A 68,946-nucleotide genomic window follows, 5' to 3' on the forward strand; every position below is an offset into this window, starting at 1 on the left:
ACACTAGGTATACCTTGATCCCTAAAAGCAATTTTTGCTTGGTTCAAGCTCATATTCTCTCTGTGGTTAAGCCAGAACATCTAAATTACCATCTCTGGGTGAAGGATTTCCTTGACTGTGTATGGAAGTAGATTTTTCATGTGACTCTTCATTTGTGGCTTTCCTGTCGTGACTCTTACTCATAATGCACAAGCTATTTTTGTGTCTTTTCTGATACTTCCTCCTGCAAATAGTTCTTTGTTCATTTACACTAGAGACTGTTTAATTGGAGCAATTTTCCTCATATGTGCTTCTTAAGATTAACCTTCAATGTGTCTCCTGAGGTTCCCCATGATGTAGTTGCAACAGCTTCTCTCCTGTGCTTCAAGTCTTTGTGATATTGTAAATCAAATTTAGAAAGTCAGAGGTTATTGTGGTGGCTTAGGAGAAATTCCATGTGTCCTGAAAACAGGATTTGAATGCAGCTTGAGCCATGCTGTATGCTTGCTGTACTCTCAATAATTAAATTACTATTTTTTAGCTTTAGAGCTTAAGTCCCATATTTGTTAAGAGCACAGGTGAAAGGGTCATGTTGGCAGTGCAAGGATTTAACTGTTTTATCTGTTTAACCTAGAAACTCTGGGATGATCCATAAGCACTCAAAGTGTATTTTAAAACAGGCAGAGCAAAATAATTTGTATGGGTATATAAATTGGGGGATCACAAATGTTATTGTTTATGTATATGGGTAATAACAGATAACTAATTAGGAGACAGAACAATTTACACAGTAGTTATATCAAGCCAGTGATCTTTTCTTGTTCTCCTCAAAATATGACAGGTTTTTTTATAAATATCAGTCAATTTTATGCAAAAATACTTTTGACTCTCAAAAGTCAAGACAAATTTGAATCAGTGGCACTGTTGCTGGAGGTAGAAGATTTTCAGCCTCAGTGGTTAAATATGGGTTCTTGATTTATGCTACTTTCTTTTTTAAAACTGTTCAGAATGACAAAATTCATGAAACTTCATAAAAAAGTCATTCTATACAAGGATTCTTAGGGATGTCACCTCCTTGGAAATCGTGACACAGGTGCTTCCTGTGTTCTTCCAAACTTCCAAGGCTTAAGCATTGCCTTAAAAAGTACCAGGTTGCAGGTTGCCATTTGTGTCTTTAGCTGCAGGCATTGGTGCAGTTTATGAAACATGCAAAGGAAAAATCCCTGAAATAAAATCAAAACCCCTCAACAAAACAGTGGGGGATTTTCACCACTGTCCTCCAAAGAGCTGAATCAGGATTGCAGATTCTGCAGCATTTCACAAGATGATGCTTTGAAGGTGGTGAAGGTCCAGAACACACAGCCACACAGCTGTGGAATATTTGGTCCACACCCTGCAATCCTGGATTAGGGAGCATTGTGCTAATTAAAGAATATTTTGTGCAAACATGGTGCAATCGACATTTGTGCAAACTAGGAACATTTAAGGTTTTTTTTCTTAAGGAATAATTATAGTAAATACTTATTTTTAATTAGTGGGATTATACTGCTTTTTATTTTCATTTTTTTAAAACTATTATTATTATCTGTTGTAAGAACTGTTTAGGTCATACATGCTTTAGGAAAAAAAAAAAAAAAAAAAAAAAAAAAAAAAAAAAAAAAAAAAAGGAGGCTCTTGTGTTCCAACTCTGTGAAGGCAAAGAGATGCTTTTAGTGAAGGCAAAGAGACGCTTTTAGCATTGGAGTAAATGAAATCGAGGACTCTAAAAAGGAATATTATAATGAGACCCTCACATAGGCAAGAAGATCACAGTACCTTTTCTCCTCAGTGAAGGCATAGAGTAAGAGCCCTGGCCTCACTGCCAGCAGTTACAATATCTCATCCATATCTACACACACAGCACTCTGCTCTGGTTCCAGTCACTCTGCTTTAAATACCTACACATACATTTACCCTCAGTGCTAGGGTGAGGATAATTATAAATTAGAAAATTACACCCAAAAGGATTTGGGTAACATTTATTTAGTAGATTCAGTGGGATTAGGAGGGCAATCAGTTCAGCTTCCCTCTGGACTATATAGAAAACAGAGGAGGACTAATTTCCCAAGATCTGAATTGTTTCTCCAGTGTCCTGACTTTCTTCAAAGCACAAAGAGGGAGATAAATTTAGCTAAGCTAGAGATATTTCAGGTACCTTTAACATTTAGACATTACATGCCTCCTTAAAAAAATGACATTCACCTAATTCTATGACTCTGTTGATACTGCAAAAATAAAAAGGTACAATAACCAAGGGAGGCATACTGAGGCTGAGCAGCACTGATTCTCCTGTATCCAGAGTGCTAGAGTTGGTTGGAGTGGCTCAAAACAGTCAAGGAACTGTGAAATGCTACACATGGACAGCAGTGCTCACACCCAGGGCAACCCAGGCCACCCCTGCTTCTCTAAATAGACACACAGGCTGTCAGTGAATATACTGATATAAGGTATATCTGAGGTATAAGGTGGAGCCATGCTTGGTGAATCAAGCAGGAAAAAACCATCAACACCTTCATCCTTTTGGTGTCCCCTAAGCAGTGTTATGGCAAATGATCTGTCATTGAGGTAGGTGGGGAGATGTGAATTGATTCAAGTATTGAAATGGGGATGATCTGTCCAACAGTCCCACTTAGGAGGAGCTGCCCATGGAGGAGTCCATCTCCATAGCTGAGGGTTCATAGCTGAACGTCCTGTGTTGAATAAGGAATGCATCTGACATGTAGAGCCTTGCTTTGCTTCTCCTTTCTGGGTAAGTTATACAGCTGTTCCCTAATTTGTGCTCTGTGTGAAGGACAAATAGTTCACTCTATGAACTATGTGAGATGATAAAAATTATTTCAAGGCCTTGGAACGCTTAGGGGGAGTTATGAAGGTGTGGAGTTAAGTAACTTGAAAGTGACAATTAAGAAATTGGTGGAAAATCTGGAACTTAATCGGATCTTCCACAGCACAGGGAAGCCTCTCCTAAAACTGAGCCAATTTTGTACCTCCTCATGTACCTCACACTGGCACTCCCTTCTTTAGTGCTTCTTTCCCTCTTTGATCCTTATGATGCTGATTTGAGATTTCTGGGATCAGATTAAGAATCAGAGTATTGAGCAACAGATGGCTCAAAGGCAAGAGGATGACAAGTGAGAGATGTTGTAGTGGGAAAGGTCCAGAGGATTTTTGCACAATCAAGGTCTGAAGAGCTTCTGCTGATCCTGTCACCACACTGTATTTTTACTGTCTATGCTGTATTATCTGCACCCTTCATTTCAAGGGTTGATATCACAGTCAGTTATCTTGGTCAGAAATCCTTCAATCATTTTTTGGGGGGAATTTTGAGGGAAGCATGACTGTGGGAACTCAGCGATTTGCTGAGGTCAGTGTAAACAAGTAACAAAATATCATACCAGCAAGGAGACAAAGAGGACAAGGGGACTGGTACTAAAAATACAAAAGAGGATATGGAAAATATTAGAAAAATATGCTATTGAGCAGAAAATAAGAATTACCTTGGGCAAACAAACATTTTTTTGTAGAAAGATAGCTGAAAGCTCAGGGCTGATAGGAAAGGCAGTATGAATGGTTAATAGTAAGAGAAAACAAATAGTTGGGTATAGAAAGAGAACTATTAGTTGCATAAAAGAGGAATTTATTTTAAATTAAAGATCTTTTTACTCTGAAATGGTAAAAAAATAGAACAATATTGTTGGGAGTTGTTTATAAATCTTAATGGCTATTGGAATTCCGCCAGAACACTTTCTGAATACTTCACTCCATTTTGTAGGATTTTTCTCTTCCCCTTCTAAGAAAGTCTAACTGGGAAATAAAATGTAAAAATGGTCACAAAAGCCACACTCTCAGAGCTTTAAGATTCTTGACTAATTATAACCGTGTCTCCCTTTGGAAAAAAACCAACCTGTAAAAGTGAAAAAAATTACTCCACTATTAAGATATTTGTGTAGCTTGTTTTGTAATTCAAATTCAAATACATATTCAAACAAGGAGGATACTCAAATTTCATTCAACTGTGTTCATGAAGAAACTCTTTGTGACTCCTTTAATTAATCCACTCAATTTGAATATATCTATCACAGCCTCTGGGGATAGAGATTCCTTATTCACTACATACATGAAAAGAAGTACACTTACACAACAAATCAACATTGGAGTGCCAAACAGCTAGCAGCAATAGGAACATCTGCATACAAGGCCTATCTTGCCAAATATTTGTATCTTACAATTTCGGCTATTCAAACTACTCTTCAGACTGCCCCAAAGTGAAATGAGTTGAAATAACAAAAGAAAAAATATATACCTGCAGAAGAAACATTTTGACTGCAGTGGAACAAGAGAACAAAAGGGACAAACAAAGCATTTCTAGAGGTCATCTTGCTATTAACTGTCTCCTGTCTACCTCTAGAACTAGGACTCTGTGCCCCAGAACTGCCATTTCACTCAAAATAGCTGGAAGAGGAGCATAACTGAAGAATAGAAAGCTCATTTTGTTCAGTTTAATTTCAGGGGCCAGAATTAGTCAGATTCTTTGGTATTACGTGAAATGACTAATTTTCACAAGGATGTAAAAATTAAAGAATGATATCAAACAAGAAAACCTGATTACTTCTACTTGAGGTCTGTTGCCCATCTTTTGTACAGTTCTTTGTTCATTTAAGGATTTTCTTTCTTGTGCTTTTCTACTTTAGTTTCTTGAACAATATTTGGTGGATGGTTGATTTAAACAACTTTTTCAAATTGAGGTAACTGACGTAGGTTTCTTATGTCCACTGTTGCTTGCTTCTTCAAAGAAAACTCTGAGGCATGACTTTCCTTGGCAAAAGGGAGGCATTTGTTAATTCTTCCCTGGGACTTACCTATTTCCTTGAGTTATGTCAGAACAGAGTTCATATCACATCCCAGCTTCAAATTAACAAAGACAGTTTCTGTGTGATGGTTTCAGACTATGGGATTAGTGCTTGCATGTGTACCTGGAAGACTGGATATTCAAAAACATGGTCATACTTCTAAAAAATTCAAACTATCTAACAATTAAAATACAGTTCTTCTCAATGGCAGCTACTTAAATTTTAGGTGAGAAATTAAGAAGAAACACAGGTAATCTGAGAAGCAGCTCTTCATATTCTGACATATAGGACCAGATTATAAACAAAATTTTGGCATTTCGAGGCTTCAGAACAGCCTGGAGGAGTGGGATTCATTATGCTGGCATATACACCTCTAGTGAATAGGGTGAACTTAAGCACAGGTGATGAGTGATGCACTCTGATCAAAAGTACTTTAATTTTGTGCAGGAGTCTGGTGGTTAGGAATGCAGAGGTGGGGGCTGGAGAGAAGGGTTCAGATTCTCTCCCATTCTGTCTCATTTCACTGCTTTGCTGTTCAAAACACCAACCAGTAGAAGAGCAGAGAGGAAGACAGGACTGAACCATCATACATGCAACTCAAAATGTACTGAAGACAAGAATCCAAGGGCTTAGAATAATGGTGAAAGGCCACCTTGGCAGAAGAAAATGTGGTTACTAACAGATGACTGACTGTAAGGCCAGTCAAACCCTTTATCAAACCCTCTCCACTTCCACATTGCTGTGAGTTTCCTTCCCTCTTTATATACATATACATATATATATATATATATATATATATATATATATTTTTTTTTTTTTTTTTTTTTTTTTTTTTTGTGGAGTGCTTCCCTCCGAGATCTCTGGTAATAGCAGCCATCTTCTTTCACTAAAAAAATCATTGAGCTTATGTGTAAAACTTGAGGATTCTTTTAATTTTTTTTTAAATTAAGGTTTTGTAAAGATCCATGCTTGTGTGTCTATACTACTCTAACAGTGTTTAAGTACAGTAGTTTGCCATTGAATTTGTTATATCTTGTTTGTAGCTGGGCCTCTCCTCTGCATATTTTTTCTCTTTTTCCCCCTCCCTTCCACCTGCAGCCAGCAGCAGTTAATTATTGTTGAAATTTGTCCTAGATTGTCGGTGCTGCTAATGCAATTTCATTGTTACTCATCTCCACCAGGGAACCTGGCAGACAGCACCAGCTACAAGAGATCTGCTCAATGATTCTAACTGCAGCTCTAATGTTATGATTTGCTTTCAATTCTTGATAAAATTACTATAATAATTTCATGTCACTTTTTAAATTAGGACAATATTATCTTAATCCTCTACCTGACTAATTTGGGCTGAATTCTAAGCAATGGATTAATCCTCTATTGTTTTTATTAATTTATAAGGCCAGAGCTATAATGAAAAATCTTTCAGGTCTTTTCTTCACTACATATTTACCACTCCATGCAGAGCAGAATAAGCTAAAAGCTCTTCACAATGACGTGGAATACTGTAGGATGACATCTATGTGTCCTTCCTCTGATAAGGAATTTTTCATTTAATCATATGTGATCATGTTTTTCCAGGCTATGCTTCAATTTGGACAGACTTTGAACACCTTTTATTGTATCCTCTCTCAGATAAATTCCTGGCCCCAAGAGGATTTTAGGACTTTGCCTTACAATTGATTTTTTTATGCAAATAAAGTGAGGATATGTGCAAGTGTATTCATTTGGTATGCTGACTGAATTGGAAAAATCCCAACCAGCCATTCACTGCACTGAGTGTTGGACTTACAACTGTAGATTGAAACTTCTGTGCTAGCTAAAAATAAGATCATTTCCTACACAGAAGGACACATACTTCTCAAAAGGCGATTGCATTTATTGTACTTGTTTTGATCTATATAAAAAGAGCTTGGATTTTGTTTTGTATAATGTAGCATAGAAATTGCAACTTAAATACCCCAGATAAAAATTTTAATTTCAGCAATTGCCCAGGGTTCTTGCTGAAATAAAAGTGCACCTCTGCTTCTCTTTGCCAATCACATCTGAACACAGAGCAGACTCTTCAACCATAGGCCATGTAACTCAGCTTTCAGCTTTCTCCAAACATTAATAAAGTACACAGAATAGCAAAACAATCTTATTGAGGTAGTTTTCATTTCCATCAGCTCAGCCTCACTTACTGCAGTGGTTTCTTCACAGCAGCTATCAGGCAATCAATCACTGAAAGCAGATGTGCTGAAGTGGGAGGCAAGGAAGGAAGGTCAGGATCTGCAGTCATCAGTCAGAGACGTCAGTTCTCCCCAACTTTTCTGTTTAAATTAAGGCACGACTTGGGAAAAGAGGAGAAATGGCCAGTGTGGAAACCCTGGAGCAGAGTAAGATATTTAATACCATATTTAGGCAGTTCAGATAAGCCTTATTTTAAACAAACACAATAGGAAGTGTTAAAAAAGTGATGATGACTGTGACATGTCAAGAAACCAGATACTCCTGGAAGCTCTCATGATATGGCAAAACTACAACCTCAAAATCCTGTTGATTAGCAAAAAAATGGGATTTGCAATGAAAACCTACATGAGTCTACTTATCACACATGAATGCAACCTCACTTTTTCTAGAGCCTGCAATCCATTGTATTATCATAAAAATTATTATGAACTGCCTTGTGGAAACACATCTGTGTTCTTGCTTAATAAAGTAGAATTAAATACTCCTTGAAAGCAGTTTTATTGCTATTAGAAGGGCTCATTTACTACACTATATTACTTGACTACAACTACTGCATTTATAGGTTTGTTTTTCCATCAAGCCTTCAGTTGCTGTTGAATTAGTCTATTTAAATAGGCCAGTGTTAAAGCACCTATGTGGTATGAAGTAATTACTGATTTAGGCAGCACTGTAAGTGACAGAATTTTTAATCACTAGATGGATGACGAGGCACCAAAATAGCAATGCAAGAAACAAAGCAATTGAGAAATCCTCTCTTGGACTTGATCTCATTCTAACAACGCATACAAGGTCAGGCCTGTCAGATTCATGATTAAGGGTTGTCTTCCTTGTTTTGTTCACATACTTTTCTATGGAGAAAACCTGAGACACTGGGGGATCACTACAGGACATTTACCTTATAAAAAAATGTGGGTTTTTTCACTTAATTCACTTATTTTTATTCAGATCCTTTAAAAATAATAACTAGTTCCTTATATGCTACTGATACAGCTGTATATTCCAGAACATTTCTTTGCTTTTTCTGTTAGATTAGTGCCTGAAAACCAGTGCAGGGTTAGAAGAATCAGTAGTGTTAATCCATTAAAAAAATTCTGTTTTTAGAACATTTCTTATAACAATTTCCTGCATTTGTGTAGATTTAGAGACTGTAGGAAAAGGAGTTCATTTTCGAGAACATTCAGAGGTGGTGTCCAAATGTATTCTGAGTTTAAAAAATAGAGTTGAAACTCAGAACCCCCCGCTGAAATGTAACAGATCGTTAACAAAACCAAAGGAGGAAATCTGCCTCTCCAGGCACTTTTTGGAAGTCTGTAATAATGTATTTTAAGTAAAAATATATGCCTTATTTGAAAACTCATGAGACAGCACTGACTCTTGTAATTTCCTTTTTATTTCTTTACAAAAAACTGTAAAGATTGGATTCCTTTCTGAGTATAGTTCTTAAATTATTAACAATGTGCCAGAATTAAGGAAATAGAAAAAATATTTTAAAAATATTATTTTCCCTCAAGAATTTTGTAATAATGATGTATTCCAATATTTAAAATGCAGCCAGTAGAATTCTCCCAAAATGATGATAATTTTTTTGCAAAAAATGGAAATTTTCAACACACATAAGCCCACCACAGCCCTCAGAAATAAATGAATCTTATTAGAATTAGGAGACTGGATTTACAGCAACGTTTTTTCTCCAGTTTTTTTTTTTTTTGTTTGTTTGTTTGTTTTTGTTTTTTTTTTTGTTTTGTTGTTTTTTTTGTTTTTTTTTTTGCTATAGCTCTGTTAGTCAGAAACCTTTCCTCAGAAATGAAAGCAGAGGTGTTCTTGCTAAAGCTTGACTCAACAATTGAGAGTCACATTATCCCAAATATTGTAAGCCTCACAGGGAAGTGATGGGACTGTTGAGTAATGCTGATTTCATAAGAGTCAAAGGTACCTGGAGTATTCCTGTTGTTTTGTTATTTCATAAGTCCACAATATCTTTTTTCCTTCCTCTATTGGAATTATATAGCAAGGTTTTGGTAGGCAGAGGGTGAAGGCTGCAAGTGTAGCTTCTCTGAGAAGCTGCCAGAAGTTGTCCCCATATCTGGCACAGCCACCAGCTGGCTCCAAGAGGGACCTGTCACTATCATCTGGGCAAAGCCAAGCCCATCAGAGGCATCACATCTGTGCAAGAGATGGGAGGGACAGCAGCAAGAAAATGTGAGAGAATAACTCTGCACATGCCAAGGTCAGTGGAGAAGAAGGGTGAAGAGGTGCTCCAAATGCTGGAGAGGAGATTTGCCAGCAGCCTGTGATGAAGACCATGGTGAGGCAGGATGTCCTTCTTGTTGGAGAAGTTCATGGAGGATTGCCTGCCATGGGAGGGATCCCATGCTGGGGCAGGGGAAGAGTGTGGGGAGTCCTTCCCTTGCAGAGGTAGGAGTTGGAGAGACAGCATGTGATGAATTGGCCACAACCCCATTCCATCCCCCTGTGCCTGAGGAGGAGGAGGTAGAAGAGTTTGGAGTGAAGCAGAGTACAGAAGAATAGTGTGTGTAGGAAGCTGGTTTCAGATGCGTTTTTGTTTCTCATTATCCTACTCTGCCTAATCGGCTATAAAGTAAAATAATTTCCCTAAGATGAATCTATTTTGCCTGTGACAGTAACTGTGGAATGATCTTTCCCTGTCCTTATCTCAAAGCATGAGCTTTTCAATGCATTTTCTTCCCCTGTCTAGGTGAGGAGGGGAGTGATAGAGCAACTTGGGCACACAGTGTTCAGCTAGAGTCAACCTACCACACTTATTTAGGGTTTTTTTCTTAGTTATTTTTATCGCCTCTTTTGAACCTTTACTTTTCTCCTACTTTCACTCCACAGCATACTCATGCTTGAGAGTTGTTAGTCAACTTGCTGTCAAGTCCCTTGAGGCTGTTCAGATAGTACTCCTTAAGTCTTGTTCTCCATTATTAACATCAGAATTTCCTTTACCCTTTTACATACTCCTTGGATTTAAAAATTGCCTCCCAGCTTTCCTACAATTAGGTATTGTTTATACGTGTCTGGAACAGAATGATTAAAAGTGAAAAGAGGAGCCAAGTATCTTTGGGCTACTGGCCTCTGAGTAGTCATTCTTGGCACTCCTCTCAGTATGACTTGTGCAATGTCAAGATGTGTCTCAGTCCCACTATGTTTCTTGCTCTTGTGTTCTTACTTTCTGGCATAGCTGCTGTTCTTCCCACAATTACTGCCAGAGCCATCAGAGACGCAAAGTGCATGTGAGATTCCAAGTCCTCACAAAGTGCAAGAAGCATTCTGGTGACATTTTGTTCAGTTTCTTTCCAGCTTAACAATGATCAGTGTTTGTTACAACTGCTCAGTAGGGCAGGAGGTCCTTGAGCACAAGATACATTTTCAGTCTTTGCACCGGATTTGGCATTCTGATCTTGATAATAGTACAAGTATCAGTTAATTTTGAACACAAGTTTTTACTTTTGATCATTTCAGTTATTGACTAGAAAGATTTTATAACACATAAAAGAAAAGTTCTATTACCTGTTTAAGTTTGAAAATGCTGAAAGAAAAGAATGTTTGTTCAGGACAAAAATCAATCAAATTCTTACCACTGCTCAATTCTCAGGGAAACACTGCCTCAAGGAAGCAGGAGCAGTCCAGGCATTCATGCACCTCATCAAAGGATTCCTTATTTCAGAAGTGTAAAAACCAGGTTGGTGAAGCTGAAAGCCTTTCTATAAAAGCTTAAGAGTTTTAAGTAGTAAATTCATGAATTAAGGTATTAATGTTAATATTATCCTCTGATGACAGACCTGTGGCCTGATTTTTAAGAGCTCCCAAACAGGTGTTCCAAGGAGGCTGTGCTGAAGAACACTTGCGCTAAGCTGGAAGCCAATACTTGTTCAAAAGACATAAGGCATATTCAGTCTTACACTTTCATCAGGAAGTGTTTTACAGACACAGCACTTTAGTTTGGAAAATACAAGTGAGAAGCCAAAGAAATGAAAGCTAATCGAAATCTCCTGAGATGAAAAACAAATCGTAAGAATCTTTGCAGTAGGAGAGGAGCTAGGCACTGTAGATGTTCTGCTGGGAACAATCCAGCTGATTGTGGTGGCAAAAATTCTGAGTAATGTGGCTAAAAAACAGACAGACTTCTTACTTATGTTTTAAGAAATAGCAGAGAAGTGTCCACCTGAGCAATCTAGATCTAAAGGGTTTAGGGGTTTGTTTGTTCTGGGTTTTTGTTAATGACTACAGTGATTGCTACTTGGCAAGACTGAAATAATCTAAAACAACTTTATTTTTAACTGTGTAAACACTGTATAAACAAAAAACCCACTCTCATTATTTAAGTAATCAGCAATTTCTTATTTTTAACATTTTTGGCAAAGCTAATTTCTCTGTTTTGAGGGACATGAAAATTTCAGTTAAAAGGTATCTGATTTTTCAAAGGACAAACAGCAACCTTCTTAAATCAGCAATATAAATTTCAAGGCATCCAGTACAATTTGTGACTTCTGAGAATAACAATTTTAGGATTTATGTACATTAGCATATTGCAGTACTGGGTTTTCAGAATTAAAGCAGAAATGTTGTTTTCACACATGCTGAGACTAAAATAATGCATGCAAATAAAAATGCTTTATCTCTGAAAATTTAAATAAAAACATGGAGGCTGTGCCTTAGATTTATGTAACTTCATTACTTCCATAATATAAATAGTTCTGGATTCCTGTGATCTGTCACTTGGTCTGGCTTCTACATCTCAATACGTCCAGACTCGGTCAGAGGAAGGGACAAGAGCTGTCACTAATTGCAGGGGTGTAGGCAGCAGGCCTGGGCAACAGGACACATTGAAAATCCTCTGTGACATTTTGATTTGCCCCACAGGAGTTTCCAGTCTCACCACCTGGACTTGGCACTGGCTTCCCCCAGGCTCTGTGGGGACTCTGTGAACACACAATTACCTGAGTAAATCCAGCAGGGACAGGCTGTCCCTAAACAAGGAAGTCTCACCACTTGAGCTGTTAAGCTCAGACTAAGTTCTAACTTTGGAACAGGTATAAAAGGAGTAGTATGATATAAATTTCTTTTTACATTTTTATTCATTGCTTTGTTAGGCTCTCTGCTGACAAAAGGCAGGTGGAACACTGCTTCCAAGGGCTGTAAACTTGATAAACTCTATAAAAATCTATTTGTCATGTTAGAGACTGACCCACTGAATTTTTCATGAACTATTTTGATTTTTCCCTTAGAAAAATAATCTTGATATCCCACTCTTTTACCTGAAGTATCAATTACTTATGTAATATGCAGGATAATGCTGTTGTAGTTTCTGAAAAGGAGTATGACATACCCAACATATCCCCTTTTTTTTTTTTTTCATTTTATTAGAGATGTGTTTTGACAGATATAAATGCCAAATAATTGTTAATGTAATATTTCTTCATTAATATCACTTATCATTGCTTGGTCTGTCAAAGTTAGCATGCTCCTTGATAAACCTTAATAGTGAACTAATTTGTGTCTTAGTCACTAATTGATTTTGAGTCATAAATGTTTAATTAGTGTGATGGCTCCATTACGTGTCTAAAACCACTTGACACAAACCATTGATTGGAATTCCATCTGCACTCTGTGCTGCACTCCATGAAGCTTGGGTTTCCTGCATTGGAAGCACAAAGTGTTTGAAAAGTTTTAATTGCTAATCAATTGTGTATTAAATTAATTTTTACTACTTGCAACATGGTGGAATAAAGAACATAAAAAATAAATGAGAATAAAAACTTAATCAATTAGGTAGAATATGAGAATTTATGATGTGTTTATTTAATAAAGGGTCATATGAGCTCTTTGAACTGTGATGAAATTTACCCTGAGTAAAACCCAGGGACAATGCTTGTAGGCTGCTTAAATTCTAGTCATTGTATCAAGTCTCACTAACTACAGTCACTTTTTTCAGGACTAAGCTCTTTTCAGAGAAATAAATCCCCAATTCAGATAGGTCTGAATTAACAAGACAGACGAAGATTATATTATAATTTTCTTTTTGTTCCCTTCTAAGGCCTTGTGAGTTTGAGTAGGAGGTATTTCTGAAATCATGAAATTCCTTCAAAATCTTTGGACTCACCTGGTACACTCCTGGTGCACAATGTGAATTAAACATGAAGTGTGGAAGTGGTATTTAGAGGAGGGATAGCTGTAAAAGTGGGAATCTGTTCATGGATGAATTTGATCATAAGACATGGAAAATTACATAGAAAGGCAGTAGCCACATCAAAAAGATCTCTAGTACCCCAGAAAACAACCCACTTTAAGCAGTTCACCAAGTGTGGCAACATACCAAAGAAATAGATCTGTCTTCCTGCCATGTTCTCCAGGTGAGGAACCTGGATGGTATGAAAAATATGACTCTGCAAGGAATCACAACACAGTTTCAAAGGTAGGCATAAGTCCTCACAGCCACATGCATTTCAGTGAGGCACACATGGAATTTTCCAAGGAAAAGGTAGTATTTTGCAGGGTGCTTGCATGGTGGAAAATGGCAATAGGCAAGGTTGCAAGAGGCAAAAAAAGCTTAGCTTGCCACTAAGTTTCAAATAGATTCTTCAAAATTGAAACAAGCCACCAGCATGTATGTTCACGTGTACAGAAAAGCATGTATAAAGTATTTAGTTGGTCAAAGATGGAATATTATTGACCTCAGAGAGGAGGGCCTTCACATTTTACTAGGTCAAAGGAAAGTAAAATATCCACAGGAAAATATGCTCTCACAGTTACTATTCAAGAAAATATCTTCTCACAAGCCTCGCCAGTTCATGAGTCAACATATGCATGTCATGCCAAGACAAAAATTCTTCTCATTACATGCAATTGAAGAATTTAAATACCAGCATCTGCTAGGTCTAAATGTCTTTTAGTAGGTTTTTCATAAGGCCAAAGGATGGAAGCTGTCTGATATGAATGCTGTTGGGAAGCTGTGAAAAACCATCTCTGATTGGTTTCACAACAAACTGCAGTTGCTTCTGGTATTTTTTAAGGAGATCTATACATGTTACTGGAATGTGCACACATTATTTAGGTATGTGTGCATTAGAACCACGGGTACAGTAAACTATACTCAGAGGCATCATAGATAGCAGCTGATTGGTGTCCGTGGAATTTGACCAATACACCAGAATGCTCCCTTGGGCACACAGACTGTGGAAAATACAATGTTCAATAAAACCTAGAATGTGGAACTGCTGTTAAAAGTGTTTCACATGCAGAAGTACAGCAGAAAGGAAAAGCTTCCCCCGTTGCATGTGTGCAATGCTGAAATGAGCACACAAGACTTCTAGAGACACTATTCTGGTCAGAAGATTTATCCCCTGAGAAGAGGTGGGCAGACAGCCTGGTAGTGAGATCTGGGGAAAGGAGGTGAAGTCTGAGCTAGAGTTGGAGAGTGAGAAAAGGAATTGTGAGAGATAGACTGGTGAAAAACTAACTAGAAAATCCTAGTTTTGGATTAAAGTCTTGGGAGTGTCCTGCTGAATCCTCTCCAATACCATTTTTAAGAATCTGATAAGTGACTATTGTTACTTTTTGCCTAAAACAGAGAAGCCTGACTATAATTATACAGAGGGTGTGTGCTTTGCCACAAACATGCCTGGGGTGTTTCATGTTGTGACGACATGTTTACAATTCTGTAATCATTATCCTATATAATTTTAAGGAATTTTTTTTTATGTTTAACACTAATGAGTGCTCTGACTTCTCAAATCATAAGAAAGAGATGAGGGATACATCCCATTTCCTTTCTAGCTGTTGTGGGTTGGAAGGAAGGGCACATCAGTGGTTTTGGTAGCCCAGTATGCCTGTTTTGCCACAGAACATGCCTGACACTGTGTTCAGAAACTCTGAGCTGTTCCCAGCCTAATCATAAACCCTCCTCCAGTTCTGGTGAAGGTAAGAGGGAGATAAAGTTTTTTTCTTCTTTTCTTTTCTTTTCTTTTCTTTTCTTTTCTTTTCTTTTCTTTTCTTTTCTTTTCTTTTCTTTTCTTTTCTTTTCTTTTCTTTTCTTTTCTTTTCTTTTCTTTTCTTTTCTTTTCTTTCTTTCTTCCTTTCCTTTCCTTTCCTTTCCTTTCCTTTCCTTTCCTTTCCTTTCCTTTCCTTTCCTTTCCTTTCCTTTCCTTTCCTTTCCTTTCCTTTCCTTTCCTTTCCTTTCCTTTCCTTTCTTTCCTTTCCTTTCCTTTCCTTTCCTTTCCTTTCCTTTCCTTTCCTTTCCTTTCCTTTCCTTTCCTTTCCTTTCCTTTCCTTTCCTTTCCTTTCCTTTCCTTTCCTTTCCTTTCCTTTCCTTTCCTTTCCTTTCCTTTCCTTTCCTTTCCTTTCCTTTCCTTTCCTTTCCTTTCCTTTCCTTTCCTTTCCTTTCCTTTCCTTTCCTTTCCTTTCCTTTCCTTTCCTTTCCTTTCCTTTCCTTTCCTTTCCTTTCCTTTCCTTTCCTTTCCTTTCCTTTCCTTTCCTTTCCTTTCCTTTCCTTTCCTTTCCTTTCCTTTCCTTTCCTTTCCTTTCTTTTCTCCTCTCCTCTCCTCTCCTCTCCTCTCCTCTCCTCTCCTCTCCTCTCCTCTCCTCTCCTCTCCTCTCCTCTCCTCTCCTCTCCTCTCCTCTCCTCTCCTCTCCTCTCCTCTCCTCTCCTCTCCTCTCCTCTCCTCTCCTCTCCTCTCCTCTCCTCTCCTCTCCTCCTCTCCTCTCCTCTCCTCTCCTCTCCTCTCCTCTCCTCTCCTCTCCTCTCCTCTCCTCTCCTCTCCTCTTTGTTTATGGCTGAAGCTGCTCAGTTTTCATTTTCTTAGAAGTGGGAGGACTTCAAAAAAAGTGCTGAATGATAGCTGGGCAGAAAATAGGGAATGGGTAGAAATACTGTGGGCTTTACTGTTCTGAGGCTTTAGGAAGAAACACAAACAAGAATACAGTATTAAATTACCAAACTTAAATTATTATTTATAATTAGCCTGTTCAGGCACATCTTGTCTGTGTACCAAAGGACACAGATAAATATTGTTTTCACTAGCAAACAGCTTTTTTGGTGAATTGATGGTGTGAGAAGGTTATATACCGGAACTTCATACAGAGGGAGAAGAAGAGAAATAGAGGAAAGAAAAAAAGCATCAAGGGAGATTGGGGAACAATAAATGTTAATGCCAAAGAACCAGGACAGAATTGGTGGACAACAGCATTAAATTCTAGAAGAGTGGCAAAAAAACATAGAGGATAATCCAAGGAGGGAGGAGACAAAGTAGGGGAGATGTTTGGTGGAGGAGTGACAGCTGAGATGATAGGGTGGAAAGTGAGAGACATACATAGAGCTGGAGGAGGGAGGAGAGTCTCAGAGAAGGAAACAGGGGCAAAAGGAAGCACATGTAGAGAAGAAGGCAGAAGTCTGGCAACAAGCTGGAGGCTGCAGCTGTGAAAAGTGCACAGGAAGCAATCAACAGGACTCCAAGAAGACCAAAGGTAGAACAACGGCATTTACATAAGAGAATAGATCCGGATAGAAAATATCCAGATTAATGCAAATTTCAGGAATACTTTTTTATTCCTACCTTTTTCTTGTCACTTGATTTTCTGTCTAACTTTAGAGAAGCAGAAATTTCATAGAAAGCCAGGTTAAGAGGTTCGTGCCATGGAGTGTCCCTTGAGTTAGTACATGGAGTTTTATAGCACCTATCATAATGACTCACCTCCAGGGTCCTGATAATCCTCTGGGACAGCTATTATCTTAATTATTAAATCACTTGGCAGACAGGCTGATAACTGTTGTTATTTGTCGTAACTTTCTGGAAAGAGGTCCTCTAGAGTCTGTTCAAATTAAAAAAAAAAAACAAAACAACAAATCAGAAAAACAGTCCTTAGTTATTAATAATTTAATAATTTTAGAGAAGTATTAGCCCTGCTCCGATAAAAGGATTTAGCAAAGATCCAAAAAGACAGGCAGAGGAGGTAATATCACTGCTATTTGGCTTAGATGTTTATTTAGACAATTCTAAAGCAAAGAGTTCTGAAGCAAAGCCTGTGGAAATGTTAGAAAGAGTCCCATGAATTTGAACAGTTGTACTCACAGCTATGATGTCTCACCCTGACCTGTCTCTATGCTTTGTCTAAATAAATATAATAAGCCCAAATCTGAAGAATTATCTCTAATACGACACGTATCACCTGGCTTCAAGTACTTTGTGGGGATTAAATGGGATTAGACTGTGTTTGCACAGAGTTACTGCAAAGAGCTAAGTCAATTAAACTTGTTCTGGATTGGTAACAGGGATCCTGCACATTGCTTCCAAGTGTGGGGCTATTGCAGAGGCTGGAGGGATCAGAGGCAAAAGCTGGTCCTGAAAGGGTTTCTTAGAACTGGTCTTTCTTGTAATGCCTAAGTGTTGAAAGGATTTTATCTTGGCCTCAGAGGTTTCATTACTGTTTATCACTTGAGATGGTTTAGCCACAAGCTGTGTGCAGCTTTCTGTTTCTCTGTGGCTCATGCGAGATCAACACTCTGGAGGGGCACAGGGCAGCAGGGTTGCTTAGGGTTGCTACAGCAACCTTAATTTTCTCTAAATAAGGAGGTAAGTTTGCAGGCTCTTCTGCACTTCTGCAGTTGCTTGTGGCAAGAGTTGTGAGAGCAGCTCTCCCTCCACACAGGTATGTGACCCTGCTCCTGGGCTAGAGGCAGATTCTGAGCACACAGCTGCACATTGTATAAACTTCTTGTAAGTGTATTATTGCATCCTGTAACTAGCAAAATACTCCTAACTGCCAGATATTGAAAGCAAAGAGAGATGTTATTCAGCCTCTATTTCTTGACTGCTTATAAATCCAGGAAAAGTCCATTCACTAAAATTTATAAAGACTAAATATACTGTTAATCAAACTATCTCACTTGCATATCTTGAAAATATTTTCTATATTGCTAATATTTCACTGTACATTGCAATTAGAAATAAATATGTTGAAACTTTAACTGCAACAAAAGTATTAATAATTTGCCTGTTAATCATTTTCTTGTATACAATTCTATTATAGAAGCAACTAAATACATATCTTATAAAAATGAGCAGAGATATCAAGTTTATGGCCATATACATTTAATAATTTTGAGATAAAAGAACATATGAAAGATACTGTAATAATTATTAATTAGGGGAATTGTATCAATATTAGTTAGAGGAAAAAAGGATATCTGTGTAGTTTTAAAGCTATAATTTATGTGCAATAAATATGTTGATGTAACACAAATTAATTTTTATATGAAAGTCCTGAGATCAACCCAATAAATATAGCATAATAAAATAGGAACACAATAAAATAGCATATGCTATTTTAATGATTTATTTTCTTGACTATTGACACAATAGCTACATTTACTCAGTGATTTTATTTTTTTTTAACTTGGCAAAAACACCATACTCATAAAAAATGTGTAGTCTGTAGTTGCTTAGTTTGGGTTTGGGGTCTTTTGTGTCCTCAAGTGAGCCTTCAAAAAACATTCATATAATTGGCACAACCAGGAAAATGATGAGACATGTAAGGAGTTTAGGTTAAATTACTATATTCTGGAACTACTTTTCTTTTTCTGCAACTGGCAGTTATATGCATATTTCTGTAACATGTTTTCATCTGAAAGAACAATGCCATATTTTAAGATTGAAAATTATATGATCTGTGAAGTTCAAGGTATCTATCATTTCCCTCATTACCGCTAGTACACAGAAATCACTGCTAGTACCTTTTCTACTGCTCTGTTCTTCATAGGTGTTAATAATTTTCAATACATTGTGATATTACACAATTTTTCATAATCTCTTTAGATCTTCAGCTGCTGCCAAGGGATCTCCAATAGCAAGGGTAATTTTATTTTTCAGTGTTGGGGTTTTGGGTTTTTGTCTCTGTGTGAATAAAGTTTGATTCTTTTATTGTGGTAATTAAATATCTTCTCAAGAAAAATATGAAAAAAGGAAAAAAAAAGTCATTTTTTGTATCACAAGAAGTTTTTCTGTGTTCCAGCCACTGATTTTGATTCCCCAAGTGGAATTGGCAGCTGCTCCAGGGGTAGCTCTAGTAAAGCTTTCTTCTTGCGCTGGCCTGATGAGGATCAGGGCTTTTCCTAGCAGTAGGCTGATGGTGTGGCTTTGATGTTTGAGGCAGATTGAAACCCCAGGGAAGATCTTCTGTACATTATTCAGACCAAGGACATGTCTCCAGGTCTGGAACATACAAACTCAAGGGTGTCAGACATTTAACAGGTCTTCAATCCTTAAGAAGTCAGCAAGAGGTTGACCTTAAACTTAGGTCTTCACAACTGGAAAAATCCCCTGTACATATGTTGTTCTTAATTATTACAGAGACAAAATTACAGTGTAGCTGGTAGGCAAAAACTAACATAAGGACTACCCAGTCATTCTTCAAAACCACTGACATTGTCTGGGATGATTCATTACAGTGACTATTTCTCAACCAGGTATTGCACTAGTGGAAGATTTTAGAGTTACTCCATTATTCTGTGACTTCTGATCTAAGGAGAAGAGTTTTGCAAGAAGTGGAATATATCCAAGTAGGGATAAGATTTATTAAATCTCTCCTGACTTTTAAAAGATGCTTGCTTTAAAATTTTTTTCTCCTGCCATTGGAACCTCCTCTCTGTGCCCTCCTTGTGATGTCTGAGACATTTTTTTCTCAGTAGCATTGTCTCATTACATTTCAGGGCCCAACCCACTTCAAATGTCGTAGACCCAGGGGAGTAACAAAGATTGAGAGGAAGAATCTGCTACTGCAGGACAGCCAAGATAAGAAGAAAGTAAGAAAGCCAGCCTGACAATAATAGAATTGTAAATACTGATGAGCACCAGGCCATCCAAGATAAGAAACCAGCTCAGCACAACTCAGAAATAGTCAAATACTAAACACTGAATATATTAGATAAGCAGAAGATATAAAAATTAACGGCCTATATAGAGTCCTTGTCGTTTTTACTAAGGGTGATAGCTTTGTGGATTCACCACACAACACCCATCTTTGTGCAAATATGAAATAACAAACCCTTGGCTCTTTGTGTGATTGACTCACTGCACACTGGGTGATGAATCGTAACCTTTGGGGCAAAACTTAGGTTTCAGTGAGAAATGTCTCTAGCATTAATAGACCAACCCTAAACTTTCAGTAAGAGATTTTCATAGCCCTTTCCTGTTCCAGACTTACAAGAAGTCTTTGTTATAATATTACAGTTTCTGTATTGGATTCTGTTGTACTAAGTTCCTCCCTATCAATATCCCGAGTTACCTTCACATGAACCCAAAGGAGTGGAAGAATCAGTCTGGTCTATCCCTGCTGCTCTTGGGTTTTCTTCACCTTATCTCCCTGCTAAAATCCCTTGAAAACAAATTTTAAAGGTGATTTTGAGGACTGAGAAAGGCAGCAATTTATGCATGCCACAATCAGTGAAGAAGAGCTCAAAAGCAATTATCTCCAGGAGGAAAAAACCTGAAGCAATTGCTGGGGTTTCCATCAGCCATTTTCCCCTTAAAGAACTTCATCACAGTTTGATGGAGGAACTCATCAGTGGCAGGAGCCAAATATATCACACTGTTCCACTGTACTGCTGCCAAGTTGGCTTGAGCCACTGATATTTTAGGATGTTTTTCCATATCGTCAGGACACGTTGAGAACCACAAGGGACAGCACCTTAGGACCTAACACTTAACAGAGCTGGGAAAACTACAGCTGAGAGTCTCTGGTGGGTAATGAAGGAGCTACACAGCAGTTTGAAAAGAGTCTTCCAAGTTCTTGTGAGGAGAAATAAGGTATTATTGCATGTTGGGGAGGATCTTTTTCTCAGGACATTGGAAAATGCTAGATATGAGTGGTTAGAGTATGACTCAGGGCATACACTGGCAATCCTCAAAGACCAACACACCTGCACTAAAATCTGTGATGTGAGCTGAGCAAAATAGTGCTATACTATGTCTGCAATCTTTGTCCAAACTTTCCATTGATTCCAGGTGGTAAATATTTTGAAGTCTTCTTCTTGATTTTTCTATTTGTTTCACAATTTGTATGCATTTGGCAGAACCTTGTACAGCTGTTCTGGTAGCGTCAGTATGGTGGAGAGGAAATGAAAGACCTTTTTGGAGAGCTTGAGTGGAATTGTCCTAACATTAACATTCTAATCATTAAATGCCTAACTTAAGCCTGTTGTTTAGATGCCTTGCAGTTAAAGGAGGGACACCAGTAGCTCTAAAAGATAGGCACTCCCTGAACTGTTCAAAAATAAGTAGCTGCAACACTTTGTGATATAGTTCAGTGAACATAGTGGTACTTGGACAAAGGTTGGACTTGATGATCTTGGAGGTCTTTTCCAATCTTAATTATTGTATGATTCTATGATTCTATATATTCTTGGCCAAGAAAAGATTTCAAGTACTTGGGATGAGTTATGTTCATACACCTCTAGTGATAGGATAGGAAACCAATTTATCTCCCTTGGGCCAGATGCCTGGCTTTTAGCTGGATAAGTTTCTTGGTAACAAATACTTTAATTAACTTAAACAAGAAAAAAAAATGAATATGAAACAATGCCTTTCTTTTATTTTAGAGCCTTATAGGTAAGATAGTAACAGGAAAACTGAAGCAACTAAAATATCTTTTGTCTTCCTTCTTTTTATGTGAGGTGACCTGACCTATAAAACTCTGCTCTATCCTGTGGCTTTTGGAAAATTAGGTGATACAAAATAGCAGTCACTGTGAGAACAGATGAGACAGAAATAATGAACATACAATTCAGAAATAATATTTTATCATTTGTGTCTTTTATGTTCGTACTTTTTATGTGTAATACCTGAAGACAGTCCATGTTCCCTCTAGGATGGCTCTTGTGAAGTGGAAGTGAAGTAAATTATCAAAACTGGTCTGAGTGGATAACTCATGTGCTCTTCTCATGTACTATGTGATGATGTGATGTACAAAAGGCTTTAATTTCCCTAGGAAATCAAATTAACTTTCATGAATACAAAATTTCTCTCCTTCTAAAGTAATACCTCGTAGTATCTCCAGTGCACAGAGAGAGAGTCAGAAGTCTCACCCAGCTGGTGGCATATTGCATTTTTCTTTTTTTTTTTTTCTTCTCCAGATGATTCATTTTCATCATTCTCCTCAGTAGAACTAAGGGCACATGGGTGAACACAAGTGCGTTGAACCAGAAAGAGCTTATTTGGGGACAGAAGCCATGGGTTCTTTTATTTGTGTGTGTGTGTGTGCATGGTCTGTTTTCTTTTGAGGGGAGCAGGTTTAATGATTTAATCTTTCACTACTGAGCAAGGTACAACCCTTCCTGTGGGACTTTTCCTCTTCCTGCAAAGAAGCCAGAGGGACACTGATTGGTGACAACAGGATTTTCAGTAGAGACAATAGAAGCCACCTAAAATGATGCTAATAGAATAACCTGGATAAACAATACATTTGTGCATTATCTTACCATGGAAAGGAGGCAAACATAATTCCTCACAGCTTTGTTTCAAAACCAGGGAGAGTATCCAAAATCTTATAGAAAAACATGTTTTGGATGCTGAGAATATTAACCCTACCTTTTGCCCTTTTACCTTGCAACTACAAATTAGATTTTGTTGGGTGCTTTTTAACAGTTAATGTCCTTAAAAAGTTCAGAGGATGCAAAAGCACAAACAGGACTTTCCTGGAGCTTTGTAATTTGCTTCTTAACTTCTTTGAACGTATGCAAACATTTCCATATCTGAAAAGGAAGTAATGTTAACACTAGCTTTTGTAAGCTTCATTATAAACAGTTAAAGAAACATTCTGAGTGTAATAACTGGGAAACACAGGAATAGAAACTCATGCTGTGCTATACTGTACAGCAAAGGATTCCCACAGCAATGTGGGAATGTTTATGCGATCATCTTGAAAATTCAAATTATATGTACTATAAAGGTATGTCTAATAGAATGGATCTTAATAATAATTAAAAAAAAAATTGAGAGATCACCTATTTAGGAATCTCAGGGCATATAGGAAAGCACTCCAAAGAAAGTATTTTCCGAAGGACTCACTACTAGATATGTGTAAAAGCCATGAATAACACTCATCTCTTCAGCATTTTCTGGCCAGTAGTATGTTTATTCCAGAAAACGTATGTGGAGTTCACTTGGAAATAACAACAGCATTTCCCTTTTTCTGATTCCTGCAGTTTTCTGTGTCTTCATGAAGCATGTGAGTGTCATTTAGTCTGTTTCTCCTTTCTGACAACTTTTCCTTGTGGGGCAGTTTGTCTGTTGCTGCACCACTGGGGACTCTGATGAAGTACACAATTGTTTGGGGTTTTTTGTGTCCTTCCTCTGTTGCTGTGTGTATCTACTTTCTACTCTAGAACCTCTAAACTCTGATATGGAGCCAGAGGACACAGGACAATTAAACACTTACGGTTTGTTTTAGTTTGCTTTTCAGAAGCAGAAATGACTAACATCCAAATGTTTACAGATTCTCTTTCAGCTTCCCATCCTTTTAGCTGGTTTCTGCAGCTGACCCAGGCAGTCCTCATTTCCCTGCCAAGCACTGCTGCTAGAAGAGATTGTGCTTTTGCAGGATGGTAGTAGAATATTGTAAATTATAACATTAGGTGATACAATTCAGCATGAATATGTTGAAAACTGAACATCATTACGTTGACAGTAGCAGATTCCAACAAAAACTCTCAGTTGATATTTTCCTCATGAAGGGTGCACAGTGACTCATGCACAGTGCAAATATGAAAACTGAAAATGAGCATGGTAGGGAATGTCTCCAAAGGCAGCAGTGGAGGAGGATGCCAAACAGGAACATCCTCAAGAGACCATCATAGGAGGACAAGTACAATAGAAACAATTAATGACAATAAAAGTAGTTCATGGCAAGAACACTGTGGAGCACTGCTTAACTTTCAGCAGTTAAACATCCCTCTTGAATTAGAAAATAGAGGAAAACAAATTTTCTGCACTTTTCAAGGACGAGAAGCAGGAGTTATTCAAGGTCACAAACTCGTCCTGGCAGTGAGCCTTGTGCTGAAAACTGCCCAAAAGATTGTTTTCAAAAGATGAGGCTCACTTTCAGTCTTGCCTTTGCTACTAGGAGGTAAAAACCTCAAATTAATTAATTTTCATACACCTTAGGTTTTCTTAGGAGAAATATAGAAAAAAGGCAGAATTTTCCACAAAAGCTGAACTTCCAAGTAGAGCAACATAAAATAACAGGACAGCAGTCAGTCAAAACAGATAGAAAATACTAAATCTGTGAATTGCAAACTATTCAGTGCTGTACCCTGAAAGTCTGGACCTAAGAATCTATTTTTAGGAATATTTTCTCTCTTATAATTAAGCCAAATAAAAGTCACTTCCTCTTGCTGCTGCCAGAAGAATTTTTTAAAACAATCCATTCATTGAATTCATCTGAGGTAAAGAGGTATTTATAAAGTATTTCTGCAAAAGCTTACTAAACTGTTATTCAGCAGTAGACACTGTGATGGAGTAAGACACTGATTAACAGAGATGTCAGCATAAAAATAAGTGATTTTTAGACACATTCAGAAAAAGAAGCTTCTGGGATGGTGTTCATCCAACTTCCAGTAAAATAGGAAGAGCTTTAGCAGTTTGCAAGGAAACGTTGTATCTGATACCTGAAAAAGAATCCTATTACAAATATTCTGAAGCTGCCTAATTTTTATTACTTGAAAACACACTATCATGATGAGCAAAATAGAAATATGCAGATATGAAAGAAGAAGTGACCAGAAACCAAGTAAGTAAGTTACCCTTTTGTCTCCTTGACTTTTGGCTTACTTGGATCAAAACTGGATAAAGATTGCAGTTGCTAAGTATATTACCACAAGATGTAGGTAGTGGCCTTTAGTCAGGCTGCAAAAATAACCCCTTCCCCCAGCAGCAGTACAACTTAACTTTTTCTTCTGGCAAAAAAGATAAAGAGGGAACTGACGTCTCTTGGAATATATAAACCCTCCCTCACAGTTCACAGCCTATGTGCTTGGTGGGGACATTGGTCTGCCTGTCTGCTGTAACTTGATGCAAGTCATGTGCTGAGGACTTGTGTCTTCAGCTGAAAAGTCAGTTGCCCTTATTCAAGGTGAGTCATATGGTAGGGCATTTAAAATCAGAGGGTTTTCCTCAGGAATACTTTCAAGGTCAGTTGGGTGGAAGCTCTTAAAAAGATTTCTTTTTAATGAAAAAAAAAATAAAATTGAAGGATTTTACAAAGCTGCTTGCAAGAAAAAGTGACATTTTAAATGGAGTAGTGAAATGCTTTGCTACTATAATAACAAAGTGGTGGTTTATCTTCAGTATGGCTGGCTTTCCCAATTGCATTCTGTCTTTTGATATTTAATATTCTTGAAAATACTGGAGTCATGTGAATTTATAAGAAATGCATATTTTAAAGTAATTTTTCTAGCATTTGCTATTCCAGTTAAAAAGCTTGAAACTGAAATTCCAAAGAACATCAAATATGTAATGAAATTGCTTGTATTTTATAAGGACTTTAAGATGACATGGACAGAAGTCTAAGTTAAATAGTGAAGAAAGAATTTAATAACATTTTGCATCTCTCTTTCTATATGACTGCTTGTAAATTTTATTTCAGATATTTGAATGGACCATTTTCATTCTTATTAATTAATATTCTATTAAGGATTTTTGAAACAATATTAATAAGTACATATCTAACACTCTAGGATGAGATGAATAATTTTATTAATCCTGTAGTCAAATCTGAGTCTAAATGATACAATAGCATTACAGACCACAGCTAATTTTGTTATGGTATTTTCTATTCTGCTTCAGGTATATAATTTTCACTTCAATATAAATTTCCAGAAAGTGTATTCTTATTGGAAACTTCTACCTTAATCTTCATATGTTGAATTCATTTCTGATAGATGAGAATAGTGTGTTGACTTCTATATGAATTTAGTGTTAGTGTGTGAGTGCTCTTCACTCACAGTTGCGTAATTTATAATTTGAATTGCATAAATTGGGATGTCTAGACTGCTATTACATTGTGTTTGGTGGGAGAAGGGTGAATATTTTTCAATTTGCAGAGGCTTGAAATAGACACAAGTTGTTAGCAGTCACTTGCTTTCTAGCTGTTTATTGCTAGTGCTAATGAAATGTGCCTAGTCTGCCTAAAACAAAATAAAATCATTGGAAAAGCTTGTAGAAACTTAGGTGGAAAGTGTATTGCAGTGGAATTTGAAAATCTTCAGTATGTAAGTCAAGAAAAAAAGTTTGATGATATCTAAAATACCCCCTTAAACATTTATGAAAGAACTAATTTTCATTTTAAATTTAAAAATGTGTGTTTCCACACTGGGGAAAAAAAAAAAAAAAAAAAAAAAAAAAAAAAAAAAAAAAAAAAAAAAAAAAAAAAAACCAACCACCAACCAACAAACAAACAAACAAACAAAAAACCCCCCAAAAAAACAAACAAACAAAAAAAAAAAACACCAAACCCCAAACTGTTTGTATTGAGGGAAAATCAAGTGGCATTTTAGCTATTTTAGGTATTTTAGGTATTTTTTCAGAATTTGGTTTAATTGAGAATGTCTGCTTTTCCTTGTATTTGCTACAATATGTAACAGCAATCAAATTTTCAAATCCCCACACCACCTACCTGATTGGTTGGCTTTTACAGTTCTGTCTTTGCCAAACTAAAGATCCTGATCTCAGCCAAGCTACAACAATATGAAATGTGGCCCTAGTGATTTTCACTTAAAAGTTCCTCAAGTCTAATACATTTCTAACTTAAATATGCTCTGAAATTTGTGGTGAAACACATCCACTACATCAAAAAGCCTTTAATGGCTTTGGAGTGAGAACCACATGGAATGAGCAGGTGGCAAGTGGACAGACAGCCTGGCTTTTATAGTAGGGACAGTAGGGATATTTTTTCAAGACTGCAAACAGTCTTTTGGTCATTCTGCTTGAAAATATCCAAGGAGAAATTCTTAATGTACCAAACAATCTCAAATGTACAGAAATAGACATTGTTAAAGGCAAGGGAGCCATAACCTGCTGCCAGTACAAGGGCAGGCAAAAGGTGGGTTTGCAATGCAGTTAAAGGGAGGTGTCTGGTGCCAGGTAGAGATGTGACATAATTGTGAGTTTGGGATGACAAGGGATGACAAGGGAGGATGCATCAGTGGCCCGCTGACCATGGTACCTAATCTGTTATGGGATGTTGTACGTCCTTTACGTGATAAAAGCATCACATAACTGATGAAGAAAATAGAACACACATGGTTCCTATACCTCCTTTACTATTTAGAAATTCATTAAGTCCTTCTGGTTCTTCAGTCCTCATGAGCAACTGGTTGATCTTTTCTTCCACTTCATCTTTCTGTTTTCCTCCTCTCTGTGTTTGGCCTTGAATGTGTAATTAACACTTAGCTAACACCTGCTTTAAAATTGATTTAGAGATGTTCAGAACATATTAACAAACATAAATTACTAAATAAATAGGACATGGACAATGACATCTAAAATAGAAAAGGGCAGATTTTATGTTAACTGGAGGTCTAAAGCAAATAACCAACTTGCAAATTCTGTGTATGTGATTGATTCTTAATAATAAAGAATAAACTGCAAATTAGGCAGCTCTTCATCTCCATTTATCAGAAAAAAAAATCAGAAAAAATATCACTGGGACCTTATATTTTACCACTTCAGCAGTAGTGTCATTTAGATTTTCTTTACAACCCCTTTTGCTAGGGCTCGGCTCGTAAGGTATATTAACATATATTACTAGCAACTCTTATTTTCCAATGAATAATCACAGACATTTTTCTTCTGAGACAGAATAATCTTGAAATTTTAGGTATTATCTCTTTCAAAGATGAAACTCTAGTCTTGCTTTAAAAACTCTGATGTTCTATAAGGCAGTTGGGATTGATGAAATTAGCTGGTGGCAAGAATGCAGTTCTAAAAGAAAAATACAGTCGTGCCTTTGTCATGAAGTTGCTGAAACAAGGTTCTCAGTAGAGGACTGTGGACTGATGAAGATCAGGAACAAGGCTTCTTGTGGGTGCCTCCCTTTTCCCACCGAGGTGCTGATGGGCCTTGGGGACTTTCTTACTGGCATAAGGCAGAAACAACCAGGGGAGCTCATGGCAGTAGAATGTAACTCCTGCTTTTGCCTGAAGTGGGAGCCATGGGCATGGCAGACTGAGATAAAAGCAGAACTATCTATAGCCTCCTTCTTTGGCAGAGGGAGATTTAAAGGTGTCTACATCAGGAGGAATGTCATATGAACATTCTGCCAGCCTGCCCTAATGCAACAGAGCAATAAAAAACAAAACAAAACAAAACCCAAACAGCAACAACAGGAAAAGCAGTTTGCTTAGGCAACAGGAATGAAGAAAGATAACCATATGTATTAAGCAATCAACCTGCCAAAACTACCTGCAGCTGCTTTTTTTTTTTTTTTTAAATTTTTGCCAGTGGCTGGCCACTGGCTGGCTGTTTTTGACTTGTTATCTTCTTACCTGCTTCATGTCATGTGCTTTGTACTTTGAGCTTTGGAATTTGATTTTTGTCCACTTTCTGATTATATTAGCAGCTTCTCTGAGGAGGATCAGTGAGCCTGTCGGGACCAAGAAGTGAGGAAAAACCATCAAGCCTTACAGCAAGGACATTGGTACACTGTTTACCTGTACTCTAACAAAAAAGAAGAATGGGCTGTGACAGAAACTGTGGCCTCCTCACTGGGGCCATCATCGGTGGTGTACTGGCTGTCTTTGGAGGAGTTCTAATACCAGTTGGAGATCATCTTATTGGCCAAGCAGTAAAAAAGGTACTTTTTTTTTTTTCACCACCCCGGGCCATATGGTTTGTGGCTATTGAACAGTCATTATTTTTAAATCTTGTGTTGTGCTTATACATATATATATTTTTTTTCCCCTTTGTTAAACATAGTTTTTTATACACTAGGTGCTCCAAACTTCCCTGGAAATATATCCAGCAGCAAAATTTTTTAAAATGTATTAATTATATTGCCACATTCACTTGTTTGCTCTCTCTTGTGCTTCACATTAGAAGCTAAAATATTGCATTTTCAGAATGCAATTTAGAAGTTTGGTTGTTTTTTTTTTGTTTTTTTTTTTTTTTTGTTTTTTTTTTTTTTTTGTTTTTTTTTTTTTTTTTTTTGTTTTTTTTTTTTTTGTTTTTTTTTTTTTAATTGTATTTATGATGGTTTCTTGTTTCTTTATCTTTTTATTTTTTAAAAAAAAATATTTTCATACTTTGGCACTTACTCCATGCAGTTATATTTATATACTGCAAATAATCTAAACTGTCTTCTGCCGCAGAATCGAATCCTACATTTCATGTATTCAGCTCACATTCTGTGATTGTATGGTCCAAGTCAATGTTCTCCATATGACTGGATGATCTAATAAAACGCATCTCTCCATTTTGAGTGTGAAGATTGATTGAAGTAGAATATTTTAGACCTGGCAGACACAGGATTTTTTCTGATTTTTAGATTATTTTCTGTCCCTAAAATCTAGATGTTTATGTAAAGGAAACAGAAAAAAATCAATTTGTCAAATCTTTGGTGAAAAGTTTACCTAACTGGGGATTTAAATCATGGAATAATCTGGAATGGAAGCCTGCGCCTGTCCACTATGGTGATATAAAATCTCCTTGGGGTCACTGCAGCCATGGTTGGTTCTGTGATGGTTAAAAATCTGAAAATCTTAAAATCTTTGGCTATTGCTTAGTCCTGCTATTGATCTGCTGTGCTGTTGAACACGGTGAACATCTTGGAGACATGTGTCCAAAGGCTCTTCTGGAAGAGTAGCCTTAGCTCAATAGCTGTTGAAGTCAATGGAGGAGGTGGATACATGAACTGTCAGGAAATGTTGAGTCGTCTGTTGAGGCCCTGGCTATTCAACAGTATCAATTTTTTAAAAATTTTGAAAAAAATGTCTCCTATATAACATCTTAATTTTTTCATGTAATCCCATGAAAACCAACCTGTAGAGGAATATTCCAATTGTTATTGTATTTTTCAAGAATTTTAAGAATTTTAAAGTTTATAGGGAGTTGATAATGTCTCAACCACCTTGCAACATTTTACAAAAAGTCACACTCTCTATATTTGGAAACAATTTGAATTGTTTATCAAATTGAGGAAATGACAGGTTTTCTAGAAAACAAATAAATTAAAAAATTTATATCTTCTTATATCAAATACTTAAATGAATCCCAAGTGTTGTCTCTTACCATTCAGTATTTTGAAAGCAAATTATACATATTGGCAGTGTTATGTGTTCATTCATTTACTAACAGTAATGAACCTGTTATACAGCATGGTTTGCAAATGTCTACATACTCAATTATACCTGCATGAGTCCATAGTGGTAAAGCATTAGAGGGAGTAATTTTCCCCTCAACCACTTTTTAATTTTCTGCATTGTGATCATGTTTCAAATGCTTGTACCTATTTCAAGGCAGCTTGTTTGATGTATATTAAAAAAAACCAAACAACATGGTACCAGTAATCATATAAAACATAAAAGGGTAAATTTGTAGAGGCTTTATTTACTTAAGTAAATTGATTTTTTTTTCCAAAGCACAAGTCATAGCAGAGTATTGTCTTTCTGTTTAGTGTGCTGACTATTCAGTGACATCATAAGACTCTTGAGACAATTCTGTTTCAGACAAGATGGGCCAAGGTGCAACAGCTAAAATATGTAATCAGTTCAGCAGAAACTCCAGAGGGACTTGAATTTAAGTAATTCTGATTTTGCTCTGTTGACAAAAGGTTTGTTAATAAAAACAAATTCGTTATTCTTCGCAGTTATATTTAAGATAAATATAGAGCTGACTGCAAAGGAAACAGATCTTTCAAGCACCAAGCAGAGAGTGCTGAAAACACTTTTTTTTTTTTTTTTTTTTTTTTTTTTTTTTTTTTTTTTTTTTTTTTCTGAAAGATTTCACTTTTGGAAATGTAATTTTTATGCAAAATCTTTGGTATAAGTGGATCAGTTTCCATGACAAATTTGTTTGGAATTTCTCAAGAATAGTGAGCGTAGGACAGGAAAAAAAGTGAAGAGTAAGTGTTCTTTGAAATATGGCCTGTAAGCATTTGTATGGAGCAGACTGCCTAGGGAAGAGTTGTAGTCACCAGCCATGGAAGAGGCTCAAAAAATTAGTAGACATGGCACTTCAAGATATGGTTTAGTGAGCATTGCAGTCAAAGGTTGGACTGGATGATCTTGGAAGTCTTTTCCAACTTTATTGAATATATGTTATTTCCATTTGTACTCAGATGAGGAAAAATCTAAAAGAGGTCCTCGCCCACTGGTGAAAACAGAACTCAGTATGCCATGTTTTTAATGAGAGGTAAAAACTGTTTCAGACACAACCAGTAAAGGCAAAATCTTTTCTTAAATTCTTCACAGTCAAAGCTTGAAAAAAGATCCCTAGTTTTTCCTCTGGCTATCCTATCTCATAAAAAGTTCCAGTCTTTTCCACGGTAGTGGGACCAGTTCTACTTTTTGGAGGAAATGAAAATTGCTATCAAATGTTATTGCTGGATTTTTAGGACACTCTGTACTATGCCAAGAGAAATTGTCCTAAATTAACTTGTTATCAAGGTTTAGTCAAAAAGCATTACTGTCAATTTATTCTAAAGCAAGATTAATCAAGTCCAGATGAACTTCTTAGCATCTCTCAATGAATTGGAGGAACTTTAATTAGAAAAATCAATGTAATCAATAGGGTTTTTTTATCCTTTCTGCTGGAAGCAGAAGTCTAATTATGCTTCTCTTAAGCTTCCTCTAAGCACACATCTTTACACTTTACCAGCCTAATTTCTCCTTTATTGCAGTCATTGAGAGATTAGCTGGAGTAAACACGGGCAGGGCGTATTTTGCTGGAAGGCTGCAAACTGTTTTTGAAGCAAAGAGAAACCATCTGCAAGTGTACAGAAGATTTTGGGTGCCCTTAGGAGCTGGGCAGAGACCCTGAGTCTATGGCCTGTTATCTCCTGATGGGTGAATGCTGTGCTCCACCCATGAGAAGACAACCCAGACAAACTTCTTGTAACATAAAACACCCTGATGTCACAGCTTCGTTTGCTCCAACTTATTATCAGCCATCTGTGCTTCAAACCAGGGCACATGGCTATGTTTCCTAGCCTCAGAATGCTTCACGTGTGTCTTGAAAAATTTGAGTAAGTTGTTTCAATTCCAACTTCCATCAGAGGACAGTTTTAAAAAACAACAACAACAACAACAACAACAACAACAACAACAACAACAAAAAACACAAAACAAAACAAAAAAACCCCCCCATATATCTACATGTATATCCTGAATTATTTTCAAGGCTCTTTAAAGAAACTGTCACTTGAGGAGCACTCTCAAAATGACGCCAGCAGCAACACCTTGGCAGGGATCCACAGGAGATTAGTGCTAAATTATTTCAGCTCTGATACTATTCATGGAAATGTGCCTTTGATTTCAGGGCCAAAGGGCAAAAGTACTGTCCTAATTTCTACAAACACTGAATCTGTCCAGAAGTGAGAGAACTTTCCATGAAGGTTTTAGGGCTTTAGAAATTTGACGTTAATAGAGTTATGAGTGAAACATGGAAGTTTCTCTACAGAAAAATACTTTGCTTGAGATTATAAAAATATACATTTTTACTAACTCTACATATTTCAGTTGGACATTATCATGTCTGTTGTCATTAATACTAGATATAATCTCTAAAATTCAAAAAGAAAAAAAGGGAAAGGAAAGGAGAATTCAAAACAACAAATCAGAAAGATTTTATCTGATATTGTTGGAAAATGATATTTTGACATAGCTCAATCTCTACTATTTGTCTTTCCCTTCTTAAAACAATATTATCTTTTTAGGCAATAGTCCCATCGCTTCAGTCGTGTTTCCTTTTTCCTCAGCTAGGTTTAATCACTAAAAGCTATTGGTAGTGGATTAATTTGCTAGAAAAATCTTTATCACCATTTCTCTAAGTTCTTCTGGAGCTGAACAGAAGCCACATAATAATACTTAATATATTGAACTCCTGATGAATTGATAATACAGAATGATTTGCCACACTATCTCAGTGCTGTACTGGGTTAGTCTCAATTATTTTTAGAAATAAGGCTTTCAACTGTAACTATTATTCTGTTTATTCATTTGTCTCTACATATCTGTGATCTGTGACTGGCCAGATTATATCTCCTCAGCTACTGGAGGCGTTGGAAACACCTCTAATTTAAAACTGTGTTTGTGACATTCATGTGCCGCTTCTTTATATAAACTAATGAATCTTAAGCAATTACTGGCTCTCAGCAGAACACAAAGGATCTAACCACACATATCCCCACATTATCAATTTTAAGCTGTATTGAGTCCCAGAATTCTTTATTATCAAGAACTGGAAAGGAATAAAAGTTATGATCCAGCAAAGCCTGAGTAGAAAGGCTAATAATAAACTAATTATCATCATTTAAAAAGTAACGAATCATTCTTCCAGCTGCAAAATGGGAGAAGATTATTTGCTTTTCCTGAGCTTTACTTTTTGAGTTTTATAGAATTGTTTTCTTTTTTTCCTCCGCTTTATGTAAGCAGCACAACGTGCACAATTTTGTTACAGTCCAAAGTATTCATGCCACTTCTCAGTTCCCTAAAAATGCCATCTTTTGTCCATCTGGCCAGATTCTTTGTCAAGACAGAAACTTTGTGTTAAATTTTGCGTTTCTTCGTCACAAACCACAATGGCTTAATTTACATTGAATTGGGGAAGTACAGCAAGCTTCTATTGCTGATGGCTCAGAATTTCTTGGATTTATACATTGCTAGTTGACCCACCTCTGGTGGGGCGATGATTGTCAGAAACAAAAGGGTCAAAGTTCCCACTGGTTTTGCTCAATCTTGCACGGTTGGGTCATGGCATGAACTTGGCCGTGTAGCAATCACGTTTGTGTGGCTGCTTTTGCTGACAGTAGTTAACTATTGCATGAGGTATCGCAGCTGATGCAGGTGGCCTAGGCAGTTGAGAGGTGTTTTGTACTATCAGTTGCATCTTAGTTTCCAAAATTACCCCTCCTCTCATAATATCCCAAAGCACAGCAGTGTTAATAGGGAAACATGTAGGTAATATTTAGGGGTGGATCATCAGCGATCAAACAGCAGAAAAAAGAAGTCTTTCTGGTGTGAGGGTATTCATTTATTAAAGGAAGACATGAAAAAGAGCTCTAAATTTTATTCCACTTTAACCCACCATTTGTACTCTCAAAGTATGTGTTAGAGAATCATACACATCTCTTTTGTGGGAGAAATTGTAACAATAATGGCTAAATGCCACCAAAAATAAAGGTCTTGTTATCTTCCTTCCCCCTCCTTCTTTTGTCCTGCTGCTTCCCATGTTCTAATGTTGATTCCCTCCACACAGACACCTGAGCCAAATGGCTAACTGGTAGAAAGGTAACACAGAAAGCAAAAAAATAAGGGAATTATATTCCTCCTGTCTGGCAGGCAGAAACAGCCCCCTGAGGTATAAGAGCTGGTGCAAAGGAAGAGGGTATCACATAGATCAGGGACTGTGGGAGCCAGTTGCCCCTTTGGCTGCAGCACTGCCAGATTAGGTCAGTTGTACCCTTGAAGAATTCCCCAGGAGTGACCACAGTGACATTAGCTCACAATGAATGGCAGGCTGTAAATCCACACTTTGTGACCTGGCAGAGTGTAGTGGCAGAGTTGGCATATCATCTGCACTATGCCAACCCCTGGCAAGGGGCTGTAGGGGGAAGGTGAATGGATGGAGGGGAAGAATTTTAAAATGTAAGTAACACCGTTTTCAGATCTGTTAAATAGAACTATTTTCACAAGGTTGAAACTTTTTATTTTCTGTTCCTGAGTATTGTCTACTAGAGAGATTAGTTTGTCTTCTTGACCACGTCTGCTAGAAATTTAAACATTTGCCCACTCCAGTTGCACAGTGGGAAGTCAAATCCTGGCATCTGTCCCCATTTCAGGACCCTGCTGAGTACAGATCACAGGCAGACTCTGGGCAGACTGAGTTGCACTTTTCATACCATCCTGTTTCTCCCAGATTCTTGGAGCAATTCTCTGTAAAAACTGGGAAGGCAACTTCTGAACCATGTGAGCTTTTCCCTCTTCATGCAGGAGGTGGCTGGCCCATGCTGGGCCACAGCTGGGACAGTATTTGCTTTGACCTTGTGAGGTTTGAGTGCAAAGTCTCAAGATGGTAACACATTTGATGCAGGAGAGCTTCCTTCCCCTCTCACACAAATGCACATAAATTATAACAGACATTGAGGCAGCAAGCCCAATGCTTTACACCACCAGCAAGGTGTTTGCAACTCCACTGTACAAAGGCTCTTTGCAGAGAGAACCCAGATTGTGTTACAAGTTCTCCAAGATGAGATTTTTTTTCTAACTGCAGGAACACTTTCTAACTGGCAGTATTTATTTTGTTTACCTGGTGATTGCTAAGTGAATTTTAGAGGCAGAAACTTAAACTAGAAAAAAAAAAATCTAACAAGTTTTGATTTAAAATGTCTTTCCTCACTCTCTAGAGAAATTAGAGCCTTTTAATTTCTGGACTGTATAAGTTTGCAAATAGCTAATTCATCTTCAATCACTCTAATAAGGAAAAGCATCTTTTATGTTGGAGACACGCAACCTACATTTTTCTTCTTATTGGAAAGCACTTTTATGAATTTTTACCACCAAAGGGTAAAAGTACATTTTCCCAAGGTTTTGTGAAAATCCTATAGAAGAGGCCTGATACAGACTAGGCAAAGCAGGCACTCCCCTGACTATACAGGTAGCATACTACACAACTCTCCTTCTCACTGTACAGTCCTGACGTCTGAATTGCCATTGGCCATATGGCTGAGTAGCAGACTTAAAGCTTAGGGCTTCTTCCTTAGATCTGGGAAAAAAATCCTAATAAAATGTTATCAGAATTAGAGAGATTTCTTAGAAAGTCTCAGGTTTGGTGACAAAAAAATTCTGTCAAAGAAAGGGTCCTTCAAGAGTACTATGTGATTTCTCTGGGTGCAGAAATATCTAGACCCTGAGTTGTGCTCAGGCATAACTCTCATTTCCTCCCTCGGGCTATTTGCAATGTATGAAAAGTAGCTCATGGATTCTGTAACTCCTGGGTTATCATTCAGCCATCAAAGATTTTCCCTTTATAAATAGTCAGTAGTTCTGGCAAGTGTTTGAGAACTAAGGGAATGCTCCACCACAACAATAAGAAACTTTTGCTACCAGCTACATCAGCAATTGTATCAGCTTTGTTTTTAGGGGTACTCACTTTTGCTCTCCCTCAGCAGGAATATCAAGCTGCCTCCAGATGTTGGCTGACGGGGCTGTACATCTCATACTGATGCTAAAATGGTGGTTTTTTTCTGTTTGCTTTGAAATCTTCAACAACCATCTAAAAAGTAAATGCAACTTCTCACATGTTTTTTTTGTGGATAACTTTGACTTTGATTTTTGTACTTTCAGGAAGCTGTCATTGTCAATGGTACTGCTGCTTATCAAAATTGGCTTGTGCCAGGAAGCACAGTTTACAGGGAATTTTGGATTTTCCATGTGTTAAATCCTTTTGAGGTTATGGAAGGGGGTCAACCAAACCTTGAACAAAGAGGACCTTACACATACAGGTAGGAAAAGACCCTCTAATACATGACATCATGTCTTCTGAGATGAAATTTACTTTTGAAATTCCAGCGTGATACTTTAGTTAGACATGAAAAAAATGCCTAAATTGCAGCTACACACAGAAATCCCAACCATTTTCTGGATTGTGCCTAACATAAGGAAAACACAAACAGAAATAGGTAATTGGATGTGAAGCTGCTTGTACTTGCAAAAAACAATAATTCATTAGCCACAATATCACAGAGACAGTTGTGTTCCTTCCCGTTCAGTTTTTACCAGCTTTATAACAGGAGAAAATGTGCCAGATGCCCTAAAACCAAGAGATTATTTTATCATCCATACCTCACTAATACTTATTTTAATAATGTAGTTTGTTCTTATTTTTTCTTCTTTATGACATTTTTAATCAATAACTTTTCTTTTTTCAAATTTTGTTTGGGAAGGCATTCCTTTTTCTGAGTATACTAGCTAGGATGTAGATGCAGCAATCCTCCCACATTCAAGGAAAGTTTTATTATTTATTTAATGTTAAATGCGATGTTGACATAGGACTAGTTGATGCTTCCTGAGTTATTAAGCCCAATATTTGCTATCACTGGCACTCTTGTTAGGAAATTGCTTTCCTATGATGATAGGATGTTTCTTTCTCAATAACTTAAGGGATGTGTATTATATTCACAAGATAGTTTTCCATTTCAGCATCTTCAGCCAAAGTGACTTGATGCCTAAAAGCTTATTTATTTCTCAATGGAAAGGGAAGACTTTTGTTTCACAGAGTACCTGGGAAGACAGAGGAAGGGTTGCAGAGGAATCAGGAAAAAGACAGTTAAGAAATACTACAGAAGGTGAATTCCCACCAAACAGAAACATTTCACTCTGGTGCTGATGATGATGCCTTTTTTTTATCAGGGACAAATCTCAGCCAGAAGCTTAAATAAGACTAAGTAAGAAACTATGACTATGAAATGAAGGCTCCTCTTACTACTGCACTCATGTCTTCCTGGGATATTTCTCTACCTTACAACTGAGACATTGAGTCTCTCTCTCTCAATTTCCCTTTAAACATTTAATAATTTATTATAGTGTAGAACAGCTCAAATTAATCAGAAAAAAAATCTCCCAACTCTCAGGTAGATGCTCTACACATTAGGCTAATAATTAAAATTACATGTATACAAACCAGTTCTGAGAAGCCAAGATCCAGCTGCTCTTCAGATAAGACTGACCTGCACTGGCTACACCTGTACCATGGGAAAACGCTCTGCGTACCTTTTGTACCCCCCTACACTCATGCTAGAAGATCTGACCCTGAAATATCCTGAAGATCCATTCTGGGATGGAGCTGTGATCAGCTGTCTGGACCTACAGCATAGACTGTTACTTGATCCCTGCTGGCTGCTGTCCCCACAGAGGGGTCAGCAAGAGGGTGGGACTGGAAGGGTGGAGCTAAAGCTGGAACTGCAGAACTGCAGAAGAAATTTGTACCTTAAGAGATTTGCTGACAGGGCATGACTGGCACGACCTCAGTGGGACCGAATGATTGCTTATAAATCTCTACATGCATATTAAATATTATCAAAGTAACATTATGGGTTCAACCTGTTTTGTTGCAACACATGTCTATCAGATCAAAAATCTGATGTTTTATGTCTGTCAGCCCCTTCTAATTACACACAACCATGAGACAGCTTATGAAATGTGACAAATCATAACGAATTTTAAAAATATAATAAAAATATATAAGGTCCATTCATGACATTTAAAAAAACCTCAAACTTGCTTTCATTTTAGTATCAAGAAAGACTATTCCATTTATAAGGAATAAGAAAATATTTCCAAAGGGACACTATTTGTAGAAAATTGAATTTTTACATGTAATCACATGAAAAGTTTATAAACTTTTTAGTGGTTATAAAATGTTCAACATTCATTTTACTAACACGTTGATCAACTTCTCAAAAACTTTCAACCAGGCATGGTTATGTGTTTTCTCAAAAGTCAAAGATTAAAAATATTCTCTGTCTGTGTTTTGTATTTCCAGGGTGCGATACTTAGCCAAAGAGAATGTCACAGAAGGTGAGAATGGCACAATATCCTACATGCTGCCCAATGCTGCTGATTTTGAACCTGATTTGTCTGTTGGGACAGAAAACGACACCATGACTGTCCTCAACCTCGCTGTTGTAGTAAGTAAAGAAACAAAGCCACAGTGTCCAGATACAAATGTTGAGCTACTGAAGGAAACAGGGGAAAATTCATAGAATCAGAATGGTTTGAGTTGGAAGAGACCTTAAAGATCAACTAGTTCCAGCAGGGACACCTTTTACTACAGTGTGTTCAAAGCTCAAAAAGCATCCTCTTAATCATTTTTAGCATGGGAATAAACCAAGAGTTTATGGATGGGTTCCCTTTGTGTGTGAGGTACAGCATGAACAGTAGAGGGTGGATTTGTCGTGCTCTTTCCATAATACCCTCAGGTCTGCCTGGCAAGGGAAGCTGCATTGATTCCCACACCCAGAGTCTGCATAGCCTCACCACCATAGCCTGGGCCCCATGGTGCAATCCTGGAGCTCTCCTGTCCTGCTGAGTGCTAGTTATTCAAAGAAGAGCACAAGGATCTTCACCCAGAGGAGTGTTAGAGCCTTTAGGTGTTTTTGTATTATCACAGGCTGAGAATGTTTGCCTTAGGCTCACATTTACAGTTTTCATACTTATATTCAGACCTGGTTGTGCTGCACCAACTTTCTGGTGCCTGCATGAGTGCTCAGGATTGCTGTGAGAAGGTGTCTGCCAGGGGCAGAGTATGAAGATGGTTGGTGTAAATACAATACTGAAGTCACATACCAGCAGTCACAGAGTCACAGGAGACCCCATGTTGGAAGGCTTCAGAAGATCATCTGACCCAAGCTTTTGTGAAATCATTACTTGTAGCTATTCAGAAGCCCATCTGGCCGTGGTCCTGGGCAACTGGTTCTCAATGGTCTTGCTTGAGCAGAGCTTGGACCAGATGGTGTCCAGGGGTTCCTGCAAACTTCAGCTGTTCTGTCATGCCATGGTTAGGGCTGTTACAGTGAACTCATGTGATCAGTCAAGAAAAATTGTCTTCTTTTGTGTAACTTATGGCCAGTAACTGTTTTGTTAAGAAGTGCCAGTTTTATGTAGAAACCTAACTTCAAGGGAGGGGCAAATCTGGGAACTGGCTTCGGCAGATATTTCTTGGAGTCAGTCTCTGTGTTTTTTATTCAAAGCACATGCAGAATTTTATACTAAACATTGATTTTATTGCTGTTTTTAGGCTGTACCTTCCGTGTACCCAAGTGGTTTTATGCAATCATTAATAAACACTTGGGTTAAATCTTCAAATTCAGCTATACTGCAGAACAGAACAGTCAAAGAAATACTATGGGGATACACAGATCCCTTCTTGAACAAAATCCCCTTTCCTGGTGTGAACCCTGTTGTGGGAGTCTTCTACCCGGTAAGTGAAAGCCAGGAGGAGGCAATGCCTTCAGTTATCATTCTGTGAATAAAACTTAAGACAGCTGCTCTGAGGAAGAAAATGCTATAAAATTGTTCAATATTTCTAACTGTTATTCTTTCTTGTTGCCTCTGTTACAGTATAATGGAACAAGTGATGGACCTTACACTGTGTATACTGGGAAAGAAGATATTACAAAAACAGCAATAATTGAAAGCTATAAAAATAAAAGGTACTGTAACATTGTAGAGGAAGAAAAGAATATATATATTTTCAAGGTATGTCTTTTAAAATTTGATTCACTAGGAGCTATAGATAAATAGAAGAAACTTCAGGGATTCAAAGGAAACAGGATCAAACCCTGGGCTTAGCAAAACCATCACTTTCTTTCAGCTGTCAATAGTTCTGTTAGGAGTTGGACTTTAGACAGTTATTGATTCTTTGATACAACTATTTACTTCTGGTTTGCATTCTTAAGTAGATAGATTCCTTTTATCCTCTTCTAATGGATGCTATAATTTATCTGAATAAATGAACATCTCTATCCTTTGCCTTTGCAAATGGGTCAGGCTTATCCTGAAACATTTATATTTGGTAATACAGGTAATTAAAGTGCTTACACGGTAGAATTTATGACAGGCAGCATGACTTTTATTTTATCTTACAGGACTCTTTCGTACTGGCCAGGTCACTGTGATATGGTTAATGGCACAGGTGAGCCTATTAAAGCTTTTTAAAACTTCAGCACTTTTCTTGATATTTCAAGGGAATAGCGAGATACAATATTTAAATTAACTCCCCTGGGCTTTGCCAGTTCTGTATTCTGTATATTAAGTATCTATATATATGCATCCATACTGCTAGTATGATAGATGCATATGTGTGTATCTTTTAAAATATATGAATTATGTAGTACTGTACATCATTTTATATAGACATGCACTCAGCCTCTACATCTAGAGTAAATGTGGAAGAGAAACAAAATTATCCAGTTCTCTTGTTTCTACTAATTATTTTCATAGTACAATATAATTAAGATTCTTTTTCTTTGCTATAGAAGTTGAAAATTATCTTGGCATTTTAATAATGCACATTCATTTACACTGCTGAAAATTTAATTAAATGCACCAGAATGGACATGCTGATATATGAAAAGAAATTGAGGCAACAAAGGAGGAGGCTGCCAGATGAATGGCTTGTAGACCACTAGAAAATGAAAAGGGATGAAGAAGAAAAGTAGCTTAGACTGGCATGAATAGACTATGGACAAATATTTTTTGACTTTTCTTTTGGAATGCATAGGTAAACAGCTGAGTTATTTAAGATTCAAGGTGACTTTTTTTCTTTTTTGTTAGTGAAAGCATTGCTGTGAGGACACCACAGTGTCTGGAGCTGAGGCTGGCAGGTGTCTTGGTGGAGCTTTTGCAGAGAGCTCCAGGCCCTCAGTAAATTAAGGCTTTTGTGTAGGGTTGTTTACTTTGGGCTTTTTCCCTTCATTTTCCATTCTGCTTTACCTGGCATAGATAATTTTCCTTATAACCCAGATTGTGCAATGAGGTATTTTGAAGTATTTAAAATACATCACAAGAATCTGATTTTCCACAAGTCTGTGAGCCACAATGAATTAGTTCCCCGTTAAACCATGTAATTAATTTTATAAGAAACAATATTTTCTTACATTGCAGGACTTCTTTTCTTTCTTATGGGGCCTGGTATATTTTTGTCTAGCCAGGGTCAACTTTTTGTTTATCCTTCTGTAATGGATGGAATAAACATACTCTGTTTACTAATTAAGTGCTCCACTACAATGAAAATGAGATTTTACTTGTGAGCAAGGATTTCTGCACAGTTTACAAGGACATTTAGTGTGAGATTGCTGTATTTGGAGATGCAGGAGGTTTAAAAAGTCTTGTAAGTGTGAGAATTCTACCTTATCTCGCAAGCTTTCACATGAAAGCTCAATGTGTATAGTGTAATAAAATACATAGATAAAAAGAAACCAGTATACTTCTATGGGGCTTGACAGGAATCCATGCCAACCTTAGAAGAATGCCAAGATTTAGAAACACAGTGTGTGTTTAGGATGATCTTGAATCTTTGGGAAAAAAGTGCTTCTGTCAGCAGTGGGCAAGTGGCTGTGTGTAATTTAGCCTTCATGCTCTTGCCAACTGGATTGAAAGATATCACAGATGTTTTCAATTGTTTGGTTATGGCCACTGCCTAAGAAACTAAACAGAAATTGTCACAAAAACTAACAAATGTACTGGTTAAAGGTTTGTTACAACACCTTAATTGGGAAAATGGCAGAGGCTCCTCTTACATAACTCTGGGTGCATGCAATGCAGAAATACAATTCTGAATGTCTGCACTCTTCTAGAGCAAGTGGAAAGAAACAACACCAAAGTGCTACTCCTCTGACTTATTTGGCATATCTACCATGGGGTGAGGTGGATTGTGCCCTAGATGTGGCTTCCTCCTCTCCATTAGTTCTAGAAAGACCTCAGCTTAGAGTCCCACTTGAGCAATCTTTGGTGGAAAATGTTAGCCTTGATTATGAAATAGTGTGGAACTCTAAAGCTGTGTTTCTTGTAAGCACTGAGTGTCATTAACTGCAGGTAACTCAGGCATCTCTAGGAAGATTTAGGTCTATAGACTCCATAAACCTTGAAGCAATGGCAACAGGTTTTTGGCTTCATATTAAGCAGATTTTTTTTTTTTTTTTTTAATTTTTTTTTTTTTTAATATCCACTGTTTTAAATGGGCTTGATCATATAGCTTCAAATCTAGGGGTGAAAAGAAAAAAAAACCACCCTGCTATATCTCGGCTCACTTTCAGAAACAATTACATCTTATCTGTGAAGTGCCTGTCAATGTGCAATAACTTACATAAACAATTCCCCGCAAATGACTCATATTGTTTACTTTTATCACAGCTTTACAGGAAAGTAACAACCGAGTATTGAGCTAGAAATTAAGTCATGCCTTCTAAGTAGAATTGCTTTCAAGCTGGTTTCATTTTGTTCACAGATGGAGCATCCTTCCCACCATTTGTTAAGAAGGATCAGGTTCTGCGCTTCTTCTCCTCTGATATTTGCAGGTAGGTTGCTCCCTTCCTGGAGTGTGTTCACACCTCAGTGTGCCACTGAACGCTCTTTGCTTTCAGAGGGTGGCTGCAGTGGCTGCTCTTGGGCTCAGGTCAGCCAGGCAGTGCAACATAACCTTTCATCTAAAACGCAAGTGAAGTTGTGAGTTGTGCTCATGGTTCAGAGCCTGATTCTACCACTTTTGTGTCAAGTAGCAAGCTACTGCAATGGACTTTGCTTCAGCCAGTTATATTTGTTTCAGCCAGGTGTATATTCAGGAAAATGAGACATTCTGAGCTGTTACAGATCTGTAAACTGCACTGAAGGCCACAGGGTTCAAAGTCTTGAGCTTCTTCTAAGATCAGGACCCAGCCTTGTTTGGTCTGAGAAAGCAACAGGTACAGCAGGGTCCAGTTAGGTCCATCTTTGGCATGTCTGGAAAAAAAATCATCTATGCAGAACAGTGTTTACTGTTATTCAACAGATACTCAAAATTGTTTTCTCACAGGATATTTTTATTTATCTTATTTTTATTTATTTACAAACAAACAATCCTGCTTAATACATCCCATGCTGATGACTTTTAAGCCTGTTTCTTCTGCTGGGCTGTGCAGTGCCCCCAGGTTCTCCAGTGGGATCACTGAAAGAAATGTTAAAGATTTTCAGTGCATCATAGTGTATTTACTTTAGGAGGTTCAAACCCTTCATTTATTTTGCTGCCTGGAAACAGATGCTTCCTTTTTACTCAGTTTAAAGTGTGCAGTTTGCTTTATAGTGTGTTTGTTTTCAAAGATCATGGTTTTATATTAAGTGAAAGATGGTTTTTGTGAAATAATTTTGATCCACAAACTGAAAACCATTTCCCAATTCATGGAAACGGGAATTCTATGCAGTGGAGAAATGATAAAATTCTTTGGACTGATTACACAGTTTGAGAGATCCCGCCAGATATTTCAATCTCACAATTCATGAACAGTAAAGGACAATAACAATTGCCCAAAGGTCCTGCAAAAACAAGGTCAGGAAAAATTTTTCTGCCATGTTGCAAAATCCTTCTTTTGTTTGGCTGCAATACAAAATGTTGGCGCCCTGATTACATTACTGTGTGGCAACCATATCTCTGTATCAGCTGATAATGAATTAGCAAAAAGAAGCTTAACTAGTATTCTGATTCTTATGCAATGGAATAAGGTTATATGCAGGTTTTCCGCATCATAAAGCTTAGATTATCATGAGGTCAGCAAAAAGAATGGATAAGCATCTCTACTGTAGTCCAAAAACTTTCAAAAACCTCATGACTGCGAGTGTAGCTGTGTGTAGGGAAAAGAGATCTCAATTGATTTATTAGTTTTGTCTATATTGTTTATCATTAGTATTTGAACTTTTGTCTCTTATTTTGTGTATTGTCATTTTCCCCACTGAGCTTGTACATCCTTTAGTGAAGGTGTGGAATATTCTCCACTACAGAGAAATACCTCTACAATTCACTCAAGAGTGTGGCAGGACCCTGGACATTGGGTCCCTGGGGGGCTTGTTTCTTTTAAGAGAGAGGCAGCTGGGGGATCCTTCAGGAGCATTGCCACAAATTTAGACTTTTAATCCAAATGGCTGAAACACATTTCTCCTCTTTTGTGTTCAGATCAATCTATGGAGTTTACCATGGCAAGCAGAATGTGAAGGGAATCACACTGTACCGTTTCACAGTTCCCCGTGAAGCATTTGCCTCACCAACTGAAGTCGCAGATAATTATTGCTTCTGTACAGATAAAGAGATATCAGAGAACTGCACGTTGGCTGGAGTCCTGGACATCAGTGCCTGCAAAGCAAGTATGCCACACTACTGTCACACATGTCATTTAACTGGGGACAAGGTACTTATCCTGTAGCTGAGGTGTTCCTCTGATATCCAGAATGTTTGTTCATGAATTCTTCCATGGGTTGCTTGTCAGATCACTCATATTCCTGCAGCCCCAGTGCACAAAATGAGGACTCTGATATTTCTGTATTTTGCATAGTGCTATGCAAAGTCGGGATACCACAGATTGTGTACTGAAACTGCAGCAATGTGTGTAGGGAAAGGAAAGGAGGCGCACTGTGTGAAAGCCAGAGATAGTGCTGCACCCTATGTCTGTGGCAATTCACACACATGGTGGGGGTGGGTGTGTACACAGTTATATCTATGTACACAGACAGTACTGGCTCAGTCTGCTGTTGGTAAAATAAATATATACTGAGTCTGCATTTGGTGCAGAGTGAACTGTGAGAGGTCCCTTCAAGCTAAAACAAGTTCATGAACATGGGAAAAACAGTGACAGTTGTGGCCTCACCTCAGGGGCACTGCCAGCTCCACAGTGTAGACAGAAGACAAGCAGGATTTGTAAGTGCAGTTTATTTCACTAGGAAAATTCTCCTCATGACAAAAAATAAATCACAAAAATGCTCAAATTTTGGTTTTTTTTTGTTTGTTTTGGTTTGGGGTTTCTTGGGTTTTTTTTGGGGGGGTGGTGGGGTTAGACTGTTAACATTTTTATCTGGATTGTACATTTATATAGCAAAACTATGTTTGGAAAATTACCTGTGAAGATGAGTGCCAAAGCAAGGCTTAATGATTCACGAGAGTTTGTTTTTATTTTTTTTTTTCAATAGAAAGACCAGTATATATCTCTCTTCCTCATTTTCTTCATGCAAGTGAATCTATATTGCGAAACGTGGAAGGCCTGAGCCCAAATGAAAAGGAGCATGAGACATATCTTGACATAGAGCCTGTAAGTCCAAGTATTTAATACTTGTACCTTGGGAAACTTGCAATGTTTAAATTTAATAGTAGTAGAGTTGGCCTTTTCCTACAAGCAGAAGATGCAATATTTTCATGCTTGTTTTTCTAAGGTCTGCTCTCAAAGTGGTACAGTTTCAACAGGGGAAATTTACAGTAGAACTTTTTCTCATTCTGACTTTCAAAGTCTGGAAAATCTGTTTTGATTTTTACTTATTGGGAAGATGGGATTGAAGAGATTCTGCAAACTGTGAAGTATGTTGTAGCTTTTCTATGATCTTCAGGTACTTTGAGGAAATTGTATTCTATGAACTTCTGTTTCCTCTACATTTAATTTTTAAAAACATTTTCTTTAACTAGCCATTTTTGGATAATTACTATCTCAATTGAAATGAAATAAAAATAGATGAGTTTATTTCCTATTGCTAGAACCCTGAACAGTCTGATTTAAATAGACCTAATTTAAGTCTTTGTGACTTGAATTGTCCAGCAAATCTCCCAAACAGAATGAGTTTTTTGACTTCTTACAAATTTACCTCTATTTCTGTTTCAGTGGTTCAGATCTTTAAGTGTACTTACCAAAGTTTTCTGAATTGTATGATGAATTCAAAGGTTCCAAAATTCTATTTTGCTCTTATTTTGCATGAAAAAGTAAAATTGATAATTTCTCACTAAAATTAGTCAGTTAAGCTGTGTAACTTCAGTGAGAGAGATAAAGTTAAATCTTTGTTTTGCCTTATTTGGAACAGAGATATCAACCAGATTTTCCTAAATATTGCACAAAGTTTTTAAGAATCACAGCCTTTTTTTTTTTTTCTGTGAAAGACAGAGAGTAGAAGAAAGATATGAAGAAAAGATTTTACCTTTGCATACATCTGTTTATCCTGATACAAAATGTTTGCTTTCTGCCTTATGCAAGTCAAATATCCTTCATTTTGGAAAAGAAAATTTAGCTGATTTTTGGTGGGAAAAGACCAGGAAGCATATTTATATGAAGGATGCCATGACTGATTTAGTAGTTTTAAACTTCATCTTCAGGTTTAAATGCAAATTACAAAAGTAACTATGGTAAAGCCACAAAATTAGAACTTCTATGAGAAATGAGAAACCCTAAGAAACATTACCATTTCATACAAATTAATCCTTCAAAACATAAGGGTGAAATAATCCCAAAGTGCTTTTTGACACTGTCTGTATTATAGACTTTGGTATCTAATTAAGAAATTTAAATTAATGTTTTGTTGGATTTTTTCACTGGTTTTAGGTGACTGGTTTTACACTACGATTTGCAAAGAGGCTGCAAGTAAATCTCCTTGTGAGGCCTTCATCAAGAATTGAGTAAGTGCTACTTCTTTATTGTATTTTTAAAGAATTTTTAAGTGAGCTGATTGGTCTATGAGAGCATCAGTAGAAATGTCTTGGAGGAGAAGAAATAAAAATACTTCCCCAAAGCTTGTTCAGAGTAAATCTTCCTGAGCAGGACATTGCCCAAGTATTTTAACACACATTTGATTTCCCTACAGAAGCTTACAAGGCAAAATGTCCTGAAAAATAACATTCTTATAAAGCCCAAATGGAGGGCCTGAGGATGAACAAAAAACAAAATGCATGTTCTGTAATAAATTCAATGAGAAAGAGAATTTATGTATTCCCTGTCACTAGATGGTTTTATCACAAGGGTTTTTTCCTCTTCATTGGCCCAAATGTACATGGATAAACATGCCTTTGGCATCTTGTACATATGAACACCACACAGATCTTTAACCCTCTCTGTGTCTGACTGCCCATTTACAGAAGATTAGACAGAAAATGATGGTTGCTCAATATGTAAAACGGCTGTTGTTAATTGTAGGTTTGATTTGGTTTGATTCTTTTTTCACTCCAAAAGTATATTTAAAAGGTACATCTGGAAGCCAGAAATATAGTTAGAAGAGAAGAAAAATGTTTAAGTAGAGAGTGGGCTTATGTAGCAAACTAAAAGTAACATGCTGTCCTTATTTTCTCATTTCAGGCCTTTAAAAAAAGTTACAAAACCCTATGTGTTCCCTCTTCTTTGGCTTAATGAGGTTAGTATATTTTATGTCTATTAATATTAATCTGTTTTGAAACAAACAAATAAATAAAAAACTACCTAGTTTTTCAGTCTTGGAGCCCTGAAACTGGGTAATTAAACTCATGCTATGATTTGCACCACACCAGGAGTATATTCTGCAAGTGAGGTCTTGCATGTGAACCTTTCTCTGATGTTTTTCTTACCCTGTTTCAGTCTGCTGTTATTGGGGACGAGAAAGCAGCCATGTTCAGAAGCAAAATCTCCGGGCGGCTCCAGATGCTGAACATTGTGCAGCTGGGATTGATTATCACAGGCTGTGTGCTGTTTGTGGCCTTCCTGGGGTCCTACTTCACATGCAGGTCAACCAAATTAAAATAAGTGAGTAAGCACTTAACAGCTCAGTCCTCAGCACTGAGTTATCCTCAGGGTTTCAAGAGGTCAGAATCATTACCTGTTTCGCTCTTCTTGTTTTTTTGCATGCTAGAAAATTCAGTAGCCATTCCGTAGGGAGTCATCCAGATATTTGGCCTAATATTTTCAAGCTCTCTTCCCATCCTAAATCTTTCAGGATGCTCTTAACTCAGGGGAGGGCATCAGGAACTACATCAGAAGAACGATGTTTTTGTTTGTTGTGATTTCTTTAAAATCAACATTTTGTCCAAGACACTAAAACTGCTCAGAAGTGTCCTCTAGCACCTTTCTGAGACAGAGGCCACACAGCTGCAGATTGCTGTGCTCTCCCAGGACATGCCCCTGTCTGAAGTCCAGAGAACCCCCTGGAAATCACACTTTTCTATTGAGTGCTGGTTTCTCACTGCTTCCTGTCAGTGGTGCATCACTGTAATGTTAGTCTGAGCACGTCCTATACACACCTAGCTCACAGAGGCAAATATAGTCCCATCAGGGGCAGACTGACCAAGTGAGGGATTAATGTGCTGATATCTGGGGAAGCAAACACATTTTTGGAGTTATTTAAAAGTGCAGAGACATGAGCATTATGGTGAAAGGTATGCTGTACTAAAGAGGTATTCTTAAGCTGAAGACCTACCTCACCATATGCTGAATTCTGATTTTATTTCACAACAGGTGAAAAGACTTCAGAGGTGGTCAAAGTTTAATTGAAATTTCAGCTAAGCAGCTTGTTAAAATTCAGAGATGAAATGTGACTCAAGGCACGGTCAATCCATGAGCTGTGGAATTCAACGTGTTTTTCCATTTTGAGAAGACCAGCTTACCAACCCAAATAAGCTGATGTTTTTGAAGGTCCACACTTCTGACATCAATAAAGAGGCCACTGTAGAAGCTACACTATCAAAAGACTTTATTTGAAACTTGTTATACATTTTAAATTGCATTCAAGCAGACTGAAGTTGAGGTGCAGTTGGATTTCAGTCCACCTTCTGCCATTTATGCAACTTGCTACTCATTTTCTTCTGGATTTGCAAGAAAAATGAAAGCCGCTTGCTGATGTTCCGTCTCTGAGCACAGGCTGGGAATGACAACAATTTGGATCTCATGCTGTGCTCTAGATGCTCTCATTGCAAGATTTCTCTCTGTTCCTTCAAGGAATGGTAGCTGCTGCAATAGAACTGCTCTCTGTCCTCTATTCAGGGATGTGAATTGCATTGAATGTGAAGTTTATTATGTAAAGTTACTAACTGTTATACGTGAAGTTTATGAAAGACTTACTAAAATATGTGGTTCATGCATTTTGTATGGAGATGGCTCATAGATACAACCACAGGTATCCATATGTTGATGGACCTCATCAACATTTGGCTCCATAGCTGTTTATTAATCTGAATCACACCCTAACTCCTAACCTGCTCCACTGCTCTTCCTGTTGCCTCCTGTGAGCTTTTATTTCTGGCACTTGTTTGAACACAAGCCTCTGCACTGCCCTAAGCCCACCTAGCCCAAGGCCTCCTTTGGAGAATGATCTGATATCTCACCTGACAAGCCAAGACAAAATATCCCAAAATGCTTCAGAGACAGGAAAGACCGAGATAATGATTTCGATCCAACATCAGAGAGTTACACTTGCTATAGAAGCACATAAATGAAAACAAAATGAAGGTAGCCCCAATTACTCACTGATAAACCATCTGCCACAAGGAAATTTGTGCAACCATCTGTTTAATGAGGTGCATCAGCCTCTGGACAGGTAGCAAACACTGATATCACCATAAAAAGTTAATTTTTTCATTTGATATGAATGCTGTATTTTTATTCTGAGAGTAAATGGGACAAATACTGAGTGTTGCAGAGTATCTTATTTTTCTATGGATTCAATAAATTCAGAACAAGAATTTGTTCTTGACATTTCCTAAGATTTCTATTTGGATCTTTTATCCCCTTATTTAAGAGCTGCAAAGAAAAAGGGAAATCAAACATGGTCAGCCTCTCATATCCTGCTGTTTTGGAAGAAATGCTACAATGGACTTTAAACCAAAAAGGTTCATCTTGCTAATAAACAATGTCTTTGGCTGGGCATCTTTAGTAAGGTGTTCTTATCTTTGGAAATAAAGGGAAAATCCAACTGACTGTAATGCTGGTGTTTTATTCCACTGTTCCTTATGGACAAAGTTTTGTAGCTATCAGTAGGGCTGATGGGTCACAAAAATCCCAAGATACTACTCTTGAAGGTGAGGTCTGTGAAGTACCTGGCTGCACCCTCCTCCCAGCTGTGAGTGTGACACTCAAGGGGAAGTCTGCTCTCAGCCCCTGTATTTGATTACTCATGGTGCTGGCTGGTCAATGAAAAACACTTTTCTCTCATTTCCACATTGTTGCTGGTGTCATATGTGATGCTGTGTTCCCATATTAGTCTGGGGACAATTTGACACAACTGAAGCCATCCCTAGAGTCCTATGGACTGGTCAAAAAAGGTGTGAGGACATCTGAAGTCATTAAGCCTCATCTACTCTGAGATAAACACAGTTCTGCTGTGGTTCAAGATCTGACATCAACTTTCTATAATAAAATATCTTTTGTGTCAGGATCTAACATGAAAGGAACCACAGCAGTGCTCCTGTAGTTTTTGATTCACTAACATTTCAGCTTCATTTTATTTGACTTCAAGTCAGTAAGTTAATGTTTGCTTTATTAGTGTTGTTCAGTGTTATGTGGTGTTCCAGCAGCAGTGATTCAGCCAGTCAGTCAGGCCATGACTTTAAATGTCTCAGGGCCAAATTTTTTATGGACAGAATTACATGTTTGTCCATAGGCATAATCTCATTGATTTCAATGCAGATTTGGGCTTTTAAACTATGTCCAGCACCTAGATTGCACTTGAACTGTAATTTGTAGTTACTTTATCCGAAGCATAAGTTACAGCTATTGTTAATTCATGATACTAAGGCTAATGTTAAGTATTTACTTTTGTTCAAACAGTGCGGGTTAAACTTTCATTAGAAACAAATAAATATGAGTAAAATAAAGCTCAAGCCACTTTTCTGATATCCTTGTGTTTAATTGTAAATAAAGCCTTTTGTGTTGAATAATGAAGCTCTTGTGTCTCTTTTTTTGGTATTTGGGGTTTGTTTTATTTTTCTAGAAACTGATTTCATAAATAGATGAATAACTGAGGCTACAGCTAACCTTGTTAAATTATTTTACTCTGGCACACCACAGCGTCCTAGAAGGGCATGTTGCTGTGTGATACATTAGAAATATCAGTGGCATACAACATTTATTGTGTCTGTTGCTCAGAATCCAGTGCTAGTAACACCAATGCTGTGCATTTGATCCCTGTGTGGGCAAATTCCCTTAAGAGCTGGATTCAATGATCTTTGTGGGTCCCTTCCACCTCAGAATATTCTGTTTCTGTGATTTATGTCCTGGATCACAAAAAGGAGAAGACTTTGTGGAACGAGGTAAGCACCAGCATGTCTAAACTGAAGAAATACTAAAACAAACCCAGGAAGGCAAGCTCAGAGAGGCTGTTTTCAAATCTCTTGAGCTGGATGTGTTGGCAGGTGTCAGCACGTCCCGCTGCGCAATCCAACACTGTGCTCTGGCTCTGCTGGCCCAGCAGGTTGGGTGGGAGGCAAGACTGGCTATGCTCATGTCTCCACATTCCCCACCCACCCCAGATCCTGATGTGTGAAAATTGCTGGTCAATTTGAGAGTCAGATCTGACCAAGGATCTAACAGCCCACACACTTTACACCCAAGAGCAGATGTGCCAGCTCTTGATCTCTAACTGTAATTATGCGTTCAAAGCATGTGTTGAAACCTGTTCTACCCACCTAGACTACCACTGTTAAGGTAATATAAACATGTTACTATACCCTGAAAAATAAAGAAAATTAATTCTTTTTATGTTCTTTTAACTGCAAGAGTAGGGAAGGGCTTGTTTTATTCACAGGTATGCACATCAGCATAATAAAAATAAATAAAAAAAACCTAATAAAATATGCTTATAGCTTCTGTTTTTTCTCAGTAGCCATATAAAAACAGAAACCAGAAAGACAAATGACTTGCACATACCAAATGCAATCTGCATTGGTAAATAAATTGGAAAATAAATGCTATTCATTTTCCACTCCCCGTTCTCTCTTTGCCTATCAGTTGGCCCTGATGCTCTGTGGTTTCATTCTCTCCCAGCAGTACCCGAAACAGGCAGGGATTTACAGCCTCCCCAGGCAACACTAGGCTGGGACTTCTCTCAGTTCTATTTTGCAAGCAGAGAAACCAAATGCTTTGCAGCAGGCGCCACCCAAAGGGCATCCAGGTTTTCACAAGTTCTCTTGCTTCACCTCAGCATAAGCAGTCAAAAATTATGCTGGTTATAATTAAGTTTTGCTACCTTTGCCAGTTAACATCACCAGATACAATTACAACACCTTTAAAGCAGCACAACAAAAAGTCCATCATAAGTGTCTGCTACATGACAGATTGTTGAATGCAGCTCTAAAACAAATTTTAATGGCCTTTAATATTCTGGAGTGTTTTACTAAGACCAGGATTTCCTTTAAGTTCTATGAATTATTTTTTTTTACAAAATACATGGTTGATATAATAGGCCCACCCAAAGTTTCCAGGACTCTACTTCTTGCCCAGAATTCCTTGTGTGACACCAAGGATGTGTGGACAAAGCAGGAATTACGTAGAGCTCTGTATCACTCTTTCATGTGATGTAGATCTGCAATTTTAACTTTACCAGAATATCTATGTGTAGGACTGGTAAAGTCACATTTTTGCCCTCATAACTTTTCCAACTGGAAAGCCCCACGTGAATGCTTCTGAAGTTAATTTTTTTGGTTGACACTTTCATAATAGGAGCTAAACTCAGCAGCAGAAGGTAAAAGCCTGCTGGAGGTCCAGGTACTCTTGGGTACTGAAATTTCTTGGTTTTTTTGCCAGAAACATGGAAGCACTTCCTTTTCCCTGCATTCACTTCACAGGTGTAACTATCTTCATGTTGGTCAAATACTAGGTCTGTTTTGTAAGATCAGAAGTTATCACTACAATGAAAGCATCCCCTCCACAAACACACACTGTGTTATGGCAAGAGCTACATTTTATTCTGCAGTCTTGACAAGCTCAGCCTGGTTGTCTTCAGCAGGAGAAAATGAAGAACACTATTGACATTCACAGAATAACACTGACAGAAAAGAAGGAGAAAAAGGTAACCAGAAGCCACTAATTATTTCCATTTTTCCTATGAGCTATGGGAATGCATTAAAAAAGAACTTCTGGCAAAGCATATACTTTAATTCAATGACAAGTCAGTGCAGTTAAGAGCTTAATTCAGGAAATCTCTTCCAGTAGACATTTAATCTTCCAGGCAGCAGAATCCTGAGTACCCAGGAGCATCACCTGCTTTGCTGAATGGACATATATACATGTCATCTTGGTACAATCCTGAACAAGTCTAATAGACTTACATGATTTTCTAGCAATAAGGATAAGTTAATGGCTAGAGGTATCAGCCAGAATGTGGAATATGTGCCTTCCAAAAGCTTTAATTTGGATTACATTAACTCAGATGAAGAATATGCTATGGTTGAGGCTATTCCTTCACATGAAGCTAAGGTCCTGGAGGAAGATGATTTGTAATCCATAAAGATGAAGGAAATTTTTGCTTTTTTGGATACTGGTTGAGAAATAGAGGACTCCTTTTGCTAGTTTTAATTCTGATTGGATTAGAATCAGTAGTCAAATACCTAGAGCCAGAAACTCTTATCTCCCTTTCTATCCTGGTGTGGAACCTCTTAACACAAGTGCTAAATGCATCTTCTCCTCAAGGAAGGAGAAAGGTGGATCAGTTTTTTGGAGTTTAGATTATCTATTTCTCAGAACAACAGATTTTATGAATCCAGATGAAAGGCCAGATTTTACCCTGTGTTTCTTCTGAATCCCTTTCTGGAGCCAAGCATCCCCTAGGCATTGGAGCACCAACTATCAAAACCTTTAAGAACCTCTGTTTAAGGCTGCTTTCACCCCAAAGGGGGTGTTCTGTCTGGAATTCCTGAGTGAAGTCCCTGAAGTTTTACACAAAAATAAAGAAAGGCAAATATACACAGATGGTTTAGCATGGCAATGCCTCATGCCACTGAGAAAACCTTCGAGAGTGTATTTAACTCAAATTCATCTAGTAATATAGCCCTGCAAGCCTTACTTCACAGCTTCAGGAGCATGAATGGTCAGCAGCCCTAGCTGTGGTGGCAGAGATTAGATTACACCACATCAAAGCCTCCCAGATAGCAAATGAAAGCCATTATTCCATAATGACTAATATCTCATTATTCACTAAAAGCTGAAATTTGAATCTTATTAATATTCTCACAACGGATTGAGACAGAACAAGTAAAACAGATACCAGTTTAAGCCATTCATGAGTGGTTCTACCTTGAATTAGTACATTTGACTTTGTGTTTCAATCTCTCTAATGCAGCACACAGAGGAGACAATTTATGCAACTGTCTCTGATCAATCAGAGACCTGTTACATAGTTTTATGAGTGTTTAAATTTTTGACAAGTGATTAAAATCACCTATTTGGTCATCAACTCTAAGATATGAGAAGTTCTCAGTATTGCACAAAGGATGATGAAATATGTCTACAGGCACAAAGATGTATTTGTGGTGTCTGTCCACATCTCATGGTATACAGAAATTGTAACAGCAACTCTTCTGAAGCAAAGCCCAAAGTATAGGAGGTGATGGGACTACAAGAAATGACAGGGGTCCCTTCAAATTAATATCTTTTTCAGGACATCTTTTCCAGTAAAGCGCTACCTTTAAATACTCTTTCTCAAGTAACTGCAGTTATATCTAATCATGCTATTGTGCCATTGCTTTCCCTCCCACATTGTGCTAAAAGAGCTGGCTGAGATGTGCTTCAGTGTGGAACAGATTTTGCAGCTCTAATTGATTGCTGAGCCAGTACATTACTGGAAAATGCTAATTGTCTATTTCAGCAACTCATCTACTGGGCTCTACTTTCTCCCTAACATATGGCTTCAAAGTAAAGATTATGAAGTGGGGAATGAAATGTAGAGGTAGGGAAGAATGAAGGGCATCTCACATGGTGATGGGAATGACTTTTGACAAAAGCCAACTGAACAGCCATATCAGCAATTTTTGAGTACCCCCTTGCAAAATAATGGGGATAATGTCACTCTGGAAGACCAGGATAGGGAGAACAGCTGCAGATGCAGGAAGGGATGTGTAGGCTGATAACTATAAAGGCAGGGTGAAGGGATTCAGAAGAACTAGAAAGCTGATCACAGCAAGCCTTGGGCACTGCTAAGATTGGGACACCATGAGCCTTATACCACTGATGAGTTTGCAGCCCACCAGCCCCAAACTGCTCACTACTGATACTTTACCAAGTGTGGGCATGTACCTAACATGTGCAAACCAACCAGGGAAAGCAGGAATGCTCAGACCAGCCTCAGCTGCTTACCTATATAAATGCAATATATCTCAGGACAACTCATTTTTTATTAGTACCTGGTTTAGGAAGTCGTGGGTCTCCCATCAAGTCCATATCATACCACTTGTCACTCATGGGTACCTCAAATATTCCTCAAACTTCCTGTGAGAAGTCTTGCTAGATAATTTTACAGTCCTTTTCTATACCTTTATTTTTCAGGACTGGGCTTTCAAACATTGTTATTTAGCTGAAAACCAGGCAAAAAAGAGGCCGTGAGTGAAGGAGGCCGCAGAAGTCATGTAGGTTAGTCACTGAGATTATATGTTTAGCTTTGGCAGAGTCCCTCTGAGAAAACTGGCCTTGCCTATCCTCATCTCAGACCCCCAATCCTCCCTTGATGAGCAGCCAAGTTACATTATTCACTGGTATGGGACCAGGTATTTAAAATTTGAATCCTCTGCTCTTCTTTATTCACATCTTAGCCCTTTTGTGGTTACCTCCCATAAACCTCTTTCTAAGCAGAAGAAATGAATCGCAAGAACACCCAAGTAAATAATTCAGAAACATTTTTTTTATTTCCTCTTGCTAATCCCTTCTAAGTTTTTTTTTGTTGTTGTTTTGTTTTGTTTTGTTGTTTTGGGGTGTTTTTTTTCCACAGTCACTTCTTGGATATTCGAAAACAGTGTTTTGGAAGAAATGCCTTCCTGCAGCCTGAAACCCTGAATGTGATGGTTAGATACAAAAAAAGCATATTTTATGGTTTTGAAAATATTGAGTATTTTTGTCCCCCATGTCCAACAGAGCCAGTTGGCTGCAAGATGGACCCACTGCTGGCCGTGGCACAACCCATCAGCAATAGTGGTAGTGCCTCTAGGATTACAGAGTAAAGAAGGAGGAAAAGGTTGCTGCGCAGGAGAAATTGCAGCTGGAGAGGTGAGTTGAGAATATCTGTAAGAAACAGCCTTGCAGGCACCAGGTCAGTGCAGAAGGAGGGGCAGGAGGTGCTCCAGGTGCCAGAGCAGATTCCCCTGCAGCCCCTGGGGCAGCCCCTGGTGAGGCAGCTGTGCCCCTGCAGCCCAGGGAGGTCCATGGGGGAGCAGGGAGCCCCCTGTAGTGTAGAACCCATGCTGGAGCACATGGATGCCTGAAGGAGGATATGGTGTTGTGGGAAGCCCAGAGTGGAGCAGGTTTGCTGGCAGGACCTGTGACTCTGTGCCAGGCTGTAGCATTGTGTTCCTGAGGGACTTCAGCCTGCGGAAGGGATACACACTGGAGTAGCTCATGAAGAACTGCAGCCTGTGGGATGGACCCACATTGGAGAACTTTATGGAGAGCTGTCTCCCATGGGATGGAGCCCACCCTGGAGCAGGAGAAGGCTGTGAGGATTTCTTCTCTCAGGGAGGAAGAGGCAGCAGAGGCAATATGTGAGAAACTGGCCAAAACCTCCATCCACTCCCTGCCCCCCTGTGCCACTTGCAGGATGGAAGCAGAGAGTTGGGAATAAAGTTATGGTCAGTAAGAGGAGAGAGGTGAAGGACAGGTATTTTTAAGATTTGGGTTTATTTCTGATTTCCCTACTCTGATATAATTGGTAATACATTAAACTTTTTTTTTCCCTAAGTTAGGTTTGCTTTTCCCAGGACAGTAACTGGTGACTGATCTCTCCCTGTCCTTACCTTGACCCTTGAGCCTTTCATTGTATTTCCTCTCCCTTGCCCAGCTGGGGAGGGTAGGGATAGACTGGCTTTGGTAGGCAACTGATGTCCAGCCACGATGGTCCACATGCATCCATGGAGCAAAGCCTGGGAATGCCACAGACCCAGCAGAAGGGCAGAGACCAATGCTTTACAACTCTCTGAGTCACGGTCGCAGTGTAGGAGTAATGTGCAAACTGTGGAGCACTCCCAAAGGCAAACAGTGAAAAATTTTGAATGTGAAATGAGATTTCCGTATTTGCATTCTATTTTCGTGCAAATACTAAGCCGAAGGAGGAAACACTGTGCAATGGACACCTGCAGCTTTTCCTCTCTTTATTTACAGGGAGGGGGTACCGAGGACTCTTCCCTGAGCTCTTCTGCATCCGGGAAAGGAAAATAAAAGAGCCGAGAGTTTCAAATTTCTCCTACTGTGCCCTCACAAAACTGATTCGTGCTCCTTCATAAAAAGAGAGAAGGAGATTGGGTTGTTCTAATAAGACTTTCTTTCTGCCACTGCATAATGATCATCCAACCAAACATTTCTGAAGCCTCTGTTTCTTTTTCCACTTGTTTAGTGCTGGGAATCTCAACTTCCCGGCTTCACCATGCAGTCTCAGTGATGTTCACTAGATGGCAATGCAATATCTAGGCAGCTCCAAACTCTCCAAATATCCTGAAATATCCTGTCCAGAACAGCTCATCCTGCACCGGGTTTTGGGTGGATACACTTTGGGTGTGTTGAGCCTTCAGCTGATGACCCTTTTATTTCACATTAACCCAGAGCATAAAAAATATGCATCACATCACCACCTCACACAGTGCGGATGGTTGCAGCATTTCCACATGAAGCAGATGTTACAGAGCTGTTACCATACCATCACTTTTCCTCCTTTTCTTCAGCCAAAAAACTCACATGCTCTGATTTTCCCTTCTCCCTTTCTCCCTGGGGCTATAAGGACACCTGACCACGATCTCAAACATTTTATCTCAGTTTTGCTAAAAAAAAAAAAAAAAAAAAGTACATTTCAAACTTTTCAAACTTCACTTTTAGCCTGCCCTCAAAAACATGAACATGTTAAGAGAATATTCTCTAGAGTTTTCAGAATAGGCAGTCTATGAAACATTTCTGATGAGTACTGTCAAACCAATAGTTAAAGCCCTGGTAAGAAGCAACACCTCAGCAAGCTGGACAGGTCTAGCTGAAATTACACTTAGACTACTAGTCATCTGTGTCCATTATTTATGGAAATAATGTATTTATCTAACTCTCTTTGTGTATTAGTTTAACCTAACCTATATGTAGTTCATGGAGTTATGGAGATAAGATAGCAGTCTCCTTTACTTAGAAAATCAAACTTAATTAAATTTTTTATTTCTTTTAGTATCAAAATTATTTAAAATATTAAAGGTTTTTGAGAAGAATATTGAAAGGATTGCTCAAAAATTTGCTTCCCTCAAAAGAAGAATTTTTAATATATTTATTTCAAGGAATTTTTTAGTATTGATATAATTCAGGGCAAATATGAGAAATTTTGAGTCCTCCCTGAAATTCAATCACATTAGCATTGAAGATATCATCAAAGAAGGAAAAATAAGTTTTTGTTGTGTTTAACCACCTTGATTTCCAGGACTGATTTTTTGTGGATGCGTGGATACATATATCTGTTTGTGATTTTTACATATAATTACCGACACAAAGAGAAAGGTCGGAGTTTCTGCTTGAGGAATCATGGGCTATGATGTCTCATACCAGTGAGATGACATCCTAACACCCAAGTGAAACTACTTGAAACACTCAAAACCTCTTAAAAATATGGTTTATCAGTTTATTTTTCAAAATTGAACAGCTTGAATTATATGAAGAGTCAGAGTCTAAGTAATTTTGCAGAGAAATAAGGACCAAGATGTTACATCAGAAATTCTCTGTGCTGCTAAACAGACAAGGTGTCAAATTATTCTTTTCAGGGCTTATTCTTATTTCCTTCTCTGATTGTAATTGCAGCATCCATATGTGGATATGCTAAAGTTATGGTTTCTGTTGACTGGCCTACAACTGATATGAGGAGCATATTGAACATAAGTGTGACCACTTGTCACTCTGTGTCATTGAGGTTTCTGGTGACAATTTTAGGATGAGAATTTAATACTAAATTTTACTGTAATCTAGTATGAAATTTCTCTTATAGCTTTTTCATATCTATAATTACATATTGGTCTTTTAATAAATATTAAACAATAAACCTCTACCTTTGACTACTGACTGAAATTCGTTTTTGGCACACCTGCCTTGCACTGAAGAAAGAATGAATTTTAAATATCTTTACCCCTACAGGCTGAACTTGGCACAGAGATAATCCTGTGGGGACCTGGCACAAACCATAGTGAAACCATTGTGTTGTTGTACTTTAAATTATTTAGAAACCTGTATCCATTATCCAAATTAGCGCCACAAATGAGCTTTGCAGCAAGTCTTCCCTGATGGAAGCTTGGGGAAGCTTCATGGTAGTTTATATCTCTGATGAAGACTAAGTCCCCATGCTGGGTGTCTGGATGGCAGGGAAAGCATTTCCAGATCTGAGAACGTGCTGGAAGTGTTTTAAAATGACAGATTTACAATGTGCATTAAACTTTCTCCATTATTGGCTTTGCCAAAGAAGATTTCATAGGCAGCTGCCATCGTGTGAATTCATCTCCAGCTGCTGTCTCCCTCCGGAGCACACACAGCTGCTGATGCACAAAATACTCTTTTGCTGCTTCTGTCCCATCACTCTGCTTCCTCCAGCCCTCAGCAGTGGCTGCCACGGGATCCTCCAGCCAGGCATGGACAACCAGCAAAAAAAGGCATATTGTGAAGCAGAAGTCACTGCACACATGACAGCATTGCTGCATACCCCCATAAACAAGAACAAAAATTGAATTGCTTCACCTTGTACAAGGCTGGAGCTCTCCATTACACCATCTGCAAACACACTCATGACATCCTGTGCTACATCACACTCTCCTCAGCCATTTCTTCTGCCTTCACAACCACCCATTGCTTTGATAATGACTCCAGCTGCCTGCACAACCTTATCTGGTGTCCCCAAAGAATCAGAGGTGGAGTTTTAAAGTCAGATAGAAGTGAGACAACAGAAACTCATTTGGGAAGATGAAATGTATCATGTCCCTTTAATTAGCTGTGGCCTCACACTCTTGAGCAACTTCACCATCATAAATAAACAAAATTAAGCTGATTGAATAGGGGAAAATATGCACAAACATGTTTTTGGCCATGATCTATATTTTTCCTGCATAATGCAGCCCATACACAAGACTAATAATGTCTTTAAATTCCCACTGGCCTGTCTGCTTAAAGAAACCTTGGTTTCAGTGAAAATATGTGTGTCCAAGGCTTTCCCACATGGGGTATTAGGGATTTATTCAGTGTGTGCCAACAGTTTAGTCAGAGCATGGGGTGACATTTCAGCACAGCACTGCAGAGTCTGGGATGGGCAGCCTTGTTCTGGCAATCTGACTGCAAAAGGCACAGGCATTTCCTGGTGTCATCAATTTCTGAACATTACAGGATTAAGAAGAGGATTGGAAAAGAGTCATAGGTTTCTTGGGAGGACTGAAGTGTGTTCTAACTGTGCTACCAAAGGATAAAAACCTTTCCCAGGCCGTGGTCCCTGCTCTTGGTGGTTACAGGTGGGACTCAGAGACAGATGTCCCTCGGGCAGTGTTCTGTCCTCTGCAGGTTAAACTTCCACAAGCAGGGCATTGACACCTAAATGTTCAGAGAGATCCAACCACTGCAGCACTGCTCACATTTATGACTCCTAATAATTTCAGTGAATCTTAACAGTAGTCAGCTACCCCTGGACCTCAGGCCCAAGGCTCAGGTTGCTTTGATTGTGCTAAGTCATGAAAATGTGAGCCCAGGACAGTGGATCATAGTGCCCAGAGACACCCACCCAATCCAAAGACCAGATGAGGGGTATAACCCAAACCTACCTACAGTGGATGCCGTTTAAGCAGCACAAGCTTGCATGGCAAACCAGACAGGAACTGCTGCACATGATGACCTACTCTGCCTTCAAGTAGATGGCCCATCCCAGCTTCCAAAAAAGCCAATGGAAATTTTTCCTGTAGTGCAGTCAGTGTCAGGTCAAGACATTTGACCCTAATATCAGTTTCTTGCAAAAAAAAAATCCATCCATTTTGTCTTGTTTCTGCATTCAGAGATTGTGCTCCAAATAAGAAGGTATGAAAACAGCAAGAATTTAGCAAAGCTCAAAAAAATCACTCCCAGTAAAAGATTTTGCTCTTTCTTTTATGCATTTTTCTACTGAAAATCAGTGGTTTGTAGTCAAAAGTTAATAAATGTACCAGCTTTAAGCATCTGGAGAAATCATAGTCCAAAATAAATTGTATGCTTTATGTATTGTTTAGCTCTGGTGTGGTCAACTTGATTCCTGAGGAATGAACACATTCTGTGTATGTAGGACAAACTCTTCACCCTGAGAATGCAATCTAGCAAACACCAGCTGTCTAGGGTTTTAGCCAACAGAACAGGAGAAAAATAATAATAATAAAAAGCTAGAGAGCTGTATTTACAGCTGCATTAACACTTAATAACATGAATTTCTTTCAGACTCAAGAACAAAACTGACCTTTAAGAGTAGCAAACTTGGAATATAAATGTAAAACACGGCCTGATTCTGAAAGCTCTGATAGAAAGCAGGTTTTATTCTTGCAGTGCTTGTCAAACCTAGGACTTGGAAGCACAAAGCTCTCTGCTTGCAGAGCATTTCCAGACAGGCAATAAATCTGCCTGCTTTGTGCAGTTTGATATGACAGCATGGCTCGTGCAATTCTTTTAAGCAACGAGAATACGCCCTATACTGCAAGATTGTGTCACAGATAAAGGAGATCCCTCTTGCATTGTTTTTCTTTTTCACAAGGATCCTAAGGGTATTGACATGCTCCAGGCTCATGCACATATGGTCACTTATTGATTGACCCTGTAGATCTAGTTACAGCAAATGACATTATATGCTCTCCTCCCTAATTACTTAATGAAATCCCCTTGGGCTGCAACAATTTCCATATCAAAGTGGGTGGTTCATGCATAAATATAATGACTGGAGCTGAAGCAATTCTTTTAAAAGCAGTGGCATAAGGCCAAAGGCCATTTCCTACAATTAAATTAGGTAATTTAAAATCAAGTTTGATCAGGTGCTGTGGTCACAGAGGTGTGTTGGATAGTCTGAGTTACTTTTCAGAAAGAGCATTAAGTTTGTGTATCTCTTCTGTAGCAGTGGTCTGGAAGCTGGATAAGGTGGATGGAGCAGATCCTGGGAGCAGATCCCCAGCAACATAAAGAGGTCAGTGATGGTTCATGTGTATCTGCCAAGCAACTCAGTTATCCCTGCAGCCTTTCAGCTGTCCTGCCCTGTGACTCTTCCCTGCCTTGCTGACCTAGGAGAAGGCCATCATTTGTGTATCTGACCAAGAGCAATGGACAGTCCTGGGACCGTCACAGTACAATACAGTACTTCAAGAAAGAAGTAGCTCCACTCACAATATCTGCTGTTTTTAGGGAGCACTAGAGAGAAAGTTTTGCGTGTTGTCTGGGAATTAATCTTTTGTATTGATCATGGGACCTGTCTTCAGGAGAAGTGTCTCTTCAATATGCTGCATCTCTCTCTCTCTGGATGCCTAAATCAAAACTCCCACTTGACCTACTTTGTGGCCACAATGAGCTGAGTGTCATCTGCCCACAGGTGAGCACAGCAGTCACCTAAGCTCTTAGTTTTGATGTTTTCCACAGCAAGTATTATTCTGATTAAAAAGTATGAAGCTGTAGCTGCTCTCAGATTATGTACAAGCCCAGACAAACACATCCAGAGGAAGAATCCTCTCTTCCTCCCATTTCAATCACAGGTCATGGCCTAACTCAAATGCCAATTGCTCCCTAACAAGAAGAGATTTGATTTGCTTCTCTCAACCAGTTTGAGATTAGCTCTCTTGCTGCATCTCTAAAAAGGGGTATCTAAGTATCTCATGCCGCTTTTGTTTGGCTTTGCATGGAGAAAAAAAGAAAGGAAAAAAGAAACCTCACAAGCCTCAGTAGCACATTGTTCAGGATTGCCACCTGACAGACAAAGCAACACTCTGTTCTCTTTGAGTATTTAAACCTTCCTCTTGCTCTGATTGCACTGAAATCCAGCCCAGAGCTTCCTTCTAGTTCATACTACACAGAGCAGCCCAATGTTGTGGCTTGAGCCTTGCTCAACACCTCTTGCTTAAGAAGAAAGACTGACAGGAGCAAACCCTGAATTAATGAATCAATGAGATCTGCATTCATGTGACACGTCCTTCTGCAATAATTTGAAACTTACTCCTGCAGAAAGTGTGTTAATGTTTATTTGAAAGCCCTTTGACCTCACTGAGGTGTTGTTTCCCTCAGTGTGTTGGGCAATAAACAGCTGTATCAATATTACCTTAACAGAAAACTGTTTTCTCTGTGTCACTTCTTTTTTTTGTGTGTTTTCTTCAGTACATGGGTTTCAAAAAAAAAAAAAATATCTGTTTTTAAATTCAGATTTAAAACTGGAGGTGAAAGGGAACCTGCTGCTATTTTCCAAACATGGAACTGTATCCATGGCAGTGGCTGAGCTGTGGTCAGCTTGCTCATGTCCCTGGAAATCACTGTGCAGCAGTAGGATGCTCCTGCAGGCTTTACAGCAGTCAACTAGCAGACACCAGCAAAGGTCCAAATCATCTTCCCAAGGCCAGTAATAAAATATCAGCAATTGTTTGCTTACAAGCAGAATATGAGGACTGTATACATTGTGTTTATTTGCTGTAACTAATTTTTCATCAGCTTGAACCCATTTTTTATCTTTGTGGAAAGGCCAGTATGCAGTGTGGGGTCAGTGGTGATAAGAGAAGCTGAAAATGTTGGAAGTTAAATGTCCTTTGAGACTTGCATTTTCATTTCAGCTGTTGCTATGTGTGTGTGTAGCTGTCCACAGACCAGAGTGTGAGATCTAGAATGACATACTCATGTTGAATTGCAACCAATTTTCTGACCAGCCAAATGAAAATATAAATTCAGGCTGTGCTCAACTGTGTCTGCAGCTCTGCCATATTAATTAAATTACGTGTTTCTTTGAGTCGGTGGACCCAAGTGAGTTACAGGCAAACAAGCAAAGAAAAACACAGAAACACCCTGCAAAGACAGAGAGATCAAGGGTCAAGATTTGTGGCAGCAGGAAAACTGCACAACTGGTAGAAATTCCTTTGTTAAGGGAGACAAGCCTTCAGAGGTACAAAGCCCTAGTACATGGCCAAGTAGCTGTTACCTATGGCGATGGAAGGGATTTTTAAATTTACATTTTAAAATGTTTCATCCATAAAACCAATTCACTATTTAGTTAGCAGTGCACTGATAATAGTGTATAGTACAGGGCTGAACTGTAGTTCTAAACTGGCTCATTTTACAGTTTTTAAGTGTGGAGGCACATTGTAAACCCAAGTTTTAAGTAGTCTCTGATCAACAGTAAGAAGAATGTGAGCCATATGCTCGTTAATGCAATGCAGTGTGTTCTAGCACCATCTAGCCAACTTTAAAGGCAACTTCAAGGCAGCAAACAAGTCCCAGCTGCCACAATTCATCAGACTGGCAATAATGGTGTTGCTGGAGTTGGTGGACTAAACAGTACAGTCACAGAAGAAACAGGGTTACAAATTCATCCATGTGTCTCCATTTGGTTTAGGACTGCACTCACTCCTGGAAAAATGTGGTTCTTCCCACAAGGGAGAGCATCCAATGAAGAAACAGTTTAGCAACCTTACTAATCACCCAGAGTAGAGGAAAAAATCCAGGGCTTTGTGGTGTGGAGATGATGGAGAGGAATAAAATCATCACACTTTTGACAGAGATTTGTCAAATAAAATCAGCATCAGAGTGCATTTTAATTTCTACATAATGCCAGAATGTGTAGGAGATAATTTAATTCTAATTTTGTTGTTTGATTTTTTTCTTAATGTTTACTGAGACCATTTTTCTCCTTTTTTTTTTCTTTCTTTTTTTAACATATATTCTGAATATTTTCTCATTTCTGTGTGTTTGCAGTAAACTAAATTTGTATATGGTAACTATGGCCATAGTAACCTAAAATAAATAACACTGAAAATAAATATTCGTCTCAGTGATTTGGAATGAATTTAGGAAGAAAGTTTATAGATCACCCTTGACCAGGTGGTGAGAAAGATTTCCAATTCAGAAGACCCTGGACACAGGAAAGGAGACTGAGCATGGTTCTTAGAAAGATAAATCCCACAGGCCTTATTCAGTCCTCACTCATCCAAGCTGAGTAACCTCAGCAGGAGTTTTCACCAGGAGCCTGGCTTAAGGAACTGAGGAAGGGACTATACTGGACTGGGATGCAATTTTAAAAGTCTTCAAGGAAATGCTTGCTGGATCTTTCCTAGGATCTGTGGATAGGAATTGCTAGATAATGAATGCATTAGCCAAGAAGTTAACGACATTGCTTAAGACTCAGGGTGTTTTAGCATGAACTGCCTTCACTTAAATTCTGTGTCTTTCATGAATTATGTATTTTCTGTTGGTTTTTTTTTTTCCAGTAGCTACATTTCAAGTTGAAAATGTATTTCACCTTGTTTAGTGAAATAGGTGTGCAGCATGCTGTAAACATTTAAGAAACTATTCTCCCATCTTACAGCTGAAAAAGGTCAATGCCAAGAATTATTTGCAAATCAGAATTCCTGGCTGCTGCACATGCCCTTCTTTGGGATGGTGATATGACCCAACTCTGTATTTGTGCAACTTCGTGCTCTGTCCTCATAGAGGGTCTTAAAAGAATGGCCTCGACCCAATGGTTGCTTTGCAAAATGCTGGTGATGAAAAGCAGCTGTGAATTGGCTTAATCAACCAGTTAAATGGTGTTTATGACTGTCTCAGCTTTCTGGGATAGCACAGAGTAGCTGGAGAAAATGGAAGGAGAGGCCCAGAGCTGCCAGTCTGAGGCAAAGGAAGGGAGAGTGCACCATTTCCTTCTCTTCCTGCACTGACAAGTAAGGCAAAATCTGCTGTAAACAGGGCTGGGGGGGATGCAGCATCTGGCATGGCATGACACTGTCTGCCACACTCAGCTCTGCCTTCACAGCCAGGAACAGCTCAGTCAACAGCAGTTACTTCAGAGGTTTCCCTCGGAGGGAGATTTATTCTTGGCACCCCAACCTGAGTGCTCTCAACGCAGGAAGGCTTGTACCATTTCCAAGATATCTGCTGGCTGAATTTACAGTTGGCTGGAGGATACAGGGGAAGTTTCTGTTCAGCTTATATGGTTTTCGGCATCGTGTCGTTAGCTCCTTTCAAAATAACAGCTTGCCTTCTTGACAGGAACGAATAAACTGGCAAGGCAATTCTTTCTTTGTTAATCTCTAGCTGGTCTCCAGCAACACTGGAAAATGAACTGTCTCTGACTCCATTTGGGCTCCTTGGCCTGTGTGTACTGCACCACAACAGCCCCTCTGCAGGGAGATGACTAGCATTCTCCAGAGGGCCAGGTGGTTACCAAATGGCACCAAACATTATTCCTTACTTCTGGAGCCCCGGATAGCTCAGCAGGCATGGGATTCTCTGCTTTAACCATTTCCTCACAGCTCAGACATCTCTAGGTAGAAGGCACAGCAGAGGATAGATCCATGCATAAGAAAAACTCATATATAGGTAAATACCATTAATCTTTCTAATCCTTAGAAAATCAGCAAAGGGAAGAAAACTCGTAAGCTCCTTTTTGTCCCATATATGTGAAGGAGGCACCTGGATTTGTTGCTGTAATAATAAAAGTGATCTTTCTCTTCTGTGGTAAAAGCTTTTACCCCTCCAAACAACATAGTCTTAAGAACATTTTTGTGTTTATTGCTTTGGATAGCTTGGAGTAATTATTTTCATTATTAACCTGAGTTACAAAATAAATTTTCCACAGGTAATTTAACTGAAGGTGTTTAAGACTGGCAATCTGACAAATAGATCTGTATAATATAATCTATTGATATTTTTAATGCATATCCTTTACTATATCTCAAGTTCCCTAAAACAAAGTCCTCTAGCTAGAATACTTGTAGTGTCAGGTATGGAATAAAGAACACCGCAAGAGGAACGTAATGCTGAAAATAATAAAACAAAATATTAATTTAATGCTTCTTGACTGTGAACACATACATGGAGCTAGTAGTTTAGTTGTGATCCTTGTTCTTAAGCTCAAAGGCTACAAACACCTTAGAGGTGCTTTATAATTTTTATATTTTGTTTGCTGACACTACAAAGCAAAGAAACTTGATGAAACAAATAAAGTGCAGCATATTTTGAAGATTATAATATATTTCAGAGTATTCGTGTGAAAAGGAGTTATAATGAAAAGAGTTAAATTAAAGTGGGACTATAACCATGAGTTCAGCTGAGGAAAGGAAAAGAAATAAAGAAGAGTCCATAAAGAGAAGGAGGAGTAGAACCCGAGAGCAATAAGAGCTTTTGAAAGAGGAAATGGCTTAATTTTTTAAACAAAATTAAGGGGGCCATAAAAGCTTTTCAAAGGAACCAACCAGAATCTCATTGAGAGCAGCAAAAGGACCTTAGCCTTGGTGAGCTTTAACCTATGGGAAAATTGCGTTTTCAAGGTTAATATAAGAATAATATTTTTCTGTCATATAACATCATGCAGCAGTGAGGAAATGTTCACAGTGTTCATGTAAGGACCATGGCATGTTCCATTGCTCTGTTTATTTCTAGGGTCCTGTCCTTCTCTCTGTGCTATTTTCAGCAAAGCCTTACAAATATTACAAGTTTTTTTCCAAATATTGAATCAAATAATGAAATTTCTTAGGCAGATATCATAGGCAAAACTGTACAAAATACAGCTTTTACTGAGGTGTAATTAAACAAAAAAACCCTGAAAGGAACTCCTGGACATCGTGCCTTAAGTTGTCAACTTGAAAAAAAGTATTAACTGAATGGCTTTTAGGGGCCTTTGAAATACAGACAGGGAGAGCAGATACTGGAAAAAGGACTACTGCAAAGAGCCAAGGAACAGCAACTATCCAAAGGGTTGTGAACCCAAGGTTAAGCAAATGCATTTTTCTTATTC

General features: G+C 38.2%; 1 protein-coding gene across 11 annotated transcripts; it reads left to right on the plus strand.

Moving 5' to 3' along the window:
- The first annotated feature begins 14,852 nt into the window (after window positions 1-14,852).
- CD36 (CD36 molecule (CD36 blood group)) lies at window positions 14,853-51,709 on the plus strand. Of its 11 annotated transcripts, XM_083859293.1 has the most exons (15): window positions 16,413-16,580; window positions 19,822-19,914; window positions 28,722-28,958; window positions 36,664-36,821; window positions 38,861-39,005; window positions 40,115-40,297; window positions 40,438-40,529; window positions 40,965-41,011; window positions 43,325-43,394; window positions 45,020-45,207; window positions 46,027-46,145; window positions 47,418-47,491; window positions 48,165-48,219; window positions 48,420-48,584; window positions 49,293-51,709. In XM_083859293.1, the coding sequence occupies exons 3-14, from the start codon at window positions 28,839-28,841 to the stop codon at window positions 48,582-48,584; spliced, it is 1,416 nt and encodes a 471-aa protein (XP_083715419.1). In that variant the 5' UTR covers window positions 16,413-16,580; window positions 19,822-19,914; window positions 28,722-28,838; the 3' UTR covers window positions 49,293-51,709. The 11 variants fall into 11 exon arrangements, with proteins under 11 accessions (XP_083715420.1, XP_083715415.1, XP_083715419.1 ...); XM_083859294.1 differs by lacking the exons at window positions 16,413-16,580; window positions 19,822-19,914 and adding an exon at window positions 14,853-15,038; XM_083859289.1 differs by lacking the exons at window positions 16,413-16,580; window positions 19,822-19,914 and adding an exon at window positions 14,853-15,038 and having other exon boundaries at window positions 28,725-28,958.
- The last annotated feature ends 17,237 nt before the right edge of the window (window positions 51,710-68,946 follow it).

This window comes from Zosterops lateralis, assembly GCF_965231275.1.
Source record: "Zosterops lateralis genome assembly, chromosome: 4".
In the NCBI taxonomy this organism is placed as follows: Eukaryota; Metazoa; Chordata; class Aves; order Passeriformes; family Zosteropidae; genus Zosterops; species Zosterops lateralis.

Coding starts and splice junctions, on each gene's coding strand:
- CD36 (XM_083859294.1), top strand. CDS start 28,839: ATGGGCTGTGACAGAAACTGTGGCCTCCTCACTGGGGCCATCATCGGT. Junction 40,530..40,964: donor GAAAGCTATAAAAATAAAAG/GTACTGTAACAT, acceptor TTTATCTTACAG/GACTCTTTCGTACTGGCCAG. Junction 41,012..43,324: donor TGATATGGTTAATGGCACAG/GTGAGCCTATTA, acceptor TTTTGTTCACAG/ATGGAGCATCCTTCCCACCA.